This window comes from Urocitellus parryii, chromosome 7, assembly GCF_045843805.1.
Source record: "Urocitellus parryii isolate mUroPar1 chromosome 7, mUroPar1.hap1, whole genome shotgun sequence".
In the NCBI taxonomy this organism is placed as follows: Eukaryota; Metazoa; Chordata; class Mammalia; order Rodentia; family Sciuridae; genus Urocitellus; species Urocitellus parryii.
Window position 1 is genome coordinate 176,486,783 of NC_135537.1, and position 60,948 is coordinate 176,547,730.

Below are 60,948 nucleotides of genomic sequence, written 5' to 3' on the forward strand. Positions count from 1 at the left end.
CAAGTCAGGGGCTGGGGGCTAGAGTGACACCGCAGGAGTCCCTCAGAAACAACTGCTCCTCCTTTCCGCTTTAGGGCTGTCAGTTTCTCCATGAGCCACTGCAGCGAACCTGTAAGGCCACAGGAGGGACAAGGTCACCTACCCAGGGATGCAGAGGAGGAGAGGCTGGTGCTAAGGCCAGAGCCCAGGCCCAGCCCTCGCAGAGGTCAAGCAGAGAAAGAAGAGCGGCAAAGAGGACGCAGAAGTGGTACCTGGAGAAGGAGGAAGGCACAGGTGGCCCATTTGACACAAAACAAATTCAAACCAAACAAAATCTCAGACCTCAGGAGGAGCACACAACCATGAGGGCAGGTCAGCTCCGCTGAACTCTCCAGGAAGGTCCAGAAGTTACTAGGAAATTGGCAAGATGGAGAGAGAGGCCTTCCAGTGGACACGGTGGACGCAGTGGTAGTACAGACGACCTAATGGGTGGAAGAGTAGGTGGTGACTTGGAGACAAAAGGGCCAGGACACTTCACCAGGACAAGGAAGGGAGACACACGGACAGTGCAATGTTTTTGGAACATGGAAGATCCTAGAGAACCATTTTAAGGTAGTGGGAATGATCTACCTAAGAGGGAGAAGACTGTGTAGGAGGACTTGAGGTCCTAGGGAGGTGGGAAGGGTGAGGGCCCAAGGTCACATGCAGAGCTTGGAGGAGCAGCAGCACTTTGTGTGACAGGAGAGAAGGGAGAAGGTGGGCGCGTGTGTTTGAGTAGGTGGGCAGATTTAGTGGAGGGACCTCGAGGCCATCCCAGCTGAGTCCTGTTTTCTCAATACATGTAAACCAAGTCCACCAGCTGGGGTGGGCTGGTGGGAGGACCAGGCAACACAGAAGGTGAGAAGAAGAAGCACCTGCTGCGGAATCAGAGCTTCAGTTAACACCCTTGGTTCCCTGTCCCCCAGCACAGAGCTGGGCAACACAGAAGGGACTCAGCTACACACTGGTGAAGGACACAGCATCTGGGGGTGAGCTTGGCCATGGTCCTTGAGTCAGGGTGGTGAGGTGGTGTGAAGCCAGACTTGCAGGCTCCCTCCTCGGGTGCAGCGCCTGCCTGGCTGTTTGTAGAAGGCAGGGTCTCAGGTATCTGCAAACAGTGAAGTCAAATAACCACCCCTTCTACCACAAATGTCACCTCCAGTAGACACAGGCTGATAAACAGTGCCATAAAGATAAAATGTCAAGACAACTACATTATGCCCTCAATGCCACTGGCATCTCACCAGGGGGAAACACCAAACATCTGAACCCCACGGGGCAGTAGTGTACATCTCCACCTTGGTCCAGCCCAACATGACTTCCACTGACGGTCCGGCCTTTACTGCACCTGTTTCCCACCTTCCTCACCCTCCTTCCCGTTAGTGATCACATTCCTTTCCTGTTTTCCTTTGTAGCCTTCTCCCTTCCTGAAGTTAGATTTCTTATTTTCATTTTCCTAAGTGATTTTGTGTCTCCTGTGTGTCACTCTTCTCTGGGTGGCCCAGCCCACACTCCGCCCCAACTCTACCACAGAACACGGTTCCCTCCATCATCAGAGCCGGGGGAAGAGATGTGGACATGCAAACATGCAGCCCCCTTGTGTCCAAGAAGCATAGGGTCAAGGGTTAAGTGGGTGGGATACGGGTGATAATTGTTTTTAATATTTCAAATATAAAAGCATGTTGTGTTGGAAGACATGTCTTTTCCAACACATCTTTTATGCAGATACTGTGATTATGTCACATATTTGCATGACATTTTGCAAATATGGGCTGAATTTTTTGGTACCAGAACCACAGCCTATGGAACCCTTTCCCCAATGATGGACCACACCCTGCACAAAGGAGGAATGTGTGGTGCCTACAAAAGCCTGTTACACACCTGTATTTATCAGTGACCCGTCACTGTGACAAACATCTGAGGTCATCAACTTATAAGAGAAATGGTTCGTTTCGGCTCAGTTCTGGAGGTTTCAGCCCAGGATCAGTTGAGCCATCACCTTGAGCCTGTGGAAAGCCAGGGCAGCACGTGGCAAGGCAAAGCTATGCACCTCATGGCCATGAAGCAAAGAGGGAGCAAGAAGGGGAGCAGGGGGCCACCTCCAGTGATCTAAGGCTTCCCACCAGATGCCACCTCTTAAAGGCCCAACCACCTCCTGAAGTACCACCCTAGAGACCAAGCCTTTAAAACGTGGGCCTTTGGAAGACAGTCGATATTCAAATATGGCAAAACTCTGCTATTTTAAGCATTACTCTGGCTTACTTTCTGTGTTTCTATTAAAAAGCAAGGAGTTGGGCTGGGGATGTGGCTCAAGCGGTAGCGTGCTCTCCTGGCACGCGTACAGCCCAGGTTCGGTCCTCAGCACCACATACAAAGATGTTGTGTCTGCCGAAAACTAAAAAATAAATATTAAAAAAATTCTCTCTCCTAAAAAAAACAAGGAGTATGTCCCCTCGACATTCTGAATAAGATAATACTGACAGTCTGCACTGACAGGCCTAGGAAAAGCAAAAATGCCAGAATGGATCTCCAGTTTTGAAAGAGTTCTCCAGGATGCCCACACTTGGCTACTAGCATGGCCACCCCATGTGACAGTTGCCCGCAAGCCCCTAGCCAATCCACTCCAGCTTGAGTCCCCAAATTGCCTGCATGACTAGGGGCCCACTCTCAGGCAGGCAGCAGCCTGGGAACCATCTGAACGTTGCTCATAATTGTCTGGGCCATGTGTCTCCTGATATTCTGAAATTTTCTTTGAAGCTAATCATGCAACACAGTGGAAAGATCAAGGGCTTCTAGAGTCAGGCTGACTTCAATCTGAAGATGGGCTGGCTGTTGACCTGCTTCTATGACCTCCCACAGGTTACCTGGTCCTGATGAACCCTCGTTTTAACTATACAATGACTGCCACCCTACTTGCACGTAGGATTATTGTTATTGTGTTATGTATTATTGTTATTATTATGTGCAGATGCCCACATGCTCAAAATCATAGTTATAATGAACAGAATGACTAGACTTGATTTTGGGGCCCAGAAAGATCTAAACGTAAGCTGCTAAACATCTCTTGTTTAATTCTGCAACTAAAGATCTAAGTAAAAGAAAGGCAGGCTGACATGAAGAATCATTCATTACACACCTGCACTCATCTCTACAACAAAACTAAACTATAGCAATACTTGTGGACCTCCTAACACCTTAAGTAAAAGGACTAGTTCCTCATCTCTGTTCCTCTGACCCTAGCTCAGGGCTTGGTCCAGCAGATACATATGAGTTCTTTGACCATTCCCTGATAGCTCTGGCTGATGTGCAGAAGGAAGGGCTGCTCTCAGGATGCAAGGGAAGGGAAAGGAGGCTTCTGGGGCCAGGAGCTAAGAGCACATTTGCTCCAAGCCTCAGAAAAAGAAAGTTCTCGACAGCCTCCATCACTGTTCAGTTCTGCTGGGAGAGGAGCAACAGTGGCATCTTCAGGGCAGTCAGATGAACTTGGCCAGGGAAACCAGCAGACAGGCAGGGAGAGCAAGCCTTGGTTTTAGAACACACTGGCTGGTGAGGACAATCATCTGGCAGCTGGCCTCAGTTCTTCATGAAAACTGCAGGTATTGTGCACAAGTTCAAGCCACCTCACACAGAGCCCCAGGCTCCACACTCTGACATCTTGGCATTTCCCCACATGCTATTGGAAAGACCTCAGAAAACACAGAGCTGGAAGCTCAGGGACAGGTGTCAGTCTCTAAGGCAAGCTACACACAACAGTTTTGATTTCTAAAGAAATGAAGTTTATCCACAAGACATTGAACAGCTCATGGAAATTCTGGGAATGTTGGGGAACCAGTTAAGGGGACAGGTAGGAACAAAGGGATGCTCTTTGATTTAGAGCCTGAAGCATGGCACAGGGTGATTCTGGAGAGGACATCTTTGTGGATACCCACACCTGTCTCCAACATTTGGCACTTGGGAGCTGCTGCTGGGGAGTGGATGCTACAGAGATTACCAGCACCAATCAGCAGAATGAAATTGCCACCCTCCTCCTTGCCTTTGACATTAAAGTCCCAGGCACAATCTTGCACCACAGCCATAAGGAGTTCTGGGAAAAGACCTTGCCAGGCAGACATGAATCCCCTAGTCACAAAACAGAGATTTGGTAGATGCTGGCCAGCTGACTGAGATTACAGAAACACAGCCCCACCACCAGAGGGCGTTCTAGGTTTGGGGCAAATTGGGAAAGTAGAAAAGCTTAAGAGCCAAAAAATGTAGACACAAGTGTTGACTTGTCACTTACAAACTATGTGGCTTGGCAGGTAAATAAACTTCTCTGGGTTTTAGTGGTGCAAAGAATAGGAATATTTTCCTACCTACATTGCAGAGCTGATGTGTATATAAAATTAGATGATTCGGAGGACAGGCTTTGAGAACTGTATTGTGTAAGTCCCTTTGCCTCTCAGCCTTGGGTTAACCATCTGTAAGGTGAGAATGCCATTCCCCACGTGGCAGGGGTCCGGTGAGGGACACTAGAATATCACAACCTTATTACTTACTGATTTTTGATGTCTGGGATTTACCTCAAAATAACGGAGGTGGTGGGTGGGAGAGGAAATTGGGAGGGCTGTAGATGCCCTGACCATGAGACAGACACTGTAGTGGGCACCTCTCCTCGTGACCACGAAATCTCCAGGATAAACTCTGGCTTGGGAGAAGGTGACCAACGGCCTTCTGTTCCATCGACCTGGGTCAGCACTGGGGTCCTCACCCCATCCCTCGCAGGCAGTGCGGTCTTCGGCCCACGGCCCTCCTTCCCTGCGGGAGGCTGCGGCGGACACACCTCTGGGGGCTACACACGGACGGCCGGGAGCCCCGGTGACAGAGGCCCGCAGACGCCCGACGGCACCAGGCCGCCCTGCAGGGCCTTCTCTGAGGCCGAGCATCCCCACGAGCAGGGGCGGCTCTGCCCTTCCTCGGCTGCCCTGGAGGGGACCGGCCAGGTCGGGCCCGCCGCCCGCGCGCTCCAGCTCGCCGCGGGGAAGGAGGTGCGCTGTCGCAGGACGCGAGAACCCGCCCCGGCGCTGCGACCGCCCTGCAGACGCGAGCGCCGAGGCGTCGCCGTCAGGCCGCCTTTAATTACGATAATTACATCAATTACGTTAATCTCGAGCTTATTAACTAACTCGACCGCAAAGCTCTTCTCCAAGGACGAAAGACCCCAGGTTGCCGTAAGGCTCTGACCAGCTGGCACCAGGGCGACCCCGACACCCGCTCAACAGCCCAGACCTCCCGAGAAAACGCAGAGGGCCGTCACCGCTCCGCCGCGCCCGCCCGCCCCTCAGCCCCGGAAGCCCGGAACAAACATGGCTCCCGGCCGAGCGGAAGCGCGGCCGCCCCTATCAAAGATGGCGGCGGGGCGGGGCTGGCAGCGGAAGCGGCCGTCGGCCGGCTGACCGGTGCACCATGGCGGCTGCGGCCGCCTCCCCGGCGTTGAAGCGACTGGATCTGCGCGACCCTGCGGCGCTTTTCGAGACTCATGGGGCTGAGGAGATCCGCGGGCTGGAGCGCCAGGTTAGGGCCGAGATCGAGCACAAGAAGGAGGAGCTGCGGCAGATGGTGGGAGAGCGGTACCGCGACCTGATCGAGGCGGCAGACACCATCGGGCAGATGCGCCGCTGCGCTGAGGGGCTGGTAGACGCCGTGAAGGCCACCGACCAGTACTGCGCCCGCCTGCGCCAGGCCGGCTGGCCGCGGCCCCCGCGCGCCCCTCAGGTGCGCCCGCCCCCCGCGCCCTCACCTTCCCGGAGCCGCCGGCCGGGGCGCTCGCTCGGGCCGTGAGTCCTCGCCACGCTCACTCGGTCTCGCAGGGACGCAAGGGGTCTCCCGACGGCTCGGCTCCGCGGCGCACCCCGCCTCCGGACGCCGGGTTTCAGGGAGCAGATGCCTCTCCCCGCGTCCCGCCCCCAGCACCTTCCCCAGGGCCGAAGAGCTGCCCCAGCCCAGCGCCAGGCCCTCGCCCTCGGGCGCGAACGTTTTCATCCCAGGGAACGCAGGCTCGGTTAGGCCATCCTGACTTCGTCCCCCACGCCAATGTTCACACCCCATGTTGAAGGACGGGCGGTGGACATCCTGAGCAGCAGCAGCTTGCCTCCTTAAAGAAGGGCGACCTAGGGATGAACCAAGCAGAAGAGCATAGAGGGTAGAACAGGTTAACAGGGAACTCGGTCATAACCTGGGAGAGGCTTCCTGCAACATGGAAGAAGACACGCCAAAGTACAGTCAGCTCCTGTTTCAAACTTTCTCATGCTCCCTGGGTTCCAGAGAAATCCAGGCCAGCAGACTGGGGTATCACTCTAGAACAATACACGGAAGGTTGGAAAGCCCTTCTGCTTTTTAAATCAGTGACCCCACCCCTCCCTAAGCTGTGCCCCCTCCACACACAGATAGCCAGACTTGGCTGTGACTGAGGCGTGTTTCCAGGCTTATTAAAAGGCCAACGGGTATTATGCCTGATTTTGAAATGTATTGATTTTCATAGTTATATCTATTTTATTCTTGGTCAAACACAAAATTTGAGAACCTTTTCTGTTCACTTCACCCAATTCCTGCTCTGAAGAAGCTTACATTCTAGGCAAGGAAATAAAGCCATGGAAAGTTGTCAGGAAAAATGTAAATAATTTAGAAGAGCAGTTGAAAACATTTTAAGGTAAAGGTGACTAATTCCCAAAATAATTGTGTCCATTTACTTTAACAGTTCTGAAAGAAGTAACTGTAGGCTTCTCAGTGCCTTACTGAGGATTCTTAAGGACAGATGAGATTTGCAGTGTGGCTGTCATAGTCCAGTATGCTGCTATTAACAACATACTTGGGATTGGGTAATTCATGATGACATACTTTTCTCACAGTTCTAGGGCCCGGGAAGTCCAAAGTCAAGATGTTGGCATTTGATATGTGGTGAGGATCCTCCGGCTGCACCGTCACATGGCAGAAAGCACAAGAGTTTAAAAGGGGCTAGGCTAATTTTCATGGGGGAATGCTTGAAGTGAGCAGGTAGATGGGAAGAGGAGAGGACTGAAGACTGAAGCCGACAAATATTTGGTGCAGGGTTGGTGAAAAAGAGCAGTCAGCCAAGCGCATAGTGCCCTTCAAAGAAGCAGGAAAAACAGTAGGAAGGCTGGACACCAAGGAAGGAAGGAAGAAGCTCACTGATCCTTAACCACCCCCTCCCTGATTTCAAGAAGTCAAGAGAATCACTGATAACCAGAGGGCCAGATAAAGGTTTTCATCAGACCTGATGCCTTCTGAACAGCACTGAGTTCAACTTAAAGAAAGCTTTAAGTCCTAAAATTCCCCAAGTGCAGGACACTGACCTTGCTTTTGTTTGCTTTTCTGACTTTATTCTGCCCTTTCCTACAGCCACAGCCACCATCCCAGGAGAAGTTCTACAGCATGGCTGCCCAGATCAAACTACTCTTAGAAATCCCTGAGAAGATCTGGAGCTTCATGGAAGCCTCTCAGTATCTCCATGCCACACAGCTCTACCTGCTCTGCTGCCACCTTCACAGTCTGCTCCAGCTGGATTCTTCTAGTTCCCGATACAACCCCATCCTTTCCCGATTTCCTATACTCATCCGGCAGGTAGCAGCAGCCAGCCACTTCCGGTAAGTGCATCTGACATAAAGATCTCTGTGATGGCCAGGCCTCATCACTACAGTTTTATGGGATCTGTCTTCTTTCTTTCCATGGCTTTTCATTCAAGATGGTAAAAATTTCCATGTTGACCTTTGTCATCTTGTTAGATCAACCATTCTGCACGAAAGCAAGATGCTACTCAAATGCCAAGCTGTGTCTGACCAAGCTATAGCTGAGGCCCTCTGCTCTATAATGCTCTTAGAAGAGAGTTCTCCCCGCCAAGCCCTCACCGACTTCCTGTTGGCCAGAAAGACAACTATTCAGAAACTTCTCAACCAGCCACACCATGGTGGGTGTGGCTTCTTTCCAAAGTTTTTTCCTTAAGCATGGGATGGAGAAGGGTGAGCTCAGGGAAACTGAGGTATCCAGAGTGATCTGTTTTTTGTTTTTTTTTTTTTAATTTCTTTTTTTTTTTTTTAGTTGTAGATGAGCACAATACCTTTATTTATTTATTTTGATGTGGTGTGGAGGATTGAACTCAGTGCCTCACATGTGCTTGGCCAGCACTCTACCACTGAGCTACATACACCCCCAGCCCTGATCTGTTCTTTACTAAAAGGAAACTGTTTAAAAGATGACATCTTCTCATAGGTGCTGGCATCAAGGCCCAGATTTGCTCTTTAGTGGAGTTGCTGGCCACCACTTTGAACCAGGCTCATGCCCTTTTCTACACTTTGCCAGAAGATCTGCTGCCAGATCCATCCCTGCCGTGTGGCTTGCTCTTCTCTACTCTGGAGACCATCACAGGCCAGCAACCTACTGGTGAGCTCGTAACCAGCCGTTTCTCCTGGTCCATTCAACTACCCAGCCATGTGCTAAAGCTCTAGGGATACATAGTGAACTGGACAAATACGGACTCTCCCTTTATGGAGGTCATGGTCTAGTAAGGCAAGTACTGAACTCAGAAGTGTGAGTCAACACTGGTCAGTGCTGTTAATGCACAGTACAAGATGCCTTGGGAACACTGAATGGAAGGAACTCACCAAGTTCAGAGATGGCCTCCCAGGTGAAATGGTCTTTAAACTCAAAGCTGAAGGTTGAATTAGAGTTATTTAGGTGAAGACCGCAAGAAGAGAGTTCTGGGCAAAGGGACAGGGTGTGTAGAATCATGAGGCAAGGAGGATGTTAGTGTATTGAAAGCAAGTGAGGCTGAGGTTTAGTGGGTGACAAGGAAGATAGCAGGAGAAGGAACTGGGGCCAGGTAATGCTAAGCCTTATGGGCCAAGCTTGAGTTTGGACTCTAACCAGAGAATAGTGGCTAGCCTTCAGAGACTTTCCAAGCTTGGTATGGTCCTTCTATTTCCCACACATCCCTTACATCTTTGGTTAGCATTTGTCCCAACTGTAATTAAATAAATGCACTGGCTTTTATGTAGTAAGTAGTAGAGTCCCATGGGGTAAGGGATGCTGAACTCACTTAGAAGGCTGTCACTGTGGTCTAGGGTTCAGCCACTGGAACTTGGGTTAGGAGGGAGCATAGAGATGGAACTCATTAGACAACTCAGATATCTGTTGAGGAGGGATTTGGTGATGTATAGGGTGTATAGGGTGTGGGAAGGGAGGTATCCAAAGGAACTGGTTTGAAGGGACTGGTGATAATTCACATGAAAATCTCACCTTGGAGACAACTGAGACCTTGGAATGGAACTAGGGAATGAGAGGGTGATTGGGCTCAGAACATAGCAGTGCAAGGGCTAGATGGACACTACATGCAGTGCTTCTGCCTGTGGCAGTTACTTTAAGCCATGAGAATGGATGCCACCATCAGTAAGCAAAGAAAATGATGAAGATGGTCCCTCATGGAACTCTAGGACTCCAAGATCAGATGGAGGTGTCAGCAAAATAGACTGAGGAAATAGAGACAAAGGTGGAATGGAGTATTGTTATGGCTAGCTGGTCATTTCCAGAGGGGGACAGGAGTGTCATGGGGCCATCTTTGAGTAACTTTGCCTCTCAGCAAAGGCACCACTTCTCATGCCTTGGTGTCCCTCCAGCTGCTTACATTCAATATTTTAATAGTCACTAAAGGTAAGTATCGGCTAATCTGTCATGACATTGGAAAACAGAAGTACAAGGGACTGCAGAAGGGCCTTGTGCACAAAATCAGTGAGCAGCACTGTACAGCACAGGCCTCTGCAGAGCTGCAGGCTACTCACTCATCAAGGTGGGCGGTCAGCACTTCTCCACTTAGATCCTCAAGGGAAGCAGGAGGAGGAGGAGGAAAGGGAAATAACCAGCTTATACTTTCATGAAAACTTAAGTTCTACTTTTTAAAATGTCAAGGACTGCCAGGCATGGTGGCATACACCTCTAGTCCCAGCTGTGTAGGAGGCTGAAGCAGGAAGACCTGTGAGGTCCAGAGTTTAAGGCCAGCCCGAGCGATATAATGAGACCTCACCTCAAGGGAAAAAACCCAAAGATAAGGACTGTTCAGCACTCATTTTTTCCCCTCTGCTCTTTCTACCTGATTCCTTCCCTTCCTGACCTTTGCCATTCTTTTCAACCAATACTTTAGGGAAGCTGCCACACCCCTTGATGAGGGAAGGTCTGGACGCATGCTATACCTTCTTTTTCTCCCTATTTCAGGGGTTGTTTGACCTACCCAGAGAAAAATGAAATAATTTTTGGAAATTTCTTCTAGGTCCATTTTTAATATGCTATTCAAAGTATGGCCTGGGTTGCTTCTCACGCGGCCTTTTCTCTAGGGAAGGGCATCAGTGTTCTGAAAGGGGAGATGAAGCTCTGCAGCTGGTTCAGACGCCTGCCAGCATCCGTCATCGAGTTCCAGCCAGCACTCCGAACCCTTGCACATCCCATCAGCCAGGAGTACCTGAGAGACACGCTGCAGAAATGGATCCACATGTGAGTGGCCTGAGGTTGGCTCACCCCATGGCATCCTTGGACATAGCCATACAGGGTCAGTGAGGAGAGGGAGATGTGCCACATGGCCACTGCTCACTTGGGCTGTTCCTGCCTTCATGGCCACCTACCACCTCACCTGGGGAGAAGCAAGGAACAATTTTTCTTTGAAAATATTATGCAGAGGCTTTTAAATTCTCTTAGTATAAGAGTTCTGCAGCCCCTAAGCTTGTTTTTGACACACTGATTTTTGAAGCCATTCCATGGAACACCGGACTTCCTTCCATACCTCAATGAAGCAAGAATGGGCTTGGTGAGAGGCCAGTCTCCATACCCGAGTCCAGCCAGAATCATGCTATATTGATAGATTGACAGATATGGTTTTCAAATGGTATCTTTGTGCTTTTCTTATTAAAGACATAAGAACCCCAAAGAAAATGAGCCCAGGGGACACAGAAATGATCTGTTGGACACAGTGGCACATGCCTGTAATCCCAGCTACTCGGGAAACTGAGGCAGATTAATTTCAAGCTTGAAGCCAGCTTGGGCAATTTAGACCCTTCTCAAAAGTGGGGGCTGATGTAGCTTGGTGGGAGAGTGCCCCTGGGGTCACTCCCCAGTATCACCAAAAAGGAAAAAGAATGATCTTGTTGCAGGTGTAACGAAGACATCAAAAACGGGATCACCAACCTGCTTATGTATGTGAAGAGCATGAAGGGTCTTGCAGGGATCCGAGATGCCATGTGGGAGTTACTTACCAATGAATCCACCAGTCACAACTGGGAGGTGGTGTGTCAGAGGCTTCTGGAGAGGCCACTCTTATTCTGGGAGGACATGATGCAGCAGCTCTTCCTGGACCGGTTACAGGTGAGGTGGAAAATCACATGGGCCATAATTTCACAGCCAACCCTAATGTGGTCTGGTGACTGTCTTGGGAGTCTTATGTCACAAGTGCCTTCTTTCCCTACTTATTAACACAGCGAGGTTCTAGAGCTAAAAAAGACACCAGGCCTTGGGCCTGGTGAGGTGGCCAGAAGTGAGCCCATGTCCATCAGTCTTGGCATCTTTGTTCTCTGCTACACCATGTCAGCTTCCTGAACATGAAGAACATTCTGATTGCTAGGATAAATTCTGATTTTAGTAACTCTTGTTTTGAAATTTCCTTAAAAGAAATAGGGATCAGAACTCTCAAAAGGGGGGCTAATGTAGCTTGGTGGGAGAGTGCCCCTGGGGTCACTCCCCAGTAGCACAAAAAAAGGGAAAAGAATGATCTTGCGAAGACATCCAAAACAGAATCACCAACCTGCTTATGTATGTGAAGAGCATGAAGGGTCTTCACATTCTCTTCTCATTCTCTTTTAGACTCTGACAAAAGAAGGCTTTGAATCCATCTCCAGGAGCTCCAAAGAACTCCTGGTCTCAGCTTTGCAGGAGCTTGAGAGCAGCACCAGCAACTCCACATCAAATAAGCACATCCACTTTGAGCAGAACATGTCTCTCTTCCTCTGGTCAGAGAGTCCTAGTGACCTGCCTCCAGATGCTGCCTGGGTCAATGTGGCAAACCGGGGTCAGTTTGCCAGTAGTGGCCTCTCAATGAAAGCCCAAGCTATCAGCCCTTATGTACAGAACTTCTGCTCTGCCCTGGATTCCAAACTGAAGGTTAAATTGGATGACCTCCTGGCTTACCTTCCCTCTGATGATGTGCCTCTGCCCAAGGATGCTGTCGCCACTCAGACCAAGAGCTCTGCCTTTGACAGATATGCAGATGCTGGGACTGTGCAGGCCATGCTGCAGACGCACTCGGTGGCATGCATCAAGCACATCCTGGATGGCATCCAGGTGGAGCTGCAGAACATTGAGGAAGTTGTGCAAGGCCAGCAGGATGTGCTCCAAGGCACCAAGCTGCACGCCGTGCTTTTCATGGCCAGACTCTGCCAGTCTCTAGGAGAACTGTGCCCCCACCTGAAACAGTGTATTGTGGGAAAGTCCAGGAGCTCTGACAAACCATCAAGGGAGGCTAGGGCTCTGAAAAAGCAGGGGAAGAGCAAAGCCCAGGAAATCCTTCCTGTGCAGGCCAAATGGCAGGAAGTTAAAGATGTGCTCCTCCAGCAGAGTGTGATGGGCTATCGGGTCTGGAGCTCAGCAGTCGTGAAGGTGAGTGATGGGACTCCATAGGATACCTGGTTTACCTTCCCTTTCTCATGCTTCAGTCTTGCCGACCTGTGAAGGTGCTTCAATAGGAAGGGAATAATGATGCTCATCTCATATAGTTACTTTGTCCTTATTTCTGCCATATGGCTCAATAAAACCTTGCATTTGTTTTCAGCCTAGATTTTATAGACAGAAACCCTGCATTTTTACCTTCCACTGGATGGAAATGAAAGGCTTTCTGCCTGGGTGAAGGTCCATATTTCCAGGTCTTCCATGTAAATGCCATAATTCCTTCAGTCTCTACTGGTCTTTTACAGATGACATTTGACATTAGTAGGGAGGCCAGCAACCACATTCCCACTGCTGATCATGGCACTGGCCAAAGGGGAGAGGTGCTGGCCACTTGGCATCCCACACCCAACCCCCAGGAGTGTGCTGAGACTTCTAAACAAACCCTACAAAAGCCCTGAAGGACTTATGTGGACATTCACTTTTTATCACCAGGTTCTGACTCATGGATTCACCCAGTCATTGCTTTTAGATGATGCCGGTTCAGTCCTGGCCACAGCTACCAACTGGGATGAATTAGAAATTCAAGAGGAGACAGAGTCTGGCAGCAGCGTCACATCAAAGATCAGACTTCCTACACAGGTAAGTAAATGCCATTTATCACAGGGACTTGGGCTAAAAAAGGAATAGAACTGCTTTGGGGGAAGCAAAACAATTTTAGAAAATCATTCAACACTGCAGTTTCTGAGGAGTAACTGAAAGTAAAGTTCACTTTACTGTGGGGGCAAAGTGGATGTAGCACCACTTCAATAGCAGAGGTCAATAAGTGTAATGAGGATTGTAATGCATTCCACTGTGGTTGTGTATTAAAAAAATAAAATAAATTTTAAAAAAAAGGTCAATAAATGATTCTTTCCTTTTGTAGCATGGGCTCTGTGCTATTTAAAGAACAGCCAGGCCAACCTCAAGCCATGGAAAGGAGTACTTAACAAGGGACTTTGTGTCTGTTAAATGATCTGCTTGTAAGATGCTTGATTAGAGAGGGCACGTTCCCCATGTGTGTGCCTTGTAAAGATAAATGGACCCACTTTTACTATGAATGGTCATTTAACTGATGCAAGCTGGCACATGACATTCCTGTGTTCTTTCAGCCATCCTGGTATGTACAGTCCTTCCTGTTCAGCTTATGCCAGGAAATTAACCGGGTTGGAGGTCATGCTTTGCCAAAGGTGACACTGCAGGAGATGCTGAAAAGCTGCATGGTTCAAGTGGTAGCTGCCTATGAGGAACTTTCTGAAGAAAAGCAGATTAAGGTAGGGGCTTGAGTGTTTCCCAATAAAAACTAAAACCCTTAGCTGATTTTAGGCTTGGGCAGTTCACATCAGGGTCCAAAGTGTTTAGTACCTACCCCAGGCATTTGGTTTCATAATATGCACTAATAGATTTGGAGTGGCTTCCAGCTCTGCCATTTTCCACCCACACTCAAGGGTCAAACAGGTCTTCATGGAGAAGGCAGGTGACAAAAGGATAAAAGCCATCACGGGATCAAAGGCCCAGCTTCCAACCCTGGTACTGCCAGTTCTTACCAGGCAAGCTTTGGGCCAATCATTAACCTCTTTCCTTAGCATCAAATGTGACCAGTAGCTGACCGGCTCAACTGGTTTCTTCACCCATAAAATGGAGCACACCTCACACTGTGCCCACCAGAGCAGAGCAGGGCAGTGACTCTGAGGGAGGCAGGTACAAGCATAGCTTGTGCACATGGCAGTGCTCACTGAAGGGGGTCTCCACGCCCTCTTGCTTTGCATGACACTTTCTGCTCGTGGGTTCTGTTCCATTCCATTCCATTCACAACATTTTTGAGAGGTACCAGTACTGGTTTGGGAGGAATTTGGTTAAGTCCCTGGGCTCCCACACATCCACCTCCTTGTGCAGGAAGCCGTGTTCCTTTGTAGTAACCCATCGACAGCACTGAGACCTTTAGGGCTAGCACTTTTCATGTTTGGCTTTAAGATGAAATTTTTAACATAGCATGTTGCTGTTGTGAGATTAAACTGGCCCCGAGTGGGTACAGCCTCAGCTTCTGACATACCACGCTGAGGCCACTCACAACACACAGGTGGTCATTGTGCCAAAGAGCCACTTCTCAACAGGGTGGGAATTCACTTGCAGAGAGAAGGTGCATTCCCAGTAACCCAGAACCGGGCACTGCAGCTCCTGTATGACCTGCGCTACCTCAGCATCGTTCTGACAGCCAAGAGTGAGGAGGCGAAGAGTGGCCGCAACAAACCAGACTCCAGGTGTCATACCCTCCCTGGGCTCCCTGAGGCAGTCTTCTTACAGTGCAAGTACCAGAACTGCCCACTTCCAGGGGTCTGTCTTGGGGTTTTTTTGACTTTACTGTGGTGGGTAAGCGATAAGCATTCAGTGGAAACTGTAGTTCAGAGTTTGAATTGGGATCTCTCCCTGGCCACGACACGTGACCCTCCCCCACATTGCCACATTCTGTTGCTGGTCCATGATGTTCAGCTGTGAATTTATGAATACTTCAGCTCACGGTGGGTTTTTTGGGATGTGGCCCCACCATAGTCAAGGGGCATCTGTAGCTCCTTCCAGGATTCTCCTCAAGGTTTGTCTTTATCAGTGAGTGCTTATGTTGCCAGCAAGTCAGATAATGGCTGCCTGCTGGGTAAATTCCGTAGTCAAGAGAACCAGGTGGAAACTCATTACTGAGTCCACCTCACAAATGGTGGGTATAACTTGAGCTCTTAATGGTCCTCCTAAAAACACAACATGGACAAGACGCAGACTTGACTTCATCACAGCAGGTTGATCATCCATAACACAAGTACCTATCAGCAATTCAGTTGAACAAAATCCACTTCATGGTTTCTATCATACCTATAAAATATAGTAAGACAGTTTTCTTGTCCTCAAAATTTGTGGAGAATAATGGTCCTAATCCTCTCAGGATTGAGAAAGTGACTGACCACCTGGAGGCACTCATCGATCCATTTGACCTGGACGTTTTCACACCACACTTCAACAGCAACCTCAACCACCTGGTGCAGCGGACTTCTGTAAGTCAGGTCACAGATGCCTCAGTGCGAAATAAGTGCCACAGGCTCCAACTGCAGAATCAACCTTCTACCTTACTTAATACTCCAGAACGCAATCTTAGGAAGAGGCAAGACACAAACAGCTGAGTGCAGTTATAAGGACTAAAAGAGGGTTAGATAAAATCCCACACACTGGGGTACCATGATCATGATCCCTTTATTTGTACATAACAAATTATTAAAAACCCAAGCCTCAGAAAGAGGAATAAAAAAACTGTTGCCAGGAGATTCTGATTGATGGCAGTGATAAAAAGTAATTTGAAGCATTAACACACTGAAAAGAAGAGCCCCCAGAGGTCATCCTCTCCCATCTGGACAGCCAAAGCCCCACATTTTACTGTGGTCCTTTTGTCAGGTTCTGTTTGGTTTGGTTACCGGCACTGATAATCAGTTCACCCCCCGGAGTGGCACATTCAACTCCCAGGAACCCCACAACATTCTGCCACTGGCATCAAGTCAGATCAGGTAAACAATTTTTGAGACTTTGCTGGGCCCCAAGCTGCCTGTTCATGCCACTGAAATTCTTTCTGCTCGTCTTGCAGGTTTGGACTTCTTCCACTGAGCATGACAAGCACTCGGAAGGCTAAATCAACCAGCAGAAGCACTGAAACAAAAACCCAGGTTAGTGCCAAGAGCAAAAGGGTCTTCCCTGTCGACTGTCCCCATCTCCCAAACCACCCAATCAGCTCCCTTTGAAAAAACTGATAACTGAATGACAAAATGCACTAATGCTGCTTTTAATGGCGGCACAAGAAATACAAGGTTGTACGGGCTTGAGCTAATAGAAGGTTTTAAAGATGCCCACTGACACTACCAAGTAGCCTCATAATATAAATGTATCCCAAGCTGCAAGGCTGTAGAAAATGTAGACAGGATGGAGATGGTTCCTTGCATTTAATAGAGTAAGAGTTAATTGCCAACCTGCCACTATGATTGTACTTGGAGAAAGTCCTTCTGTTCTGGTGATGGTTTAATCTTCCATTCTTTTAGTTGGGTGGAAAATAACAAAAGCTTGCTTCCTCAAGTTTTACATTTTCTTGTTAATATACATTTTGTTTCAGTAGGACGCCTCCATTAAGCCTGCAGGAGTCCTCCTGGGTATTTCTGAATTTTGTTGTGTATGCGTGTGTTTGAGAGCTCGAACAGCCTGTCTTCTCACAGCATTTAGTTGTTGTTTGCTTTATTGTTAGACAAAACATTAACAATGTGTCCTTTGCATATTCCTTGCCATTAAAATCCTTGTCAAACATCTGGTTTTTAAAATCTGAGTTTAAAACAAACAAACAAACAAAAAAACCCCGTGCCCCATAAGCATGGCCTGTGCTATAACGTCCTCTATAACACTAGTTTCCACAGCACACAGCTGGCCTCTAAAGTCTGTCCCTACTAAAGGAACACCCATGGAAAGGAGGTATGTGTTTGTTATTTCCCTAGGACAATCTTCATTCTCAAATTTTAGTTGTCACATAATAAAATCCCATGCTGTTCCCCGTGTCCTTTTCCAGTCCTGACAAACAGCAAACTCCTCTTAGTAGAGTCATCCACGCTTCTCAGCTCTGCTATGTATGGTGTGTAGCCTCTGAGTGGAATGGAGTGTCAGGGGAGCGGGCAGGTGGCTTCCGGTGGACTCTAAGGCACTTCCTCTACATCCAATGACAGGTTGGTCCCCCGGAACTCTCCAAAGCAGATGACCCGATGCATCCTGGCTCCTTGTTCAGACAGCTCATCAGCGAGGAAGATGACTCATCTGCATCTTCATTATTCAAACTTGGCTGGCTCGCTAGTATGACTAAGTAATCGGGAACACTTCTATTCTAAATAAATACTGCTGCATTCTTTCTCCTACAGGTGCCTCTGCTCATTTGTTTCAAATCCACACCAATCTTTCCAGTTTAAGTGATGGAATGAGGCCCCCTGTCACATTAGGGGTGACTTCAAGCAAAAGCAAATCCTTGTCCAATACTTTGACAGTCTTGTTACTTCAGGTATCAGTTCGGGCAGCTTATGTTTCTTCAGTACTTGCATGTGCCTTAATTTTCACCACTGCAAGGGGAATTTTCAGTGAGATCACATAAGCTTCTGATACAAGTTTGTGAGTAAGACAGTCATTACTACTCCTTGACTTTTGGAACTGTGCAATAGAGTCTGGGGTGCAGACTCTGAAAGGAATATTGGTACAGAGTTAACCTGGGTACACAAGGACATCCTCCCTAGAAATACAAATATATAACAGAGAAGAGACTATTACTAGGGAGGGCGCTTCACTTCCACAGTCTAAACTGGATGGATCCAATTATTCTCCTGTTACAACAGAGTACTTTCCACAGAACATGTACATACTAAGAGGTAGTATGGCAGTTAATTTCAGTGCAAGACTGAATCAAGCTTACTATATTTTGGGGAAGAAAAAAAAAATACCCTTGTTTTTTTTCATGGAAACTAGATACTCTTTACTAGTTTATTGAATTAAAAAATTGAAGATCCCGCATTTTTAAAAGGCCCTTTACATAAAGTAGAACTTCTAATTGACAGATTTGAAGATCAGTCTGAACTGGACACACTATGGATGCAACACACAGATGAGATTTCCTCACACCACTTCCTTGACATGGATTTGAAACCCTCCCTCAAAAGAATCCTATAAAAAAATTGCTTCAAAGCCCCTTTGAAATTGCAATAGTGCAGCAAAACCACAAGTAAACAATTGCCTGTTAACCTGTTATTTCAAATATAGACTGAAAAGCCAACAGGCATTTTTTGTGTGCAATTTTTTTAAAACAAATTGTTAAGTTGAAATATCAAATCTGCACAGCGCTGTCCCTTCACAGAAGGCAAGAAACTGCCCACGCATCATGTCGGAGGCCGTCCTCGGTGCTGTAGGCTGTGAAAGTGGGCCTCCTTCAGGGTCTGGTTGATGTGGAAGTAAGGGCCTTGGCACAGTGCAGACTGCTCAGGCATGGGCTGAGGGGTATTGGGGCTGGATCCGGGCATGACCTGGCTTAGGCTGCCCTCTGGCCCGCTGGCCCTGTCAGGGCTGTTGATGCTGCTACTGCTGCTGCTGCTCCCACCACTGTCACTGCTTGAAGACTGAAAGGAAATGAAAGAGCCAGGGTTAGCATACACTTGTTCCTGCATAAGAGCTTTACTGCCCGTGCCTTATTAAGAGTTTTCTTCCCATTCAGCTCCAAGAGTATTGGCATGAGCACATAACTCGGCTTTCAGGTTCATAAAGATAAAGCCATTCACCTAAGACACTGCATTCTATCCTCACAACAGCCTTGCTGTAAAGTGAGATAGATCACCCCTGTGACACAGCCCTGGAAGACGGTGCATCCAGATTCAAGCACAGACCTTCCGACTCCACATCCTTTAATTACTTTTTTTGGGGGGGTGGGGAGGTAGTACTGGCTATTGAACCCGAGGCATTCTATCACTGAGCTACATCCCTAGCTCTTTTCAATTTTTATGAGACAGTCTGGCTAAGTTTTCCAGGCTGGCCTGGAATTTGCAATCCTCCCTGCCTCAGCCTCCCAAGCAGCTGGCATACACCACCATGTCTAGTTCTTCAATTATATCTTTATTCCTTCACATAGATCTTCTCTGCTTTTACCATTCATTCCAATAACCAAAGAAAGAAGTTCTCAGCCTACAAGGAGAAGTATCAGTCATTGGTACAGGGTATAAAAAAGAAAAATGAAAAAAGTAGAGGTCCCCTATTACTAATGAGATGGGTTCTGGGCACAAGTGCACAAGAGAAACTATGCCAATTTTGTGATCATCTCATCCAGATACAATGGTGTTCTACAACCACTCAGGACACAAAATATACTTCTTATAAAGTTATATTGGCATTTTTGCACAGTATGCATATGTATATGTACAAGCACGCTAAATTTTCAACAAAAATAAATTTTCATCAAAAATAACATGACTTAAGTGTTTTAATCATACTGAAAACACTCAGAGGTCCCTGGATCAAAGTCAAGTCACTCTGAAATGCCCACCTTCTGACAGTAGGACTTATAAAATGGAAGGTAGTGCCAAGGATCCATTTCAGAATTATGGCATTTTACAATTTGCATTTGTATGTTAACATGGTGTTTGAATATGCCCTGCTTAGCAATTCCTTTCCCTAATTACCTGAACTATACTAGAACTAATCAATCACAAGAAAATTATGATTCTAATAATGATCCAATACAAAGATTGTTTTTAACTTGGCCCTTTGATAAACTCAACTTTACCCTTAGACAAAGACACTGGTTTTGAAATATCTGCTTATAACTATAAAATATACACATAAAGTACTTTCGAAAACAAATCATATGAGTTACACTAGAATGGAAGGATTACAGTTACTTATTTTTTCCATCCTTTACTGTAACTTTTTTGTAATGTGATTATTAAATGTTCATTATAAAAATAGTACATACATATACATGTGTGTGCACATTTAATTTATGTCAGTATCACTTTTATTTGGGGGGGGGGATTTGCTGGGGATTAAATTCAAGAACACTTGTCCACTGAGCTACATCCCCAGTCATTTTCATTTCTTATTTTCAGACAGGGTCTCACCAATTTGCCAAGGCAGGCCTTGAACTTGTTATCCTCCTGTCTCAGCCTTCCAAGTTGCTGGGATTACAAACATGTGCCACCATGTCCAGTTTGTGCCATAATCACTTTTGAAGCCAAAAGCCAATTTGAAAAAAAATTTTACTCTACAAAGACCTCTCCTAACCTAGTATAACAACCTAGGATGGCCACATACCCCTTAGGAAACTCAGGAATGAATAGGTCATTCATTGAATAGGTCACTACACTGGATCAGAAACCCACCGCGCAGAACGCTTTGCTTCCTCTTAGTCTGTTTTCTTTACTGTTTTTCGTTACAGGTACTGTCTGAAAATTAAGGCAAGAACTAGAATCAGTTTGAAGGAAGTCAAATTTTTATCTCACATTATATTTACTTCACACTACAGAAGCAAAGTACTACTTAGAAAAGTAAAAATTCTTTAAAATAAACCACTGAAAAGATTCTTATAGAGTAACTACTTAAAAGAGGCTAAGTATACTTGAAATTTGTATTTCATTTTAAAAAAATCTTAAAATTTATAGTGACATGTATAAGAAGTGTTTATTGTAGCCTTATTTATAATAGCTAAAAACTGGAAACCACCCCAAATATCTAACAATAGGGGATTGGTTAAATTTTAATACATCCATTATATACATACATACTACGGAATTATATCCAGCATTAACAATGATGGTAGAAATAAACTTGTTCTAACACAAAAGAGTCTCAACATTTTTTATATCTGTTTTTAGTATATGTCAGCTGGTTTTTAAAAGCTTTTTCTTTTTTAATGTATACCCATGTGCATGCCTATCACAAATAGTATGGAAGGATGTATGTAACAAAGCATTTAGAACTGGATCTTCTATTTTAATTTATTTTCTAAAAAAAAAAAAAAAAGTAATTTGAGGACAAAATTTGATCGTGAGCAAGTGAACTAAATGCTACTACATCTTACTTCCATCTTAAGACTGAGACTCTTTAGGAAGATTGGTTTATCCCCCTAACTAAAGAACTTCTAAAGCTTTCTGGCAGTGATGACTCCTCAGGAGAACATGTCTCTTGCAAAGGATCTTCTTCATCCCTCATCCTGAGAAGAGGCAAACAGCTCCACCACAGCAAAGCCCCGCGTCCCCCTTCATGGAGGTGAAAGGCCCAAGATGCTAAAAGCCATTTATGCCCATTTAGCCATGCACATATGGTAGTTCTGTATGGTGGATGCTCTTGTTCTCTGCCAGCCTACAGGAAAAACAAGGCTTCCAGAGGATGTGGCTTTAGACATGCATCACTAAAAATAACCTCAATCAAGAAGAACAGAAAGCCATTCCAACACACACATTTCAGATACTATCTTTAAAATAATAAATAAATAAATAAATACGTGTCTCTCGAAGGCACTCAGCTTTTTCTGCCAGCTCAGTCCAGGGTTCTCACTATGGGAGAGGCTTTGGGAATACCTCACAGTCTACAGATGGGCCAGGATTTTTCAAATTGGGGGTGAAACACATTGGTAGATACAACCAGGCTAAAGGAAGAACACAGTACAACCTAGTAAGCATAACTCCTCCGTGAAGGCTTTCTTCAATGATTCACAAATATAATTGTTACGTATTCAGTCACAAAATACAGCACTTTTCAATGGGACAAGGCTGAAAAAGTTTGAAAATTATAGTAATTGATCTTGGAACACTGTGGAAAAAGTGGTCTGCTTTATGGGAAAAAGAAAAGAACATTTACTTTTAACCTCAAAGGCATTAACACTGAATTTGAAGTTTCTATTAGTGCCTTAAAGGCATACACAAAAGCAAAATGGTTTTATCATCTAAAGCAAAAAAACTTGAACTAGGAAAAAAATCAGACTGCTCTCACCTGATGATGCTTTTTAATATCAGATTGCTTGAGATGGATGGTATCAGATAGTGTGTAGTCCTGAAAGTTAAACTGCTATCTTAGCATTATAAAGCTCATTGACTAGGGTATTTTCACGAGAAATTCATATTACCAATCAAAAGAGAATAAGGTCATAATGTGTGAAATAATAGACACTTGCAAATTCATGAACATAAGCAAAATAAGTTGATGAAAACTCTGACCAAAAACCTCCCCATACAATATACAAAAGCAACTCAAAAGAGTGCTGTTTTGAAGATCTGTTTAAAAAGGGGAGGATTCTACATTATCTTAGGCAACAATAAAGTCTACCATAATCTTTTAAATGCAGATACCTGGGAGAGACCCACGAAAAAACAAACCAAAAAACTGTCCTCACAGTCCACTGTGGAATCACCTTTGGCTTAAGTGTACATGCCAGGTCCCACTGTAAGACCACACCTGGTCAACGGCAGGGCACAAACGGTTCTCATGTCTAACCACTGTTCACAAGGTCTAACAGGTTCACAAGGAGGCATTTCACTGGGGCTGCTCAATCATTCAGTTAATATTTGCTGAACTTGATCAAGAAGAAAATGGTGCCAGTGCATCCACTGATAACCACAGTCCAAGGCCACCAAAGTGAAAGAATTCCAACAATGGGGAGAGGTTCCTACGTGAATGGTATGTGTAGGGCCTAGAAGGATGAGGAAGACTTTATAGGCAGGAAATGATAAACTGGAGAACAAGAGCAAAGTCAAAAGAGGAGTATTCTGGAGAGGAAGATCTAATAGTGTGGTGTGACTGGGCTCACAGCAGGAGTTGGTGAGAGAAACATAACCAAGTAGCAAGACTCCTGGAATCTGCATGCAGAATTTCTAAGCAAATAAGCCACACTCGGTTTAGTCTTGGTAGTAAGGACTCCAGGGATCTGTGTGTGAGAGATGAGGTGAAGGAGACAGAAAAGAGCTCCACTGGGAGATTTCCTCACACAGCAGGAGGCAGGCCTGAGCCATTGTGGGAATGTAAAGCCTATGTGCCACACCCCAGAGGAGGATGGGAGGGACTGCAGAAGGAAACTTCCAGCTGACCTGGAGGACCCAGAACATGCATGGCTAATACCAGCTGCTCAGTACACATCTGCTCAATGGAAAGACCACTGGTGAACCTCGTGTAAAGGAGGAGCCAAGGAGGAAGCCAGGCGCAGAGAAGGAGGGCAGGCTGATGAGAAAGTACCCTCATGGCTATGGACAACACAGCTGGCAGGGGGTAATGCTGGAGAAGAGAGGAAGCTGAAATGAGGCAAAGAGAAGAAATAGGAAGGAAAAAGAGCACCTCAGTAGGCCCGTGAAATAACCAGTGGATAAGAAGAACCTGAGAAGTGTCAGCAAGGCCCTCAGGAGGCAGAGGGACAGAAAAGCATAGGCTGTGAAGCAGAGGTCAGAAGCTGAAGCAGTTCATTTTCTCAGGCCACAGCCTCACATTATTCACCAAAGATAAAGAACTCCTGGTGCGGCAGTAAGGCCTGCCTTTGATTTTATTTTTCTAGGGTATGAAGTCAGTTCAAAAGAGAACCCATTTATGCCCATGGCAGAAACCAAATACCTCTAAAGACTATTTTTCCTAATAATCTTTAGAAAGCTGCCCAGGCAGGAATATTAACAGTTAAAATCTCTCTACTTTGTAAAAACAGAACCAGAATGTATGTATGAGTATATTTATTATCTAGAACCATATTTTCTCCTCTTAATCAGAAAAGCAGATCAACATTAATATTTTTATTTTCGTCCACCTCCATTTTCCCATTCACTGGTGCTCTTAATTTACACGAGTCTCAAAAGAAAAAAAGAAATCTTACTCACAGAATATATTCTCTGGAATCATAATGAGGCTCATTTTCATTCTAGGGCAACTGCAGGATCTGAACTAAATGGGAGAGACAATCCTAGACAAGTCTATTAAAGCATGTGCAAGTGCCCAATAATTTCAGAAAGCTCAAGGTTTGCTCACACTAGTGAGATCATAAGATTCCAAATTAATTCAGTGGATTAATTAAAACCACTTTCTAAATAAGCAAGGTGAGAAAATGCAGGTGATGGGGTCCTTCCAGCATTGCCAGAGTGACTTGACTCAGGAGCTAAAGAGGACTCCAAAGGTGGGAAGTGAAGTCAGGGCTCAGTGCCTGTCAGTGTACATTTTGTGCCCACTGTTCCACAGCTCACAAAAAAAAAAAGAAGAAACACTGCAGTGAATAAAGATTCCTCTGCATTGTAGTATTACTTTTTCTACTATATTTGGCTTATGAAGGAGGTTAACAATGGAAGAAATGAAGAATGAAGCTGAGACCACTTCCAAGGTTTCTATGCCCCTCTAGGTTAAGTATCCTGTGTTTAATGAGCTAGAAAGAATACATTTGTCTGCATCTCAGACATCGAAAGCCACTTCCTTAAGGCTGAAAAAGAAAATCCAGGTTTCACACAAGATACCACTATGAAAATTTTAGAGAAAAAAAATATAGACATTAACTTCATGGAGACCCTTCTTCATATGGCAGCTAATGATGGAGAAAAGTATATGACTGAATGACCACGCCAGAATTCCAGACCAAAATTAAAAGGCAGAAGCACTTAAGTAGATTCTCAGTAAGCTCCCAGATGAGACCAGTGACAGAGCAAGGTTTCTGCAATCAATGATATAGCTAGTGCAACAGAAGAACTTCTCAATCCAGTAAATAATGTCTTCAAGAAACATCAATAGCAGAACTGCAGGGCACTTGAACGCCCAAAGAAAAAAATCTGTAATGTACTCCAAAAGTTGCAGTGATACTCTAAAAACATGTAAAGGTAGCAAGGCAATAAATGTATTCATAAGTGCCACTAGTTCATCAAACCAACTTGATACTTTAGGATCTTCAAAAACTATGGCCTGAGAATTGTATGCCAAGAGATGTCCTTCTCAATGGCAGTATTAAACTGCCTTTATCTATTTTAAAGTTTGACTGTATCAAGTTATCAGTCCCACCTAAAGGGATCTAATCCAGGATGCTGAATAGGATCATTATCATCTGACTTTATTTTTGTAAACTATAGCTTAATCATAACCTCACACTGAACATTTCACATCACTTTTGCTATTATCATTCTTTTAAGAATTAAAAGCCAAAAAAATTTACATCTTAATATGGCACTATATAACATTCCTTAAAAGAACTGTAACTGGCATTCGTTTCTAGCATTTTAACTTGAAAGCAATAATCTGCGAGATAATGTATTAATATTTGATGACAAATATTGTTTACATATATTTGCCAACAGTTTATTAAATACTGCTTTACTTGAAAAAGATGCGTGTGTGTGTGCGTGTGTGTGTGTCAACAGAAGGCCGAGACAACTTGGTATAATGTCTAAAGAACTCCTAATGAGAACTTAATAATAGTTTATCAAAAATAAAGCCACAAGCCAGGCGCAGTGGAGCAAGCCTATAATCCCAGTGGCTTGGGATTCAGTGGCAAAGCACTAAGCAACTCAATGAGACCCTATCTCTAAATAAAATTAAAAATAGGGCTGAGGATGTGGCTCAATGGTTGAGTGCCCTTGAGTTCCATCCCCAGTACCCCCTCCTCAAAAAATAAATAAGCAACAAGAATTTCTACATTTTGTCCTTAATCACTTTCAGCAAAAAGTAGTCAATGGAAATACTCGTTAGTCATTACAGGGGAAGTACTGAATATTTTTAAGAAACTTCTATGAGACGACAGTTTACAGTATCTTCAAACAAATGTCCCTTTTTGAACTGTGTAACATTTTAGATTTTTACTTCAAAAATTAAATATTTCTGGTATGCTGGTCCCTAATAAGCTTTGCACATTTCTTTTTTCAAACATAGCCACAATTAAGGATAATTTAAAACTATATCAATAGTTGGTTTGAAATTGTCATGTTTATACTATATATACTCTTCAATTATGTACACTTTTGTTTCACCATAGAGAAGTTTTAAGGAAATTATGTATCAAGTATTCATGTTATATGACTTCATTTTCAATTATAAAATAAAGGGAAAAAAAAATCAGAATCCCAATGGCTTAGGAAGCTGAGGCAGGAGGATGGCAAGTTCAAAGCCAGCCTCGGCAAATGCAAGGCGCTAAGCAACTCAGTGAGACCCTGACTCTAAATAGAATACACAATAGAGCTGGGGATGTGGCTCAGTGGTCAAGTGTCAAGTGCCCCCGAGTTCAATTCCCAGTATCAAAAAAGAAAAAAAAAAATAGAAGTACTTTTTATAAAGCATATATCTAATTATCAGAAGCCAGATAATACATGGAAACTGCTAATGTCATTTGTAGATAAAGACATTAAAACTGAAGGCAAAGAACCTTCCTCCTACTACACATAAAGATACAATTCCAACTGCAAAGGGCAGCCTCTAAGAGAACAAATACGACTAAGTAAAATCTAGCCAGTTTCTACCCATCCAAAGAGCTCCTCAAGATAAGACAATACTGCAACCTTTATCTAGGACCCACTGGGAAGTCCCAAATTGACAAATCATTTTACTTCTTGCTCACCAAGGAAAACCAAGCCTAACTTAGGCCAACACGATTCATCTGGAATGATTTAACAACAACAACAAAAAATTAATAATATACTGGTAGCAAATTATACCTCAATTAAAAAAACAGGTATCCTAAGGCTTGTTCCTAAACTTAAAATTCAGGGGCTTAGGATATAGCTCAGTTGGCAGAATGCTTGCCTTACATGCACAAGGCCCTGGGTTCAATCCCCAGCACCATCAAAATAAATAAATAAATAAATCAGTCTTCAAGCACCAACTAGAGTTTGGAGAAAAAAAAACCCTAATTTCTTCTTTGCTTTTTTTTGGATAGAAATCTAAAAATGGGGGCTGGGGATGTGGCTCAAGTGGTATCGCGCTTGCCTGGCATGCGTGCGGCCTGGGTTCGATCCTCAGCCCCACATACAAACAAAGATGTTGTGTCCGCCGAAAATTAAAAAATAAATTAAAAAAAAAAAGAAATCTAAAAATGCTTTCCAACCAATGCTATACCAAGGCATTTACTTGGAAAAATACTTAGGGGAACCAGGTATGGGACACATACCTGTAATCCCAGCTATGAGAGGCTGAGGCAGGAGGTTCATAAATTCCAGGGCAGCCTGGGCAACTTAATGAGACCTTACCTCAAAAAAAATTTTTTTAAAAAGGCTTGGGGGGAGTGTAATTGGGGATTTAGCTCAGTGGTAGAGCATACCTGGGTTCAATCCCTGGTAGCACAAGAAAGAAAAGATGGAGGAAAATGATTCTTCTGTTGCTATGATTCAAAAGGAGCCTGGGACCTGGCCTCCTGGACGTGTCTCCTATCTTCTGTGAGCTAGCACATACCACCTTTAGGAGCAAGAGGCTCTACTGTCAAGGCCCAGGGCCCAGCTCCTTCTCCACCTCTTACTGAACGGGTATCTTTGGGCAAGTGACTATTTTTCTGTGCCCCAATTTTTCTATGAGGAAAGTGAAAATTTTTTCTTCTCCTACTAAAATGGGAGGAAGAAAATACACAGAATCTCTCTGGACCTAACTAACATGACAAATCACTTCACATTTTTGATCCACACAACATCCAGGAAAGAGGAACTCTCTCCAACTTACAGATAACCGAGTTCCTTATGACACACTTCAACATAAGCTAAACTTTCCCAGTATCTTCCATTATTATTACATTTAGGGGAGAAAAGTTACTTTCAGAAAATTAGTTACAAGTAACAATTTTAAATCTTTCTTAGTTTTTAAACAAATTCCTCCCAAATAAACATTCAAGTTATAAGAAAACAAATTTTAGAATTAAGTTTTCAGGAAAGGCACAAGGAATAGCTCCTCTTAATCTGAGTTTGTCTAAGGAAAACTGGCCCCAGCTGAGAATTAAAAGTAACCCTTTTATTAATAATGTTAATAATACTTTAATATATAAATTATTAACAAAATTAATAACATTACTTTCCCTTTGAGTTACATAATTGTCAAAAAGGAGCCAAATACCTCTAAACTTGTTTTTGTGCTACAAACATATGACTCTATTCCAGGGCTGGAGATGCAGCTCAGTGGTGGAGCACTTGTCTAGAAGGTGTGAGGCCCTGGGTTCAATCCCCAGTACTGTAAAAAAATAAAAAGAACGTATTGCAGGAGAGAAACCTCAATGATTCAGGACTTAACTTTCCATCTTAAGAGATTCCCCTGCTTTTTGTCTCTCCAGCTCTCACCCAGTTCACTTACCCTCACTCCTTGTTAATGCCATCACTGAGGCAGCACTGACAAATGCTCAGTCAGAGAATCTGGACCTAATGGCTACAATACCCCATGAGCTGACCCTGACCACCAGAGGGATCAGATAAAAATCACCTTACAGACCTTAAATCATAATGAAGATGATCTACTTCATACTGTAGAGAAATGATCACAGAGGGTTCGACAACGAACAACACACTGTTTTCTTCTGATACTGATGTATAGATTTTAGAATTGAGTGAAGGCCATTTTCTACAAGACCAAAAACAATAACAACAACAAAACTAACCCGAATGTGTCTGGTTCAGTTAAAATAACTGAAATGTTTAATGTAAAAAAAAACAAAAAGATGGTCATTTCTCTGTTCTCAGTCATCAAAACTACAGACAGGGGGAAATGATTAATACACAAAGAGTTAGACCTTCTACTCCCTGGAACCAAAGTGAACATCAGACAGCAGAGTTCACATACAGATCTAGGAAAGAAATACCGATGCTGTAGACAGTCATCTCTGTCTACATCTCCCTCAATGATAGTCCCACAGATCAAAAAAGTAATGGAAACTCCGTCACTGTTCAACAGTTCTACCATAAGATGTTCATAGCAGCCTCTAATCTTTGGTCTTCTTTCATTCCTGAGATCCCCCAAATATCACTTTGAATGAAAGCTCAATTACTTTTCTATCAATCATAAAAAAATAAAATGAAAAAAGCAGGTAAGATTTTAAAAGAGACAAAAAAGGCTATGGGAACAAATCTCCACAGAAGGAAGACTCTCATCTCAACTTGTTTGTTAATTGTTCCTACATGAGAGTAACTGATTTTCCCCTTTGGGAGAGGGACTTTGGACTGCTGGTAAGGAAAGAGGATATAGGCCTAATCTTCTTACTGGGAACTAATTAAAGTATAATTCATTCTAGTTTGAGAATTCTACTAGAAAGTACAAGGCTGTGATTTAGGACTCTGTCATTATGGCATTTCTCCCTTAATGTGACAACTGTTAAGGTTCAAAAGTTTTAGGGGCATAATTTATGTTAACACAGTTTTATGTTAACATTGGCTTTCTTTCCCCACCATAGAGTAGCCTTCTAATCACACAAAACATTCTCTCCATTGTGCATACTGAAGCATTCTTTCAGGAAACTGAAGTCGTAGAAAACTTCAAGAGTACTTCCCTCCATCCAATACCCCCCTCCACCTGATGGACCAAGTTCTTTCTAGAACATAATGAAAAGTAAAAACACTTCAAAATGGCATCTTGCATACATAATATATCTTCCATAATCTTACATAATCTGCACACTTAAAGTCTCTAGTGAATTCAAGCAACAAAATATAGCTATCCTAAGGACAATTACTGGTTGCTGAACTATAAAATAAGTGTTTAAAGATAGGTTTTCAAAGGTCCATTATACTTCTATAAATACTTATGTGGGGTGTGTACGTTGGGGGGGGGAGGGAGAATACATGCAAAAGCATATACTGCTTTGCTGGGAAGAGAGTAAATAATTTCCTCAAAGGAGCCATGACTCAAATAAGAAAAAAAAGAGTTTAAACCACTTCAATTAAATAAGATTGCTTTTGTTCTCTGAATAAATTAATTTCTTTTAATTACACAACATAAACTGGGTTATTTAGCTTAAGCAGCGAAAACAACCCAGGGTCTATGACCACATTTCCTACCTCTGTGTCCCAGGAATCCTGAAAAACAGGGTTTCTACTACTCCTTTTGGTCTGGGGGGGAAGATGGTTATCTTCTTCATTGCCATTCCTTCTTCTTTTCCTGAAATTAAAATACAAGGAAGGGAAAGAAAAATCCAACAATTGATCTTTTACACTTAAACATGACAACATATAAATTTGCCCTGTTGCCTGAGAGAATTTAATTTACCACATGATATCCCAAAAGGTAGAAGCTGGAAATATTACCATCACTGGGCCCTAAGAGCAAAAATATAAAGCAGCAGTAGCACAAGCTTAAATTAGTAAGACTAATTTCTAAACAGAAGCCTGACAACTTCCAAAGTCTACTGGGAACAAAATAAGAAGAGGTTAATGACAAAGCTTTCAAACTCCAAGTTTTCTTCTTTCCATGTTCTCTGAAATGACAATTTCAAATTACCTAACTTTACTTCCTTCCATACAACAACATTGAAGAGATGAGTGGCTGCTTTTGACTATTTGCCCAGAAAATCCTTATTAAAAATGGTGCCACACAGGAATATCACAGATTCATGGCAGCCTCTGATCTTTAGTTTTCTGCATCCCTGACTTCCCCCAATTATCACACTAAACAAAACCTCTGTGCCCTCCAGAGGATTTGAATACTCTTCTGGGCAATCACTAGGGGAGCAACTCTTAGCCACGTTGGCCTGGCTGGTCTGGCCATGCTCTATTATGATATAACAGTCACTGCACTTTACTAGGTTGTTGCTTTGAGACCACAGCATCAGCTGCTTAAAATTTACGGGTTTGAAGAAAACTCATCTTTTTCAGGCAAGTGCTTCTAGATATATAAGAGACAAAATAGCATGCACTCTATACAAAAATTAAGTGCTGTCAAAAGATTTCTAAACCCTAACCCCAATAGTACAGTCCTATATGGTAATCTCTAACCATATAGTTCTTTAAACTTAAATAAAATTAAAAATCCAGTTCCCAGGTCACACTACATTTCTAGTACAAAATGGCCATGTGTAGTCAATGTCTCCTGCACTGAACAGCACGGATGGAGGATGTTCCCTTTGCTGCAGAAAGCTCTGTTGGGTAGGATCTGCTAGAGGTCACATATACAACACACAGCATATATTATGAAGAAAATATATTCTAATTTTAGTTATTAATGCTTAAATGTTAAATTCTTTTTTGTGTGTGTGTGTGCGTGTATGTGTATGGTACTGGGGATTGAACCCAGGGTCTTATACAAGCAAGGCAAACACTCCACCAACGGAGCTACATCCCCAACCCTCAAATTTCTATAGTTAACAGACAAGAGGCTAGTGAGAGAGAGGAAAACTGCTTTTTGGAAAGTATATGGGGTACAGTATCCTCTATACAATTATCAACTTCATATGAGGGTAGAGTTGGTTTACTATGATGCCCTTGATCCTAAGTGAAATCTGGATGTTGTACAAACTTTATCACTCCCAGCTCAGTTCCCTGTACTCTGCACATTTGAAATACTTCTAACTTTATTAATGATTATGGACCCCAGTGTAGATCTGGAATGATAAAGTGAGTTGTGTGACACTGATTAAGCTTTAAACAACCTGCTACACCGTGGGCTTCACCATTTACCTAATTCTGAGACTCAGTTATTTGTAAAGTAAGACCATATTTAGATTAGATCTTATTTGCATGTTATTTTTTATGTACTTGGGGGTTAAAACTAGATGAATTCCAGATTAATCATTAAATGAATGTCTTATCATAAACTTGGACCAGGAAACTTCTACTTTCATAACAACATGATCAGAGAATTTAAGTGGGAATGTGCAGCAGTAGCAAAACACTATCTGCTGGGAGCCAGTTGACACCAAAGAGAAAGTCACTGAATGGCAGGATGCTGTCCCTGAGCGCTGGTTTCATCAGTATGTCAACAGCTGATTATGCTTTGGGTTGCTGACTCACTCTAACCAAACTTATGAGCCTGACTAAAATTTGCCATTTCCTCATTTATAACAGGGGCTGTATCTTTCCAGTGACAAGAATGTCAAGGAGATTGTATAGAAAAAAAAAAGTCTTAAGTAGATGGGCTTTTGAATTTTAACTAAACCCTGGGAAAGCAACATAAATATTCCTGCTTCATAATAGGTTGATTCTCAAAGTACTAACATTATCTCTCTGGTGTGTGGGTGATCCTCTCCTTCAGGTAGTAAGGGATTAAGAATGAATAGTACCTATTCCTCATTCTCTCTTTCCTAGGCTCTTAGTAGGGTCCATTTTTAAAACATTCTGCTTTCACCAGTCTTGCTAATTGGCAAGATTACTGCTTCATGCTCATCTGTCAGTACGATCAGATTATAGCTTCTGACATTAATGCCATAGACCATGTTATAATTTTGGCAGGCACCCTGTCATTGATTCTATTATCCCCTCACCATCTAGGTACAGATGACTGTTTGGCATCTGTTACTTCACACAATGGCTGATTCTACTACTTTTTCTCATTTTATTTATCTCTAACCTTCCTATCATCTTCTAGGGGCTGAGAAGTAATCTTAGACTATGAGGCTGGGATTCAAACTTTTAAAAAAATAATGTAAAATCTTGTTTCTTTGTGGGACAAGAAACTCTGAGTATATATAGATAAGGATCTTTTTTAAAGTAGGGACTCCTTCACCAGACACCTCTCAATAGTTATCAGCATACTGTGGGGAACAGGTAGGAAAAAAAAAAAAAATCACCATCTTGGATCAACCCTTCATCTCAAAATCGAGGAAAGAGATACAAAGAAATGAACTGAGTTGGAAATGGTAAGACAGAGAAATGAACTGGCAGAGCTGGTTCATGACCCTCCTTAAATGCAAGATGAAGTGAAAAACAGGCAAGAAAAGCCTGTCAAAAAAAAGATCACTTCTTTTTAAAAAGTTACCATTATAAACATGACCAGATTATTTGTATACATACTAAATAAAAGAAATCTACTATCTGGATAAACACATTCAGATTATTTGTGTACAGTACTGGAAAAAAAATTTTGCAGGAAATTATTTAGACTTCTTCAAATATGTGAGACAACACACAAAAAAGTATCAGAACTACAAACTGGGTTTGGGAAGCAAAAAATATCAGATCAAGCTTATTATATCTTAAGATTCTGTTCCTAATTCTGATGGCATATCTGTAATTGGGCCATAATTTCAATTTGGCCTAATTCAAACGTTTCAACAATCCTATTAATAATCAGCAAGATTACTGCTTCATGCACCTATTGGGACAGATTATACCTTTTGGCATTAATGTCACAGACCAGGTTATAATTTTGGCAGGCACCTTATAAATTCAAATTTAGTCCACTCTTCTCTTCCATACAATTAGATGCTTTATGCCCCACTTGCTACATGACCCAAATTAATAATCCAATGCAGGCTGAGGAGCCCTATGATAACTTCAATGCCATGAAATAAGTGTGTTTCGGAGAAGCGTCCTTTGGAAAGAATGCCAATTACACTCACAGCCAATGAAAACCAGGAACAAAAAAAGATCCAGCATCATCTACAAAGGCAATCCTATGATCCATTTTACTTAGGCCTGAAACTACTATGGAATAAAGGGCAGTGAACCTGGACAGACCAGGATAAATCGACTGATCTCTATAAATCTGTTTCCTTGAAGAAGAGAAAGTTGGACTTGGCGATCTACAGGTTTTCACTTCAAGCTCCACGAAGAGGGATTTCTCTAATCTGAAATAAAGCGGATCTTCTTCACTCTGGAGTAATACATCCAAACTTTCTCCTCTCTGCCTTCTTGGAGGGAATAATAATAATGAGAAGGAGATCCCAGCTGAGACCAGGCTGGGGGACCAGGCAGTGCCCACCTCGCCTTCGGAGCCAAACGGCCCGACGTGCGAACAGTTTAGAACCCTGCCTGTTACAGCCACAGCCCAGACCACAGCACCGGGCTGTTCCCCTCCAGCTTCACAACCGTCCGGGGCGGCGCGGCGTCCTCCGGAGCCCCGCGGCGGCAGGGTCAGGCCGACCCCCTGCTCCTGACCTTGGGAGCGCGCGGCGCCCGCCCCGGGGCTGCCCCTCCGAGACCAGGCATTCCTCCCATCCCCCCACCCGCCCAAATTTAGGACAAGGAGCCTACAGGGCCACCGCCTCTCCCCCGGCATCGGACAGGCCACCTCCCAAGCAGAAGAAGACAGCCGAAGACGTAAGAAGGAAAGGGGACAACGCTGAACCCGGAGTCCCCGCTCCGGCACCCACAAGACCGGGCACCCGGCCACTCGCGCATCCCTCTCCCCGCCTCCCCGCCGCAGAGCAGCCTGACGGAGCCCCGCAGCGCCCAGGCTTCGCAGATCCCTGCTTCGCGCCCCCCCCCCCCGGCCCCATCCCCGCGGCCCCCTGGCGAGGGGCCGGGCAGGAAGGGGATCCCTTCTCACCTGGGGCGGAGGCGCTCGCTCATGGCAGCTGGTGGAGAGGAGCGACGCGGCGCCGCCCCGCGCGAAGCGCAAATAGGGGGGGTTGTGTTCCGGCGGCCGCCACGCCCACCCCCTCGGGTCTTCGCTCTCGCCGCCGCGCGGGTGGACGCTGCGGGCGGTGAGTACCCCTCAGTCGGACCCGTACCACGGCTACTTCCGGCGTCTCCTCCGCGCCCCCCCATGTCGCAGCCGCCGTGGTACCGCCCCCTTGCGGCTGCGCAGTGGCGCAAAGCCGGCCGCGCTGACCGGTAACCCCGCCCACAGGAAAAGGCGGGCTCGCAGGGGGAGGTGCGACTGGAGCTTCTGGGAGAGCGGACCCTGTCGGAGGTGGCCGGAGCGTTCGCCTGTTCACACCCAGGACGGAATAGACTCAAACTCCAACCAGGTTGAAAATACATTAACTTATGCCACAATAATTGACACCAGTATTTTAATTGAATCCCTGTTTGGTAACGCTTCAGAAGACTTAGGCGGGCCCCATCAGGCAGCGGCGCGGATGCCTGCCGCGGGTCCCGGGTCTGGGGGTTGGAAGGCGCACGCGGGCTGCCCAGGGTCGACGCGGCGCTGCCCGGACTTTCAGGGGTGCCGAGGTGCCGACGCTGCTCGGCGGCGAGTCCCCAAGGGTGAAGCTGCTTCCCACGGCCCGCGCTCTAGGACTGGGGGAGACCCGAGGCTAGAGCGGGGCGGCGGGGCGGAGAGGCCCGCGGAGCCCTCGGGTTCCGCCCACCTGCTGGAGGGGGCGGGGCGAAGAGGTGCCCGCGGCCGGGGGCGCGGAGATGGGCGTGTAGGTGGGCGGGGCTGCTGAGCCCGACTCGCCGCGGCCGCCACGTCCGGTGCAGCGTTTCCCCGCTGCGCGTGCTGTCCACTTAACTCTTACACGTCTTACACAGACTGGCGGTCAAGTCTCCTCGGCCCGACGGAGCGGTGGAGAGAAAGCATGGGATCCGGCAGAAGCAGCCGCAGAACTAGCCGCCGCCTCTGCTAGAGGAGCTCGGGTAGGAGCAGGCGCCCGCCCGCGGGGAGACGGCGCGGTGTGAAGGCCGAGGTCCTCCCGGAGGTGGGTGAGGCGGGAGGGCTGTGGAGGCCGACCCGTCCAACCGAGTCTCTCGGTTCCGACGGGATGGCTCCGGCGGTGTTTGGGAAGTAAACGGTCCGTGGCTTCCAACGTACTGTCAGCGAGTTCTTCCGAAGAGAGAATCGTCGCCGGGCACAACTGGCAGGAGACGGTTTCGTTTTGCATGACTTCGTGTAGCTTACGTGGATATTTGTTTTGTGACTTCAGATTCTGCTTTCTGATCTATGTAATGGCCAGATGATATTCTCAATTGCGGCACAGTGTAATTATGTTTAGAGAAAGAATTCATTCATCATGTTGCATGCCAGGCTCAGTGCTGGGTTTTGAACGCAGGATAGGCGTTCCCTGCCCTCTGGAACTATATAGGAACAGAAAGGTTTTTAAAAGAAGTAACTTTCAAATGAACTCTGGAATTAAACATTTTCTTTTCTCAACTCTTAGAGTATATTAAAGAAGTGTAAATAATGCACGCTGTAAGCGCATTAAAACTTTTTACCTAGTATATGTTTAACAAAGATGTTAAATGAAGCAAATTTGTCAATAATTGTCATAATACAAACTTTGAGTGCAAAACTGGGGACCATGTCTCTTCACATAGGTGTTTGTGCATTATATGTACATTTACAATTTTGTGGGGTTTTTTTAATATTTATTTTTTAGTTGTAGTTGGACACAATACCTTTATTTTATTTATTTATATGTGGTACTGAGGATTGAACCCAGGACCTCACACGTGCTAGGCAAGCTCTTTACCACTGAGCCACAACCCCAGCCCATGTACATTTTATATGCATGTATGTGCATGCATAATACTAACATGCTAAATTTTGTAGAGCATCATTTTTTATATCTAGATAATGGGAATTCTAATAATTTCCTCTTCCACTGCAATGGATCTTATAAACTTTTTTTTATTTTTTTGAGATGGTCTCACTATGGCTTGCCCTAAATTTGTGATTCTCCTGCCTTAGCCTCCCACATTGCTGAAATTACAAGTGTGCACCATCATGCTTGGCATCATATATTGCTTTTGAAACCTTTGCTCTAATCAATAATTTTTGGATCCTGACCTGAGTTTAATTGGTCACTTTTCCATCCTTGAATAATGTAATTTTTTTTGTGCTGGGAATTGAACCCAGGAGTACTTCACCACTGAGCTACATCCCCAGCCCTTTGATATTTTTTTATTTTGAGACAGGGTCTCACTTAGTTGCTTAGGGCCTTTCTCGGTTTGTTGAGGCTGGTCTCAATCTTGTGATCCTTCTGCCTCAGTCTCCTGAGTCCCTGGGTTTATAGGCATGTGCTCCTGCGCCTAGCTCTTTAATGGTTTTTAAACAATTTATTTTCATGTAACATCCAGTTGCTTAGCAATAACAAAAAATATAAGCAGATAAACATTTTATTCTAGTTGGTGTTTTGGTCATCTTTTCCTTACACTAACCACTAATTTATTAGATATAAGTCTTTAGGTCTTAGTTACTGTTTTGATTAGGTTTTTTTGTTTTTTGTTTTTTGTTTTTTTGCTGCTATGACTAAAAGACCCAACCAGCACAATTGTAGGGGAGGAAGAGTTTATTAGAGGGCTCGAGGTTTCAGAGGGCTCAGTCCATAGAAGGCCAGCTCCATTCCTCAGGGCTCAAGGTGATGTAGAACATCATGGCGGAAGAGTGTGGCAGAGGAAAGCAGCTCACAAGAAGCAGAAAGAGTCCGTCTCCATTCCCCAGATACAAAATATATGCCCCAAAGCCACTCCCCAATTCCTACCTCCTCTAACCACACCCCACCACTACGATTACCACTTAGTTAATCAGGGGATTCATTCACTGATTGGCTTAAGACTTTTATCACCCAATTATTTCTTCTCTAAACCTTCTTAAATTGTCTCACACATGAGGTTTTGGGGGACACCATATCTAAATCATAACAGTTATCTTCTTGTTAGGAATATTGAAAAAAATCTCTTTGTCTTTTCTATAACAGATTTCTAGAAGACTTTAAGAAAAAGTAAAATACTAAGCATAAATAGAACCAGGAATATTTATCCTAATATCAAGCTCTGTCTTCTGGTTTTTGCCTCAATACAAAAAAGAATGAATGAAAACAAAATTCTAAAGTTTCCTATAACCTAGGTGTTCCAAATGAGTTTAAAAGGTAAAACACATATATAAAATAGTGGTGTTTACAAGTTCTGTGCTCCTCACTTCTCATGTTTGCCTTTTTCAGGAAGAGGATACGTGATCTTCCACCCAGAATGGAAGTGTGCCCTTATTGTAAGAAGCCATTTAAGCGATTAAAATCTCACTTGCCATACTGTAAGATGAGAGAACCAACCATATCTGCTGATCAGAAAGTTTATCCATCCAAGCCACCTACACTTCCACGTGCTAAAAAAATGAAGGGGCCAACCAAGGACTTAATTCGAACTAAAGGGAGAGAGTTAGAGACAGAGAGTGAGGAAAGAAATACCAAACTGACAAGGGACAAATCAGAACAGTTGTTGCTCTCTTCACTATCAGCTGTTGGCCCAGAAAAAGCAAATACTGCAAAGGATCAAAGCCAGCTGTCCTTGACAGTGCCAAAGCACACTGAACCAAAGACAGCTTCCCAAGGTGAAACTAAGGCTCGGCTTGATGCATCAGATAACACCTCTGCTGAAAGAGAACTTGCCCAAGATTGGGTTGAATCAGAGAGAAGTAGATGTGATCCTTCAGAAATGGAAGCAGCTTTACTGGTTGGCCCAGTGGACCTTTCTTTGTCAAATCAAGATAGAAAATACTCCTCAGCCCTGCCTGATGAGGTACAAGCCACTCCTGTTAATCTGAAATCAGACACAATTGATCCCCAAGGACAAGGGCTTCCAGTTAAATTAATAGATGTATCCATGGCTGATAATCATTGTTCTCCAAGGAATATGAGCAAAGGAGTTCAAAGATTAAGAGTATCCATGTGGAGCAAAGAAAGACATTCCAGAGGAAGAGGTTGCCTCCCAGGAGCCTCTGCTGACGCTGGTGACACTGAGACTCTGGAAAAGAAGTCAGCATCACCCACTGTGGGCCTTCATGTTAGCCCATTAGGTGAAATCCAAGTCAAGGAGAACCAAGGAAAAGGACTTGGCCTTGGAGCAGAAGTCTGTGGGAGCAAAGGGAATGCAGAGGGAAGTGGGTCTGCCACAGAAGTGCAGGAGCAGGCCTCCGTGAGCCATGGCTCTGAGCACTTTAACACTGGCGCTTCAGCCTCAGAGGGGAAGTTGGAAGATGCAGGTCCATTTCCAATTCTGTTCACTCCACAGGAGGTAGCTTACAGTGAGTTTCTTATTGCATCAAAGTCAGATGATCAAAGTCTTGTTTCTCTGGCTATAAAATCTCTTCAAGAAGAGAAAGCACAATTCTGCAATCATCAGCAGGTTCCTGGTGTAAAGTTATTGGCTGAGATTGAGGCACGAATTCTGGAGCCCAGATCTGGCTGTGGGCCCCCAGCATTGTACACTGGGTTCCCGCAGTCTCTGCATGCAGCTCAGCATCCATTTTCTAAAAGCTCCTTAATCAGTTATTTTGGTACTGCTGAAAGAAAGAGGCTTCCTAGCTCCATGGGGTTGGAGTGGTTTCCAGAGCTCTATCCTGGTTATCTTGGACTAGGGGTATTGCCGGGGAAGCCTCAGTATTGGAACTCAGTGGCCCAGAAGCCCCAGCTCTCCAGTCCTCAGGGAGAAAGTGTCTCACAAGGTAAAGTAGCTCATTTTCAAGGGCCATCCAGCCCATCCCGGAATCTGGAATTTTTAAAAATAGAACAAGAATACTAGGGCTAGGGCTCAGTGGTGGAGTGCCCGCCTACCATGCATGAGGTACTGGGTTTGATCCTCAGCACCACATAAAAATAAAATATGTGTTCATCTAAAACTAAAAAATAGATATTAAAAAAAAGAACAATACTAATATTTTCATTTATATAGCTTATTTTTACTAAGACAGTCTTGGTGATGATCTCTTTTTTGGGGGGTGTACCAGGGATTAAACTCAGGTGCTCTACCACTGAGCCACATCACCAGCCCTATTTTGTATTTTATTTAGAGACAGGGTCTCATTGGTTGCTAAGTGCCTTGCTATTACTGTGGCTAGCTTTGAACTTGCAGTCCTCCTGCCTCAGCCTCCTGAGCTGCTGGGATTGCAGGCATGCGCCACCATGCTTGGCTTTGATGGTGGTCTTAATGGTTATGAGAACATTACTTCTTGCTCAAGGGGTCAGTAGTAGTGATTTATCGTTCTCTGTCCCACAAGAGCTGACTATTGAATTAGGGCAAGCTGATACTCTAGAGCAGTTGAGTTTCTACATCAGGAAGAGGCTTGACTGGTAGAAAGTGGATGGATAAAGACTGCTGAATTCACCTAAATAGAACAAGCACTGGGTCTAAAATTCAGTCAGGACCAGGTTGCACAGAAAATAAATTCCAAGTTTATAGTCAAATGCAACATCTGCAAGTTTGGAGTAGCAGAGGAAGTAGCAGAAGCTGTTTGTGGAGTTAAGGGTACGAGGGGTTAAAACTGGACAGAGAAGTGGCAGTAGAGTCACATAGCTGGAAGTGGAGACTGAGATGGACCAGGAAGATGAGGGACCAGGAATGAGCATGTGGCAGGAAGCAGGTAGAAGTCTGTGCATTGGAAGAACTGGGCCACAGAGCTTAGGAGCCAAGATTAGAGCCAGCGGTTGAGCCTCAAGACCTGAAAGATGGGGTCCGAAGGATTGGGAAGAGACACAGGTATTGAAACTGACCTTGATTGTTATCTCTTTTAGTAGCTGTCTAGGTAGGTTGGGGGGAGGTGGCCCAAGTGGGAGCCAGGACGATCCTGACCCATTTCAGGTATCCTTGCCTTTCTCTGCAGGACCTCACCTTTATTACTAAACTACCTCTCTAGTTACTCCACACAAAGCTTTGTCATTGTGCTCACCAGGAAGCCTTTTCTGTAAGACTTTTTAGGGGTATAAAGTAGCATCCTTCTCCCTTGTGTCTTGGTCATTGGTACTTTCAGGCTGTCTTTATAGGAGACCTGTAACAACTCAGAATAGGTTTGCCCCTGTAAAACCGATGTTTCCTCCTCAAAAAGGAGATATTTTTTCCCTTTCTGGTATATTTTGCAAATGATCACATATTCATTAAACTGCTACTTGTCTGACCTCTAATTATCCTTTTTTTTTTTTTTTTTTAATACTATGCTGGGGATTGAAGCCAGGGCCTCATGTATGCTGCTGAGCTAAACAGGCCTTAACATCTTGAGCTTTGATACGAAGTTGTCCTTGTCTGGAGGTCAAGCTCCTTCTCCACATTAACACAGATTTAGCTACATTAACAGTTGAGTTGATTGAGTTTTCAGAGTACTTCTCTATTTTGCAAAGGACAGGCTCAGAGAGGATTAGTGATTTGTCCAAGGTCATGTTGCCAGTAAATGGTGGAATCGCACTAGAACCTGTCTCCTGCAGAGCCTCCTTCACCCCTCCCGCCGTACAGACTGTAGAAAGCATGCCATGAGAAACCCGAGTCACAGCTCCAGACTTCACTGTTTTACTTGCACACGTAGACACCCACCCCATGGTAAATCCCTCTGACAAACAGGACTCCTTTGTTTCCTCCTTTATCTTTTATAGTGCTAAAGAGTGTCTCTGTTACATCCATTTTTCATTTTATAGGAAAAAGGGAGGGACTACTGTTGATCAGTGATGACTGTGTCATTGTGCCTGGTACATTACATACCCTCTTGTTTAATATCATAAAAGTTCTAAGGTGATGTTATTGTTTCCACCCTCTTATACCAGAGGGACCTGAGCCTTGGATGTCTGAAGAGACTTGATCTCATTCCTACAATAAGTGATAGTCAGGAGTCAGATCCAGACTGGCTGATCTTAACCTTACCTGAGGCTTACTATTTTATTTGAGGTCATTAGTAGTCAGTGTCTTGCTTAACGTGAGTTATTAACTGAGTCATTTCACTTCAGTGGGTCCCAAGGATACAATAATAAGCAATTCTGTAACTTAAAACGTTACGATTTTGTTATGAAATATGATTTTTCCTTCAACAATAAGTAACTAGTAAGTCGTGGCTGGTATCTCTTGTTGTACTTAGTGTGTTTAGCTTGGTATTTCTGCATCAGATGATAGGGTGTGGTTATTACAGGGCCTCTGCTTCTGTAACTGAGATACTAGTGATTAACGCTTAGGCTGAGATGCTGCCACCAAGTGAACAAAACTCACTAGGGAGGATCTCAGTTAACGTCAAGACCTTATCCCACAGTTGGCCAGAGACTTTAGCAAGGCCACTGAATTAAAAGGTAATGTCATTGTCCCTTCAGAATGCTTTGTAATTTCACCAGTCAACACCTACCTGCAGTGACTGCAAATTAAAATTGAACTTTGCAGGGCTGGGGATACAGCTAAGTTGGTTGAGTGCTTGCCTCGCATGCACAAGGCCCTAGGTTCAATCCCCAGCACCTCCAAAAAAAAAAAAAAAAATGAACTTGCAGAAAGGAATAGGCCGCGGCATCCTTTGCTGGGGCAAGACCTTGGGAAAGCCATTGGCCTCTCCTCTATAGGAGCCAGCTCGCTGCTTCCATCCTAGAGGCAGGGCCAAGGAGCTCACGGTCATTGAGTTCCCTGTGTGTCCAGCATGACGCTGCAGGCCTGCACAGGCCTCGGGGGATATCTTGCTGCCCTAGAAGGTTGGGGTTACCTCCTTCTGGAAATGAGGAAACTGAGTTTCAGAAAGGAAAAATCACTTCCCAGATCAGTTTCCAGTTAATGATGGGCACATAACGTTCCCTGGTGGTATTTGCCAAGCTTTCCAGGAAGCGTTTCTTCTCCTTGGACCGTGGGCCTCAGGATTATGTCCGATCTACTTCCCCACATCAGGAAACGTGGTCCAGCAACTAGTTCTCGTACATCTGACCTGAGTGGGTACACCAGATGCTAGGGCTCCCTAGGCCTGAGAGCATGAGAGACCATCGTGACGTTTTGATGAAATGGGCTAGAGCCAGAAGTTCTCCTGGCTAAGAGAAACGCATGTGTTGTAGCCTAGAACGGGACCTGCTGGGGCACACTGGCCGTTCTGAGCAGGCAGCTTAGTCACATGTGGTCAGGAATAAGAGGCAGCAGCATTTGCAGTCATCTTCTGAGGCTTAGCCAGAAGAGTTTTCATGGACTTACTACAAAGGGAATTTTGAACCCAGGAGTGCTCTGCCACTGAGCTACAACACTAACACGTATTTATTTAGAGACTAGCGATTTAACTCAGGAACACCTTACCCCTGAGCTCCCCAGCCTTTCAGCTTTTATTTATTTATTTATTTGTTTGTTTACTTGAGACAGGTCTTTTAAAATTGCTGAGGCTGGCCTTGAACTTGACAATCCTCTTGCCTCAGCCTCCTGAGTTACTGGGATAAGAAGTGTGTGCTGCCACACCCAGCCAGGCTTTTGTTTTTTAGGAGACTAACTTTCTTTTTTTTTTTTTTAAATGTTTCTTTTTTCTTTCTTTTTGATACAATACCTTTTTTTTTTAAAGAGAGAGAGAGAAAATTTTTAATATTTATTTTTTAGTTCTCGGCAGACACAACATCTTTGTTGGTATGTGGTGCTGAGGATCGAACCCAGGCCGCACGCATGCCAGGCGAGCACGCTACTGCTTGAGCCACATCCCCAGCCCAGGAGACTAACTTTCACATTGCAGGAAAACCATCTGTATAATTTCTCAGAAGTTAATGTAACAATCATTTGATTAATATTTTTACATCCACAGCAACTTTACTACACCTACTAAATCTGTCAGCATTATTTGCTCAATTTATCCTTTCTTCTAATGAGCCAAACCAAGACCAGAGTAGAAATTACCTATCATTAAACATGGAGAAAAACAGGTGCAGAAAATGTTAACAAGTACCCTTTGCTGATTTTTCCCATGTCAGACATGCAGAAAGGTTGGCTAGCCAGTAAGAGCAGTGGGGGGAGTAGAGGCATATTAGCTGTAGAAAGCAGTGCTCTAAAATCTGAAGCTTTTTGAGTGCCACCATGAGTTGAGCACCTACCAACTGTGAGACCTCAAGTTCAGTCTCAGCATATCCAGAAAAAAAAAAAAAAAACAGGTACATTCAGACTGTGTGGATAATGAATTTCGGGGGTAGGGTTGGAGCTCAGCGGTCAGTTCAGGTCAGTTCATGCTTCGCTTGCAGTAAGGCCCTGGGTTCCATCCCCAGCACCCCCAAAAAATAAGAATTTTGCATTTAGATCTTGGTTCCGTCCCAAAAATATCTCATTATATATGCATATATTTCTGATTTTGAAAAATTCAAAGTAATTCTGCATACCCCAGCATTCCAGGTAAGGAATATTCAACTTATGGTTGAAAATCATACTCTTTGCTAAAATTAGTTCAGCAGCTGGTAGAACTTAACAAGTAGTTCATTTGGTTAAACATGTGTATGTGGATTATCTGGACAGTATATTCATCAGTCAAAAATAATTATAAGGTCCTGATTGCCAGGGAGTTCCTTGGCCTTCTGAAAATACTTTCTTTGACCTGGAATAAATTTGACTTTCAACACTTACCTACAATCCAGTGCGGAGCTCACTCATGCACTTGTATGAGTGAGCTTGTCTGAGGGCTAGCTCTGGGAACCTTTGACACTGAATGATGGGGAAGGGGCGAATCTAGACCAACTATCACAGTGACTTCTGTTTGGAACCGTAGTTCCTTTGTTGGGAAGAAGTTCGACTGGTTTAAGGAGTTTGGAGCCCCCGGCCAGGCTTACCACCTCCAGCTTTCCTCTGAGGAGGCTCTTGGGAGCTGTGCACAAAGGTGAGGCTGGAGCTTTTAACTGTTGGGGTCCATTACTGGCTTCAGGTGTTCTTACTTCCTATAAAGCAAGCAGAGGAAAAGGGAAAATCATGGCTGTCTTCTGTTCGTCATTTTCATTTTGGAGTTGGACACATGGCAAGCACCAAAGCTCTGCAGCAGCAGCAGCAGCAGCCAGTTATTAACCCTGCCCTTCCTTGTGCTGCTACCTGTCCCCACCTCCGTTGCCCACAGTGACTGAGCCTCCTTCCAAGGACAGAAAGACTCTACCCTCAGGTTAACCAGTCACATTGGTCCCCGCCCCTTTAAAGATGTTAACCAATCCCAAACACAAGAATAAGTGGTTGGAATTTATTAAAGTCTTTTATATTTTAGCCTTTTCATCTGTTTAAGGTTCATGTCTATATTATATTACCTGCACTAATGGGTAATTTGATGAACGCGTAGGTAATGCTATGGTTCTGGCTCAGGGTGACAGATACGTTTCTCTCTTCACAGGCTGGATCAGGTGCAACACCACAGTGAAGAAGAGTGGGATTGGTGGCATCACTATGCTCTTCACGGGGTACTTCATCCTCTGCTGTAGCTGGAGCTTCCAGCATCTGAGTAAGCCTTTCTGCAATTTTAGCAAAATGACAAGTCGCATCCCATTGTAGCGAGTGCCGGGGATTCTCCAAGTGGCTTTTCTCCAAGTGAATGAGCTATTGCCTGAGTGTTGGCAGTTTTTATTAGAGGTTTTGTTTATAATGGCATGTATGAGATTTGACCAGAATTCACATAATTGCTCTTGTCCACTATTTATTGTGGTCACTGGAGGTCTGGTCGTCGTGTTTTTCTCCTTTGAGCTGTTTCCTGCTAAAGGAAAGGCACTTTCCTTGGTACTTATGAGCTCCTTTTTAGCACTGAAACGAAACAGCTTTCTGCCCCAGAAGAGAGGAAGGGACAAGGACACAACTTTCACTCTAGTTATGAGCTTCAGCTGCACCAAGTCTTAACCAGAAGGAAAATACCAGAATTTCATTCCCCTTTTAAAGTATTATTCTATAAAAATAGGGGGTTTTGTTGTTGATGGTACAGGGATGTTAGGGATTGAACCCAAGAGTGCTATACCACTGAGTTATATCGTAAGCCCTTTTTGTTTTTGAGATAGTTTTGCTAAGTTGCCTTGAACTTGTAATCCTTCTGCCTCAGCATCTCAAATGGTTGGAATTATAGGTGTGTGCCTCTGCACCCAGCCTAAAAACAGATTCTTATAGTTTAAAAGAGGACATTATAGAAAGCTATCAGAAAAGTGCAATATTTTCCCACAGTTTAGAAAAGGAAAAAAAAATGACATTTTCAAATGAAAGCTTTCAGTATAAGAGTAAGATAATATTGTATACTAAAGGCCAACATATTCACAAACTGGATAATAAGATTTCTTTTTGTTTTTTTGTTTATTTGGGGATTGAACTCAAAAACAGGGTCTCACTGAGTGGCTTAGCGTCTTGCTTTGGCTGAGGCTGGCTTTGAACTCACTATCCTCCTGCCTCAGCCTCCCGAGCCGCTGGATTACAGGCATGCGCCACTGTTCCCATCAGAACTTCTTGTTTTAAAAAGTCAGGATTTGAATCTGATTGAATGTTTGGGGCTAGGTAAAGGGACAGGCCATGCCTCAGGAGTAAGCCGTGGCCCCCCATGTGCTGACTGGCGGGGCAGAGCTGCCAGCCAGTCTCAGACCCCAGACCATCAATAAGAAGTTAAGTGAGCAAATCCGAAAGCAAGTCCTTCCTCCCAGAGAAAAAGGCTTCCCTACAGTTGTGCCCCTTGAAAGGGATTAGTTAGATGTTTGGTAGATGTGATGTTTGTCACCTGTCAAAATCAAAGTTGAGAACATGAAGCAAAAACTTCTCTTTGTCCAAGACTATTCCCATATTTGTAAAATAAGAACGGAATGATCTATGGAGGCATAAGAAGCCATCCATAGAGGTGGCCTCTTGGGTCCTTACGTTTATCTCTGCTTGTCCAAAGAGCTGCGGCGCTGGCGTAAGTAACCTTCACTGGACACCACTGAAGCCAGAGTCTGGAGCCTCAGGAGCCGGGCGATGCCTACGCAGCAGGAGGGGGAGTCAGAGAATAAAGTCACTGGAATCTAAAACAGTCGTGGAAAGCACATTTTATTAAGGTAGATGATCTGGTTCTGTCTGAGGTTTCTTTGGCTTGCTTTCAAAAGTGACTGAAGTACTTAAAAGACCATTTTTTGTTTAATCATGAAATTGTTATTCAAAATGATGTGAAGATGAAAAAGTGGGTCATTTAAATTAAGACGCTACTTCTCAGTTCTCATTAAAAAGCAGTATCTCCGCTTTAAATCTTTCTCCCCTAAAGTTGTTTTCTAAACCTTGGTGTTTTGCCATTTGTTTATGGGAGATACTAGAGACTCCCTATATACTAATAAAGGACACTGTCCAAATTGGCAGAAAATAAGCCTACATGGAGGCCCTTGCCCTTTGAGCCTCTGGGCCCTTGAGCAGACCTTGGCAGGTGAGAGAAGTGTACAGAAGCTGGGTCTGAGGGGCAGGGAGTCTGTGGAAAGGGCACTTAAATACTCCTGCAAATGCTTTCTAAGCTGACTAAAAATAGCAAACCAACAGAATGTTGAGGTACCTTTGTGTATCTTCAGAAAGTGCGGCAGTGAGCACGGCTCTCCTTTTATTATCTCTTCCTGGGACTTCAGAATCCCACCCCATCCCTTCCCGAGCATCTGTGAATGACAGACAGCCCTTTCCATTTGTCAGTGTTAGCCTGGGCCTCTTCCCCTCATCAGAGTACCGAGTGGAACCAGTGCAGTGGCACCCGCTGTGACCCAAGCTACTGGGGAGCCTGAGGCAGGAGAATCGGACATCCCAGGCAGCCCTGACAACTTAGCAAGTAAAAGGGCTCTGCTCAGTGGTAGTGTGCCCCTGGGTTCAAGCCCGAGTACAGGGGGAAAATACTCAATGTCCAATTGTTCAGTCCCCGACAGTAACGTGGGTATCTGCAGACAGGGATGAGATGGTGTAAGTGGGAAGCCGTTTCTCCAACCCACTACAGCACAAGCCAGCTGGCCTCGCTCACTGCCCAGGCTATGCATACCTCCCTCTCTCGGCTTTGCTTGCGACATCCTCATGCAAGACACAGAGGTCAGGCCCTCTCCCCAGCTCCTGCACAGCCATGCAAGAGCAGGCTTGCTCTCCCAGGCCCGTATGTATGTGTGCTCATTGCTTTCTTTCTCTCCTCAGAACTTAGACTCTCAGTCTGCTCCATCCTCCCTCAAGTGGCTTAGATTTAATTCTGCTGCAAATTCTCATAGTTAAGGAAAAGGTACTCAGAAGGGTGGCTCCATAAACCAGAATTGTCCACGAGGAAAGGTCACAGTCAAGGATAAGAGGGTGCCCAAACTCACTGGAGCCCCAGAACAGTCTCTCTTTAGAAAGGGCCTCGTGTCTCTCCTTAATCATCTCCCTTTAATGAAACACGGGAATTCCCTCCACACCTCCTCTTTGTCCGCAAGGTCAGAAACTACACTGCCCTCTTTTCCTGATCCCTCAACGGGAACAACAGACTCCTGCAGCCCCAACTCAGATCAACCAGTGCCTTTAAGTGAAGCCCCTCGTTTAGTTAGGGATTACCTCTGGCTATTTCACATAGCAGCAAAATTAAATAGTAGCAGTAAGATCAATGTGCCCCCAAAAGTGAAAATATTTACTGTCCGGCCCTTTACAGAGTGTGCCGACCCCTACCCTAGAGAGCACAGCACCTGACCTCTTTGCTGGAGGGACGGGAGCCAGGAATCGCTGCTCTCGACACCTGGGCTAGGAAACAGTTCAACAGAAGAAGCCTGTCTTGAGTTGGCTCTAGTGCTGTAGGGCCCTGTTCTGCCCCTGGGGCCACCCGTCACACCCAGGTGCAGAGGTAGCCCAAGGGCAGCATGTCACTCCCCAAGATTCTTATCCAGAACATCGACCTCACTAAATAAGCTAGTATCATTTGTAGTCAGAATGCTGAAGCATTAATGAAAAAGTTAATCACAGTAAATATCTTACATTCCTAAAAATGTAAGAAACTACTTCACAATCCATTGGTGGTCCCAAAGGGTTAAAGCCCCGTGAAGACGAACAATGGCTTTAACATGATTTAGCTTACCTATGTTAATATGAGGTCTTTCTGTTTGACACTGGTCAGCATCAAGAATTCTAACTCACCAGGCAAGGAGGTGTGCACCTGAAATCCCAGCAGCTTGGGAGACTGAGTCAAGATCAGAGCCAGCCTCAGCAACTCAGTGAGGCCCTAAGCAACTTTCCAAGACCCTGTCTCAAAAAATAAAAAGGGTGAGGGATGTGGCTAAGTGTTTAAGTGCCCCTGGGTTCTATGCCTAATACCAATAAATAAGATTCAAGAAGAATCTAACTCAATGTAGCCACAAAGAGCAAACTGTGTTATCTGATTTCTTTGAACTAGATAGAACTGATTCTTAAATAAACATGGGTGGTTTTAAAGAAGGCCCTGGAGTATCTCCATGTAGCACTTGTTACTCCCCTTATAGGGAGAGAAAGGCTTCCTCATCTGCTCCCTGATGGCTTCTAGGCTGGGGAAATAATGTAGACCTTTCGATGAGTCCTGAAAGGGAATCTTGTGGCTTAATAAGCATTGTAGAAAGAAGTTGACGGCCGGGTGCTTCTTAGGTTTGGATCTAAACAGACAGCGTAACCAAGGGACACACAGATTAGCTGCAGGTGGCAGTGTGGACCTATACTTGCAGTGTGAGGGTAGGTGTTTTGGTTCCTCTGTACAGACATCCACCAGGCTGCCCCTGCTAGCCAGCCCCAGTCACACATGTGATCTGGCAGGTTAAAGCTTCATCCACAGAGAGGAGATTTTCAGAACTGGAACAGTGGAGAGTGAGACTCTGCTACCTGGAGAAACCAGAGTGCTTCCTGGTGGTCACAGGGGTGACCACCCATCTCTTTTAAAGCCCCGTGAAGACGAACGATGGCTTTAACGTTTTTTACCCTATCAGACAGCCTCCTTGTGTGCTGCCTCTTCTACAGCACTGGCAGGAGCCTCCCTGGGTGAGCCGCAGCGCCCAGCTGGCAGGGCAGAGCAGCAATCCGGAAAGTCACCCTGAGCCTCCTGCAGGCAGACCAGTCCCGCCACATCCTGCACGGGAGCCACAGCATGCCCAGGCTGAAGGTGAGAATGCAGCTTGCTGAGCACTTGTGTGAGGCCATGAAGACGGGTACTGGCTCTTGTTGAATCCTAAGTCACACCTAAAATACCTAAAAAACTACATTTTTTTCTATTAAAAATAAAACGATGGGCTGGGCGTGGTGGTGCACACCTGTAATCCCAGCAGCTCAGGAGGCTGAGACAGGAGGATCACAAGTTCAAAGCCAGCCTCAGTAACAGTGAGGTGCTAAAAAGCTCAGTGAGACCCTGTGTCTATTTATTTTTTTATTTTTTTGAGAGAGAGAGAGAGAGAATTTTTTAATATATATATATATATTTTTTTTAGTTATTGGCGGACACGACATCTTTGTTTGTATGTGGTGCTGAGGATCGAACCCGGGCTGCACGCATGCCAGGCGAGCACGCTACCGCTTGAGCCACATCCCCAGCCCATGAGACCCTGTGTCTAAATAAAACACAAAATAGGGCTGGGGATGTGGCTCAGTGGTCGAGTATCCTTGAGTTCAATCCCTGGTACCCCAAAAAATAAATAAATCATGGGGATGTGGCTCTGTGGCAAAACACTTGCCTAGCATGTGTGGGCTACTAGATTCGATACTTAGCACCACATAAAAATAAAAAAATAAAGACATTCTGTTAATCTACAACTACTAAAATAAATTTTTTAAAAATAATACATAAAATCATTTCCAAGGCCCAAGATGTAGCAGTGCTACAGCATGGGCTTGGCATGTGTGAAGCCTGGGGTGTGGTCCCCAGCACCACAAAATATAAAAATAAAAGCACTTTGTTGTATTATCCACAGGCTCTTCTGTACTTTGTGGAAACTCACATACTAAGGTCACTACTCTTTTTGTTTTTATAAAATAAACAATGCTGGTCAGTCGCCTTCTGCACAATCTCACAGCTGGGCAGGTTGACCAACTTCCTGGTGCTTCCTTTGGACTGTAAATTGGGGAGAGCGTTCCTGCCTTGCAGAGGAGGCTCGGCACGTCTTCCTTCCAGCCACAGGTGACAGAGTGGGAACTCACAGCAGCTGACCCAAAGCCCTGCACCTAGGCAGAGGGCCCAGCAGTGTCCTCATCCACACAACAGCCTGCGATGTGCACTGACACACATTCCAGAACAAGGGATTTGTTGGTGGAGAGGCACTCTTTCCACGTTAGCAGCCCTGGGTGGCTCCAGCTGACATCCAAACCCCCAGGCCTGACCCTTGCACCCTCACACCACCTTCACCCCACCCGCCACTCGCCTCCTAAAGGTGGGGAAGACTATCTCACGCCCCCTGCCATTGCCGTCTTCCTCTCTGTCCCTTCAAGTCAACTTAGCTGCCACCTTTCTTTCCCAATGAAACGAATGGCATTTTTTGGTTATAACAGTAAAAATAGCATTACAGTGAGCATTCCTTGTCACTTCCTTACCTCGCCAGGACAAGCCTTTTGTGTACCATCTCCTGCCTGGAGCCCCCACATAAGGCACAGAATGCATTCCCCTTAAAGGAAGCTGCACAGGGGAACTGGGGCTGGAGCTCAGTGGCAGAACACTTGCGTAGCATGTGTGACACTTGGGTTCAATAAACAAAGGTATTGTGTCCTTAGAAAAAATAAGCCGCACGGGGAAGCAGCTCTCATGCCAAAGAACCATTGGGTTTAATCACGTGTACAGCAGCCTCAAGGCTGTTTGCGGGCGCCTTGTGCATAGAACGTGGCTGTCAGTGTTCATGCTCAGGAGCTCTAGATTCCACATGCGCATACTCAGTCCTGCCACGGTGCACAGGATGGAAAGACACACACCCACGTAGGGCAGGCTGGCTCTGCCCCATGGCCCCAAGGCTGGGGCTGGCCTCACCCCAAACGTGGTGAGCTGCATCCCACCACGTGCTCTTGAGTGCCTTCACCAGATCTGCTGTTCCCCAGGCCTTGGGTTCTTCAGAGCCTCTGGTGGCCAGGTCTCACTGAACCCCACGGCAACGTGGCCTGTTTTCCGACACTAGAAAAAGTGAATTGCATGACATCTTGAAAATTCATATCTCAAGAGAAAACCCCTACATTGCCCAGGGAACCATAGGAGATGGCTGCTTTCTGAAGAATAAATTCTGCTCATGAATAAAACGTATCTCATCCCAGGGCTAAAAGACAAAGTCAAGGCCAGCCACGCACACATGGAGAATGGGGCTCTGGACTTTGAAAGGCCCATAAAGTCAAGTGTACAAGAAAGCCAGGGTTCCTCCTTTCCTGCCTGTCATTTGGCGTAACTTTGTAGAACAGCTCAGGACAATTTAGAAGCTGTTCCATAAAAACAGGATTTTTTTTTCCTGCCTGCCTGATAAGTTGGCAAAAAAGAAAACCAACTTGCTGTGTTTCCTTCTATACCAAACTCTATCCCTGACCTACAAATCTTAAAGAAATCAGTGTGTGTAAATAACAGAGAATGAGTGGGTGAATAGGCAGCAAACTATAAATGATGTTCAGCTTAGCCTTTTATTTATTTATTTATTTAGGTAGTGGGAATTGAACCCAGGAGTGCTAACACTGAGCTGCACCCCCAGCCCATTTTATTTTTAATTTTGACAGGGTCTCCCTAAGTTGCCAAGGCTGGCCTCCCAACTTGTGATCCTCCTACCTGAGCTTCCCATGTTGCTGGGATCACAGGTGTTTGCCACCATACCTGGCACAAATTGGCCTTTAAAACAAATAGTCATATCTGATGGGAGATGCAGCTAGAGTGCAGTTGTTGAAACTCCACATCATAACATATGGTTTACTGATTTCCCCCGCCCCATTCTCTTGATTCACATTCCTAAGCCTCAATATGGTTTTATGTCTGTCGCAGACAAGGAGTCTTATTCTCCAGCTAACTGGCCATCCCCTCCTGGCCCTCAGCAAAACAGAGCCCCGAGTGTCCACTCCTCACTCACCTGTAGCACAGGCCCTGCTTTTGAGCCCGGAGTTGGTGAAGGGGGCTTGTGGGCTTCCACACCAGAATCAGGAGGAGCTGAGTCCCGTGGCCTGACAAGCTGCAGAGAGAGTGAGGTCACCAGGAGACACCTACTGCAGAGACCCCGTGTGCAGACAGCTACTACACGCAGGCCAGGGTGCTGGCATTTGATATCAAGCCAGGTCTCAAATGCCTTTATTTGCACTTTTAAGTGCAGAAAGCATGCCTTTGATAAGTTAGAAATTGTACTTCCCCAGTGTTACAATTCCCCAGAGTTGTCACAGACTGTCCTGTTTCCTGTCAGGAGTCTTGCTCAGAACTGGCAGGAAGCTGCCTTCCCATAGAGCTCAGAAACTGCCTCCAGTTGCACCTGCTTGTCAAACTTAGGTGGCAGTTCAGCACTCAGCCACCTAAACCAGGGGTCAGCAAACTTCCAATAGACCAAATAGTAAACATTCAGACCTCAGCCCATCAGGTCTCCGCTGCAACCCCTTCCCACTGTAAGCCCCAGAATAGCCAGAGACCACACGGAAACATTTCTGCCTTCGGCTGTTACCTGCTGCTGTAACAGAACACCTGAGAATCGATAACTTATTTAGCCCACAGTTCTAGAGGCTGGAAGTTCAAGATCGGGTGGCCAGGTCTGTTTGGCCTTTGGAGAGGGCCTTGTGCTATTCCACACATGGCAGGAAAGTAGAAGGACAAGCAGGCGTGCTGGAGAGGAAGCCAGACTCACTTTGAAACAAGGTGCTTTCCCATAACTAATCCAACCCCTGAGAACAGGAACTCCCTCCTGGGAGACGGCCTCAAGCCATTCTGTCCCCACCTCCCCTGGTTCAAGTCACTGCCAGCCCGGCCTCCCACACTGCCTCACACAGAAATGAGACTTCTCCCCTTTGCTGGGGACCCCCAGAGTCAAACCCTAGGAGACGGTGTGTGAGTGTGGACGCACTCACAGGCACTAAAGGATCATTTTCACACATCACAAAATATTCTTTAAAAACACTCCCAGCTGTGGAACAAGCAGCAGCAGCTGGCCGACCCTTGACAGGGTGTATGCCCTCGCTTGGAATCAATATGGAGACTGTGTCCCTAGACACCAGGCATTCCTGAATCAGGGATGGCCTTGATTCAGAAAACTGACTCTGGGCCCCAAGTCCTGAGCCAGGCCCCATTTTCTGTAACAGAAAGCCCCCTTGAGTTATCCAGCTAAGGAAGAGGAAAGCCTGGGCTGTGGGGATCTAGAGGTCGGCAGGTTCTGGGAGAAGCCACCCCATGAAGGTGCCCCTCACACATGACCACACGTGCCTTCCACAGGATCGGGTCCCGTCGATCACACGAGGGAGTGAGAGTCCCTTGAAACAGGGCAGCACTGGGGAGCAGAGTGAGGGGGAGACACAGGCACCCCGCCTGCCCATACTCACCTTCGTGTAACTCGGGTTGAATTCGAGGTTCATCTTGGGGCTGGAGGAAGTAGAGAGGGAGAGATGACAGTCTTGCTCTAACCTCCCATCTGCTCTCATCACATTCCCTGCACCAGCCTGCTGCAAACTCTATCTCAGGGCTCCCTAGGGAAGGGTCCCTCACCTTGGCCAGGGAGCAAGGGAGAGAACTGCAGAGCCTGGGGGAAAGGGCCATAAATGTTGTACTCATTCCTAGAACAGTGTGGCGAGGTCTACCTCGGTCCCCAGCCAAGAGCACACATTAGCAAAGTGTACAGGAGCACATCAGCCACCGAGACCTTCAGGGTTGGGTGGCAATGCCAAGAAAACCCAGCAGGTAGACACTTGCCAGGCATCTAATCTTCTAGTGCCAGCCAGCGGAGGAACTGAGGGTCTAGACCCAGAAAGCCAGGCCTGCACTCTGGTGGGAGTTGGTAATCAAGAGATCTTACGTACTGGGTAAATTGGCACTTGGGTCCTTCAGGGCAGAAGCCAGTGAAATAGTTGTGACACATTATCTGGGGGACATGGCGGTATTTACACCGGGGACCTGCTGGGCAAAGAGAAACCAGCCAGAAAGATCTGCTTTAGCCAGAGGGGAGAGACACAAAGCAGCTCCCAGGCAAGGGCATGTGCAGTTCTAGACTCCTCCACTTGATCAAGATGCATAAATCTGGTTCTTTCTGTTCTGCCCAAAGCACTCAGTTCCAGCCATCCTGAGAAGGGGGGACAGGAACCACAGAACGGGTTGGGACAGGTGTCAGCTGGCAAGTCCTGAAATAGGTAGGGTGGGAAGTGTTGCTGTGACTTCTAGGACTACACGGATGTGGGCCATACTTTTCAGCTGAGGGCTGGGATGTGGACCAGTGGTGTGAGAAGAACACACAGAGTCTCTCTGTGCCAGGCTTTCCATGGCTAAACTGCTTTGTACAAAAGTCTCGCAGCCCATCATGTGCTGCAGGTAGGATTGAAGCCCAGTCAGCCTTCCCCGAGAAGCCTGTGGCTGCACTTCACAGCGGGTCCCACCTGAGCACAAGCTGGGGGATAGCTACAGGGGGGCCTTCTGCTGAGATTTCAGCAGTGCTGTCTCATGGGCGGTCGGGCCCCTGCCCCGTGGGGAGCCCGACCCAGACCCCATCCCGTGTCCCTGTCCCTCAAGGCCTTACCATCCCTGCAGAAGCCTTGGTCATACCAAGGGCAGTCCTGGGACTTGGAAGCTGGCTTCTCGTGGAGAAAAGTGCACTCCTTGTTGTGGCAGTCACCTGAAAATTCCAGCACTCCTGGTGGACAAGCAGGCTCGTCCTTGTGGTCTCCCACCTCGCCAGCCACACTGACCTTGGCCCTCACATAAGCCCGCTGGCCTTTATATACTGGTCAGCAGCAGCTGCTGGAAGACAAGATATTTCTAATCCTAATCCTTCCTGCAGTCTAAGAAGAGCGGATCCTACAAGGTCTGCTTAGCAGGATGGGTGTGAATACACACATCCAGAGGAATGAGCAGGGCCGGGGTCCAGAGGAGCCCGGGATGGAAGGCACTTAGGAAATAGCGGGGAGGGAGAAAGAGGAGATGCGGGGTAAGTGGCAGGAGACCCGAGAAGAACTTTGGGTGGAGAAGTTGCCCTCTCTTCACCTCCACCAAGGAACCTATGCTGCCTCCAGAGCCGGGGGCAGCTCCTTGGGGTGGAAATGCCAAGAGCCGAGTGCTGCTTCCACCAAGCCTGTCGGCAGATTGGACCAGGTCTCCTCAAAGCCACCAGCCCTGAGGCACTGTGAAAGTCCAGGAATCACTGTAAATGCCCTCTGAGGCTTGGCTCAGGAAGGAAGAGCTGTGGAGGAAGAGTCAACCATTCTCACCTCCTTCCAAGTATGTATGTGTAAAGTACCACTGTGGGGTGGGGGGACACTACAACCCAGTGCTTTTCAGAGCTGAAGGGAACTTCATTCACAGTGTCTATTCCAATTTTCAGAGGGCTCCAAAGAGATCCGTTTTACCCAGTGGGCAAAGCAAGATTTCACCTAGAAGAGAGAGTGCCCCTGAATCTGGAGAGTTTTAGACTCCGGCTCTCTCATCTCACAACGTGGACACCAGTGCTCACAGAGGGCCAAAGCGTGTCTATTTTCACCCAGGTTCTTCACAGTGAGGAGGGGCTTATTTGCCCGTGGTCAGTGTACATCACCAGGTAGAGTGCCGATCCTGGGCTTCAACCTTCTAAGGACATGGAGTGATCTCCCCCCCAAGTCTAGCCAACATTTGCTAGAAGGAAACAATAGGTTTTGGGGGATGGTGTGGTCTTTCATGACGCTGCATCCTGAGCATGGCCAGCAGGTGGCAGCAGCAGCGCAGTCTCCATTTGGCTTCTCAGAATACACCTGGGTCACTTGTCCCAAGAGTTTGGGAAGACCTGGGATATCCTAGACCCTCACGCTCCCCTAGCAGTATTTTTAAAAATCTTTGTATCCAAGAATAATGATAATTACTTTGATACAATATTAGAGATTCATTTACTCTAAGAACAAAACCATACTAGTCATGAGTTTGAATGTCTCTTCCTATAATTAGTTATTGAAGGGCAGAAAGGGACTGGGTCCTATTCCTGTTTCCATGCACAGTACAGTGTCTAATCCCCAAGTGAAACCTACCTCGGATTATTGAGAGAATGCATCAGTGACATTTTAAAATGATAAAGCCTTAGGCAATGACCAGGGGCACCCAGACTCCCAGATAAATTCCTGTCTTTCCAGAATGATATGCAGGCAGTCCTTGTGAACTGGGTGGCCCTCACCTTCTGGGAGTGGAATATTGGCCTGGGAGGAGCCTTACCACCAGCCGGCAGGGAATGGCTCCGCACATAAGTGGCCTGAAGCTGGCCCTGAGCCTCCTAAACGAGGGGTGCGCAACACAGCTCTCTCTGCTGGCCGCTCTGTTTGGAACACAGTTTGAAACCCACTGAACTAGATCATCCTAAAGGATGATCTTCCGGCTCAGGAAAGCACTGAGCTACGGTGCTGCTGGGAAGGGCAGGCTCTGAAGCAGGCTCACACTCCATTCCCCAGCTGGGGGGGGGGGGCTGCGGTTTCCCCCTAAAGAGCCCTTCGATGACCAAAGAAGGACTGAGGCCAGGAGGAAGGTGAGATGCCGGAGCAGGCCTGACCACACAAGATAATTTCAGGGGCCAGACTTCCGAACCTCAGGCTTTATGTTTACACGTCATGCTAGTTTTCCATTTATGGAAGCAACACAAAGGTGTTTTGTTTTGTTTTGTTTCTCTTCTAAAGTAAGAGCTGGAAGTCACAAGATGGTTGAGAGAGGGCGACGGTGCGGTGCCTGTGGGTGTGGTAAGCACCGTGACTGTGCCTCTGCTTGGGGAATCCTGGTCGGGGATGGCTCCCTGGACACTTACTCCCAGTCAGCCTGGGTGTGCATTAGCCAGGCAGGACTGGGGAGGGAAATAATGCCGCTGTCCCCTTGGGTGGGGACAGGTGAGGGCAGGCAAGGGCAGGGTGGCACTCTGCAGTTGTCTGAGGCTGTGGGGAAGCAGACACACCTGGGGCTCAGACAGCCCTGGCTGGTCTCCTGGGACACACCTGGCCCCTGTGGGTGCCCTGCCCCCCAACCTACTTCCTTCCCACTCACCCACCCCCGTCACCCTCCAGGTTGCAGGGATGAGCCAGGCCGGGGCATTACCGAACTTGGAGTAGAAGTAGCACCTGGGCATCCTGGTGACGTCGTACTGGTGCAGGAACCTGCAGTGGTCGCCCTTCTTGCAGAGCCCGCGCAGCCAGTGCTTGCACACCACCATCTTCTCACCCTGCTCATGCCGGAAGGGGCAGAGCTTCCCTGCAGACACCAGTGCGCCACTTCGAGGCTCCCACCTGCCCACAGCTGGCCCGCCTCAGCCTCCGAGGCGTTCCCTAGGGGGTGCAGGGCTTGTCCCTAGCTGCCCTCTTGCATCCCACCTGGACCCTGGGAGGGACTAGGACAGTGCCAAGGTGCCACGCAGGGCAAGCTGTCTGAGCATAGCAGTTCCCACTCCACGCCTCTGCCTGGCACACCTCCCTGCGGCAAGCCTCAGGAAGCCCCAGGCTTGGGACAGATGCCTCCCTCGCACCCCAACATGAACCCCTCTCCTTCTACCAGAGAGTAGCCCTGGAGGCCCACACCCAGCCCGCCTGGCACAGAGCAAGTCCTCATGGAGGGCCGACTGAACTCACGTCTCTGAAAAACACCTTCAGCTTCCTGATCTGGAAAAATGTGGCCACTTAAGAGCCAACTTTGGAAATGTTACACCTATACCTCATCTTCCTCCCAAGGTGGCATCTCCCAGGCAGAAAGACACCCTGGTTCCTAACCCTCTAAGAAGGGCCAGCCTCATGCATGGCCAACTCTGAAGGAATCTTGGGGACAGGAAGGGTGTTCTCTTCAAGTCCCCTTTCCTCCACCCCTGGCCTTTGACATGCTTGGTCTGACAGTCCACAATAACCGCTTTATTTCTTGGAGAGAGGGTGTCACTGCCAGCCACTGGCCACTCAGTCCTTGGTGGACCCACAGAGGCCTGGGTGACCAGTGAGCCCATTTCCCTTCTCGACCCACACTGTCCAGGGCCACAAACAAGGCAGGTGAGCAAATATGGCTTCAGGGCCTCCCTGCCTGGGCCCCTCCAGCCTCCCAGCTTCTTAGGACAGAATCACAGGGATCCCCCAAGCAGGTCCCATTCATGAAGAATTTCTTGGCCTAGATCAATAGGCAGACTCCAGGAAGCCTGGGAACCCTTAAAACGGGAGGCAAGATTTTGGGGCAACTGCTTGTTTCTAGGGGAAGAGCTTCAGAGTGGCCCCTGAACCAGAAGAGGAGTCAGGAGCCCCGTGGGCAAGTCAGGCCTCCCCAGAAGGCTGCGTTTGGGGGAGGGGCTTGATCCACAGGCCAGGTGGGACAGAAGTGGTGGCTGATTTTTGTAGCGTTTCAAAGATGGTGGCCAGAGCTACCAGAAGTCCTAAGGTGTAGTTGGGGCACTTGACCAGTTTCTACACTGACTTGGAGGGAGAGGATGGCACTGTCCTCGCTAGAAGGAGGATGGGAGAGAACAAGGAGACCTGAGCCTCCTGGACACCCAGGCAGAAGCCCAGGAACACCCACACAGGCAGGAAGAAGGGAGAGCCCTTCCAGGCAGCCCTGGACACCCTGACACAAAGGCAGGAGCCCACAGGCTGCTCGGTTTACCCATGCACTTGTGGCCGGCCTACTATAAGACCAAATTCTGGGCCTGGGAATGTAGCGCAGTTGGTAGTGTGCACCAGGCCCTGGGTTCAATCCCCAGCACCAAAAAAAAAAAAAAAAAAAAAAAAAAAAGACCAAATTCTGCCCACTCCCAGTTTCTCCACCTCATGGAGCACAGTGGACTTCCGACCCCACCAGGCAGGGCCCCCACCAAGCCCAGTGTGGCCCCGCTCGCCCCCGCTCCTGCCCAACCCAGACCTGCCCCAGCTCACCTTTCCCACAGAGCCCTTTAGCGAAGAAGACGCACATGGCTGAGGCCGACTCTGGGGGGACGGGAGAGGAGAAGACAGCTTACCTGCAGCTGTGGGCGTGGGACCCTCACCAACCCTCTGCCACCAAGGGCCACCTAAACGGCCCCTAGGCTCCAGCCTGTGAGCCCTCCAGTTCCGGCCCTTTGGAAGCCTCCAGACCAGCCTCCAAACCTCCACTTAAACCCCCAAATCTGAAACAGGAGATGGAGGGGCCTCAGACCAGCCTGAAAGACGGGGAGGCCAGGGCCCTCCTGTGGAGTCACCTCTCTGCCTCTCTCAGTCTGGAAAACGGGTTACCCAGAGCCAGAGCTAAGGGGCCCCGCCGTGAGGGAGCTGAGCAGAGTCCTGCAGAGAGGGGCTGCCCTCACTCACTGTCCATGCCCTGGAAAGGCAGGAGCCCCGTGCCTCTCTGCAGCTCCACATCCTGCTCGAAGGCGAAGGTGAGGCGCTCCAACCCGGCAATGACCTCCTCCATCTTCTGTCTCCTGCTGGGCCTGCTGCAGGTTGCGAGGGCCCTACAGGTGGACCCTATATAGCTCATCAGCCCTTAAGGGGCCAGGGCCTGGTGCGCCCCCCCACTCCAAGGATGCTGGATGGCAGCTAACTGCCAGTGATCTCTAGCTGGGTGGTACAGGAGGGGGACCCGGCTGCCTCAGCCCTCCCACCCCTGCAGGTGCAGTGGCCCCAGGGCCCCATACTGTGTCCCTTAGTCTCACTCCCACTCAGGTGGGAAGGGATTAGCAAAGACCCGCACCTGCTTATCTCTGCATGTCATCCAATGCACACAGCATTTGCAGACACAACAAACCTGGGCTGACACCGTGCACATGAAGACACAAACGTGGGCAGCAAGAGAGTTGCACAAACCAACCGCAGCGGAGGTGTTCTGATTCAGAGCGTGGAGCCAGAGGGCACGGGCCCCACAGGGTGCCAGTCACCCCTCCCTCTGGGACTCCTGATGCCCCTTTTCTATCCTGAGTGACAAGCCCTAAGTGAGTTCTCCATGGGAGAGGGAGAAAGGAACGTAGGCCAGGGGATCGGAAACAGTTGGATGAATAGGGCTTTGTTTAGCCCGCACACTGCAGGCTGGGCTGGAGGGTGGAACCAACCCAAGGCCAGGGCCGCCTCCCGCCTCCCTGCCAGGATTCCACGGCCCCCACAGCGCCTCCCACCCCTGAGAAAGTGCTTTGTAAACGAAATCCCTATGCAAATGTTGTTT

General features: G+C 46.3%; 4 protein-coding genes and 1 pseudogene across 11 annotated transcripts; 3 read left to right on the forward strand and 2 right to left on the reverse strand.

Annotated features, from left to right (window-relative positions):
• The first annotated feature begins 5,402 nt into the window (after nt 1-5,402).
• Nucleotides 5,403-17,867, forward strand: Cog1 (component of oligomeric golgi complex 1). 3 transcript variants are annotated; one of them, XM_026411718.2, is made up of 15 exons: nt 5,403-5,769; nt 7,414-7,658; nt 7,797-7,978; nt 8,281-8,451; nt 10,395-10,551; nt 11,205-11,415; nt 11,911-12,702; nt 13,204-13,350; nt 13,860-14,021; nt 14,881-15,008; nt 15,680-15,788; nt 16,183-16,292; nt 16,370-16,448; nt 16,892-16,925; nt 17,487-17,615. In XM_026411718.2, the coding sequence occupies exons 1-15, from the start codon at nt 5,461-5,463 to the stop codon at nt 17,516-17,518; spliced, it is 2,868 nt and encodes a 955-aa protein (XP_026267503.1). In that variant the 5' UTR covers nt 5,403-5,460; the 3' UTR covers nt 17,519-17,615. The 3 variants fall into 3 exon arrangements, with proteins under 3 accessions (XP_026267503.1, XP_026267504.1, XP_026267502.1); XM_026411719.2 differs by having other exon boundaries at nt 16,889-16,925; nt 17,487-17,533; XM_026411717.2 differs by lacking the exon at nt 16,892-16,925 and having other exon boundaries at nt 17,487-17,867.
• Nucleotides 17,868-17,964: 97 nt separating this feature from the next.
• Nucleotides 17,965-34,937, reverse strand: Vcf1 (VCP nuclear cofactor family member 1). 2 transcript variants are annotated; one of them, XM_026411725.2, is made up of 4 exons: nt 34,672-34,937; nt 30,249-30,348; nt 20,667-20,729; nt 17,965-18,914 (listed from the first exon to the last, which is right to left on the reverse strand). In XM_026411725.2, the coding sequence occupies exons 1-4, from the start codon at nt 34,890-34,892 to the stop codon at nt 18,678-18,680; spliced, it is 621 nt and encodes a 206-aa protein (XP_026267510.1). In that variant the 5' UTR covers nt 34,893-34,937; the 3' UTR covers nt 17,965-18,677. The 2 variants fall into 2 exon arrangements, with proteins under 2 accessions (XP_026267510.1, XP_026267511.1); XM_026411726.2 differs by lacking the exon at nt 20,667-20,729 and having other exon boundaries at nt 34,672-34,930.
• LOC113198870 (programmed cell death protein 10 pseudogene) lies at nt 23,516-25,204 on the forward strand (annotated as a pseudogene).
• Nucleotides 34,938-34,978: 41 nt separating the features above from the next.
• Mtnap1 (mitochondrial nucleoid associated protein 1) lies at nt 34,979-50,069 on the forward strand. Of its 5 annotated transcripts, XR_003302901.1 has the most exons (7): nt 34,979-35,095; nt 35,601-35,767; nt 38,009-39,507; nt 44,512-44,619; nt 45,115-45,222; nt 46,627-46,780; nt 49,686-49,765. XR_003302901.1 is itself a non-coding variant. In XM_026411723.2 (6 exons), exons 3-6 carry the CDS (start codon nt 38,037-38,039, stop codon nt 49,708-49,710), a joined length of 1,743 nt encoding a protein of 580 aa, XP_026267508.1. In that variant the 5' UTR covers nt 34,979-35,095; nt 35,601-35,767; nt 38,009-38,036; the 3' UTR covers nt 49,711-50,069. The 5 variants fall into 5 exon arrangements, 4 of the variants coding, with proteins under 4 accessions (XP_026267508.1, XP_026267506.1, XP_026267507.1 ...); XM_026411723.2 differs by lacking the exon at nt 46,627-46,780 and having other exon boundaries at nt 49,655-50,069; XM_026411721.2 differs by lacking the exon at nt 46,627-46,780 and having other exon boundaries at nt 49,686-50,069.
• Nucleotides 50,070-51,717: 1,648 nt separating this feature from the next.
• Nucleotides 51,718-60,204, reverse strand: Cpsf4l (cleavage and polyadenylation specific factor 4 like). The gene is made up of 8 exons (XM_026411699.2): nt 60,102-60,204; nt 59,691-59,741; nt 57,889-58,041; nt 55,370-55,465; nt 54,660-54,753; nt 54,186-54,225; nt 52,742-52,840; nt 51,718-51,813 (listed from the first exon to the last, which is right to left on the reverse strand). Exons 1-8 carry the CDS (start codon nt 60,202-60,204, stop codon nt 51,718-51,720), a joined length of 732 nt encoding a protein of 243 aa, XP_026267484.1.
• Nucleotides 60,205-60,948: the final 744 nt, after the last annotated feature.

What these genes read in the sequence shown, in the direction of transcription:
- Vcf1 (XM_026411725.2), bottom strand. Translation starts at nt 34,892, where the DNA reads ATGGGGGGGCGCGGAGGAGACGCCGGAAGTAGCCGTGGTACGGGTCCG. An exon ending in AGCGAGCGCCTCCGCCCCAG is followed by an intron (nt 30,349 to 34,671) that starts GTGAGAAGGGAT and finishes TTTTAATTTCAG; the next exon opens with GAAAAGAAGAAGGAATGGCA. An exon ending in AGGATTCCTGGGACACAGAG is followed by an intron (nt 20,730 to 30,248) that starts GTAGGAAATGTG and finishes CTTAATTTTCAG; the next exon opens with ACAGTACCTGTAACGAAAAA.
- Cog1 (XM_026411717.2), top strand. Translation starts at nt 5,461, where the DNA reads ATGGCGGCTGCGGCCGCCTCCCCGGCGTTGAAGCGACTGGATCTGCGC. An exon ending in AGATCAGACTTCCTACACAG is followed by an intron (nt 13,351 to 13,859) that starts GTAAGTAAATGC and finishes GTGTTCTTTCAG; the next exon opens with CCATCCTGGTATGTACAGTC. An exon ending in CGCAACAAACCAGACTCCAG is followed by an intron (nt 15,009 to 15,679) that starts GTGTCATACCCT and finishes TAATCCTCTCAG; the next exon opens with GATTGAGAAAGTGACTGACC.
- Cpsf4l (XM_026411699.2), bottom strand. Translation starts at nt 60,204, where the DNA reads ATGGAGGAGGTCATTGCCGGGTTGGAGCGCCTCACCTTCGCCTTCGAG. An exon ending in GCCTTTCCAGGGCATGGACA is followed by an intron (nt 59,742 to 60,101) that starts GTGAGTGAGGGC and finishes CCGTCCCCCCAG; the next exon opens with AGTCGGCCTCAGCCATGTGC. An exon ending in TAAAGGGCTCTGTGGGAAAG is followed by an intron (nt 58,042 to 59,690) that starts GTGAGCTGGGGC and finishes TGGTGTCTGCAG; the next exon opens with GGAAGCTCTGCCCCTTCCGG.
- Mtnap1 (XM_026411721.2), top strand. Translation starts at nt 38,037, where the DNA reads ATGGAAGTGTGCCCTTATTGTAAGAAGCCATTTAAGCGATTAAAATCT. An exon ending in GGGAGAAAGTGTCTCACAAG is followed by an intron (nt 39,508 to 44,511) that starts GTAAAGTAGCTC and finishes TTGGAACCGTAG; the next exon opens with TTCCTTTGTTGGGAAGAAGT. An exon ending in CTGGAGCTTCCAGCATCTGA is followed by an intron (nt 45,223 to 49,685) that starts GTAAGCCTTTCT and finishes CCTCTTCTACAG; the next exon opens with CACTGGCAGGAGCCTCCCTG.